Genomic DNA, 72,089 nt, shown 5'->3' with positions numbered 1-72,089 from the left:
GGTGCAGAGAGCTCCCAGCAGTGCCCTGAGACAGGAGGGGTGGGTGCAGAGACCTCCCAGCAGTGCCCTGAGACAGGAGGGGTGGGGGCCTATCACTCTCAGCAGTGCCCTGAGACAGGAGGGGTGGGGGCCTATCACTCCCAGCAGTGCCCTGAGACAGGAGGGGTGGGTGCAGAGACCTCCCAGCAGTGCCCTGAGACAGGAGGGGTGGGGGCCTATCACTCCCAGCAGTGCCCTGAGACAGGAGGGGTGGGGGCCTATCACTCCCAGCAGTGCCCTGAGACAGGAGGTGTGGGTGCAGAGAGCTCCCAGCAGTGCCCTGAGACAGGAGGTGTGGGGGCCTATCACTCCCAGCAGTGCCCTGAGACAGGAGGGGTGGGGGCCTATCACTCCCAGCAGTGCCCTGAGACAGGAGGGGTGGGGGCCTATCACTCCCAGCAGTGCCCTGAGACAGGAGGGGTGGGGGCCTATCACTCCCAGCAGTGCCCTGAGACAGGAGGGGTGGGGGCCTATCACTCCCAGCAGTGCCCTGAGACAGGAGGTGTGGGGGCCTATCACTCCCAGCAGTGCCCTGAGACAGGAGGGGTGGGGGCCTATCACTCCCAGCAGTGCCCTGAGACAGGAGGGGTGGGGGCCTATCACTCCCAGCAGTGCCCTGAGACAGGAGGGGTGGGTGTGATGCACAGTGTGAGCCTGGATCATTGATTGTGTCGTTGCCCTCATTCCACCTGTGTACTTTCAATGGCACGTACTGCTTTTGCCCTTCCCCAGAGGATCATGTCCCTATGACAAAGGTGCAATGGGTTGGATGCATACTAGGCCTTGTTGTAAACAGCGAATGTGTTCTAAGCAGTGTCCCTGTGACATGTGCCAGGTGTATTGATGTAGTGTCACTTGTCCATCCTCACAGGTAGACGCCTCTGCCAAGGAGCAGATATGGCTGGACGCCGTCAGCGCCGTGAGGAGGGCGGAAGGTCGGAAGCGGCGCCTGACCCAGGTGAGGAAACGCTGGCAGGATATCCGGTGCTGGACGCGGAGGATCGCACGGGTCCTGCTGGGGGACTCACCTGAGAGCCACAAGAACCGCGGGCGCCGCCGTCTCTCCCACATCCAGAAACGTGTGCTGGCGGTGGTCTTTCCTGACTTGGACAGGCGTCTACACGAGATGCAGCAGCCGGAAGGGGGTAGGTACATGTGTGTGTTTGTTGTGTTTCACCAGCATTTGTAAGTGCAATGTTCCATGGATACACTTCCAGGGTTTATGGTGCTGTGCAGATCCTATTCCCCACAGTATTGCAGTGCTCTCCTGCCTGCCTTCCCCTCCTTGCAATGTGTTCCCTGGTCTCTGTGTAGTCACTCCATCACAAAGTTATGTAGCCTGACACATTCTCCAAGTGTCCAATGCCTGCAGCATCATGTGTGGGGGTGGTGTGTAACAGGTTTAGTGACCTTGCCTGTGCCCAGTCCAGTTCTGGACTTGTGGGTTCCATGTCAGTTGGCACTAATGCTGATTCCAGACATGGGAGTTAATCTCTCGAGTGCAAGGCCTTCCAGCAGGCATGTCCCATGCGGTGGCCTGTGACATGATGTGCATGATTGTGCGTTACGCATAGTGAAGGGATGTTAGCGTGTGTTGCAGTCATTTCCATTCAGGTGCATGGAGTTGTGTGGCCACTACTGTCCCCAGGGGCATCTTTTCCTAGGTATCATGTGTGTAAGCCGAGAATGTCGACAATCTCTGTGTCTACAGCATAGGTTGTGCTCTGTGCCATTGTCCCCTGGCACCATGTATATTGACGTGAGATGTATTGCAAGTGTCCACTGTACAGCCTGACCTGATTTTCCTATTACATACTCACGGTGGCCATTGCCTTTGTGTCTTGTTGCAATCATCTGATGATGCCCATTTGAACATGATAATTTGGACAGCCGCACCTTGGGTAGTTTGTGTGCAATATTGAAGTTTTGCATCCCATGTGTATTTCACCCTGACTGCGAGATGTAAGTGCTTCCTGTGTCTCCACAGATTTGTCTCATGTAGGGGGTGGGTGGTGCGGGCATGGCCTACATGTCAAGACCTGTCATCTCCTTGCTAGGACTGGCCAGTGTGTGATGTTTGTCTGGACATACACTCAAGGTGCATTGTGCCAGTCATGGTGGGCATGTTTTCAGTATTACCTATGCTGCATGTGCCTCTAGTTCCTGCCTATGGTCCCTGCTCATCCCTATTGCCTGCCACGCTGTGTGGTGTAGATGCAGTGCTGGATTGTCCCCAGGGCCTTGCTCCTCAGTCAAAATTCCATGTCATCCCATTTGCTATTGTGTCATGCTCTCCATAGTTTTTCCATGGCATGGTGGGTCACACAACTGTGTCTTGCAGGGCCTACATATGTACCTTGTTTTGTAGTTGTAACTCTTCCTTTGTTTCAGGCTATGCACTGTGACCTAAGTAGATTTGACTCATGTGACATATGTATACAGGTGTATGATTAATTTCTGTCTCTTCACCCTGCCCACAGCATCGTCGGGGGACACGGAGGGAGACATGGACACAGACGGCGCGGAGGGACCGAGCACCAGTGCCAGCGGTGACATCGGGGCTGGCACTTCGAGTGGGACTGAGGCGGTGGAGAGTGAACCCGGGGACCTGTCGACTGGCACAACAGAGTATGAAGCTGACGGGTCCGAGGAGGATCACTCCGAGTGGGCGGTGGCTGCACCACCATCTGACAGCAGCCCTACATCTGGCACCGCCCCCTCCATTGGCATCAGCCGCCTCCCACGTGCTCGTGTCCCTTCCCAGCGCGCCCGGTCCCCACATGTCTCCTTCCTGCCAGGCACCGCACCCCCTGCCCCTGTCTCCACTGCTGCCGCCAATGCTGAGTCTGTGGACATCCAGCGGCAGTTGCAGATTGGTCAGACTGCGATCCTTAATGTCCTCCATGGCCACAGCCAGGTCCTCAACAACATGGAGGCATACTTGGAGGGCATTCATTCATCGCAGGCTGACCAACGCAACTTGCTGAGATCCATAGACTCCACACTGACTGCAGCAGTGGGTCTCCTGCAGCGCTACGTCCCACCCCCTACCCCTGCTCCTTCCACAATTCCCACTCCCATGCCTGTCCCACATACACCCAGACGTAAGCATGCACCCACCACAACAGACACAGGCACCACACCAGCAGGGAAGGTCTGCCGCACACCTCCTGACACGCACACACAGGGTGCAGTAGGCACACCCACTGGGTCGGGGGGCAAACGTGTGACACGCAGCCACAGTGGGAGTCCGCATTCCACCCAATCCACTCCCTCCAAATCCCCTCCCCTCAGCTCTCCTGGCCACATCTCCCCCAAGGACTCCTTCATGGCCGCTCTGTCCCTGAGCCCCACATTGACACCACCCCGCAAGCGGTCAAGGAGGTCCCCGGTCAGGGTGCTTGAGTCCCCCCCCCTGTCCACATCCTCCCCCAGTGGCGCTGCGACCCATCCCTCTGACCCCCCCCCTCCTTGGGGCCTGTGGTTCCTTCGGGTGCAGGGGAGTCCCTGGAGGACCTTGCAAAGGTGTGCAGTGACATCCTGGCCTCCGCCTTTGGCCCTGCCCCACCCCCTGTGGTGGAGTCCTCCATCCCTGCACCCACGACGCCTACCCTTCACCCTCCTGTCCCTGCGGTGCCTGTTTCCACACCCCCACATGATGCCCTCACCCCTGTGGAAGACAACGGATTGTAACTGTGCAGGCAAGCTAGGGGACACGCATCCCACTGTGTCCCCCATCCAGCTGGGACTCCTGGACTGCCCTATGGGCTTTGTTAATATTGGACTTACGTCATACTAGTTTTTTGCTCATGCTGAATAAAGCTATTTATTTTTTTCCCTTGGAACACTCCTGCATTGCTGGCATTGCTGTTGGTGGGGCTGCTACATGGTTGTGGGTGTTGGTCATGTGTTGGGTGTGTGGGAAATGTAGTAGTGTGCTGCTCATAGGGGGGATCCTGGGATCTGTGTGCCTCACACGGTGTTAGCTACCTTTCTCCATTCATGTATGCAGTTGCTGCATGTTGCAATTGTCCCAAGGTGTATTCCTTCCTCTGTGTACCCTGACTTCTTCCCTGCAGGGTGTCCCCTGACTTTAGCACAGAGCTGTGTGTCCATTAGCTGGGTGTGTGACCTAGTCCTTCACCTTTGCACATGCATGCTGAGCGATGTCTCCACCTGCATCATTCGTGGCATCCTTGGTAGTCATTGTACTTGTGTATGTGGCCTATTGACATGACTTCATGTGTACATGTTTACTTTTCTGCGCTATGCATGCGTATACTCCCAGCCTCGCACACATGTGGTACATGTACTGCAGGGTCTTTGTACACCTGACTGACATTTGTGGGCATGGTATATGTGACTACTCCACCCTTTGCGTTCCATGGGCACTGCTGGGAGTGATAGGCCCCCACCCCTCCTGTCTCAGGGCACTGCTGGGAGTGATAGGCCCCCACCCCTCCTGTCTCAGGCCACTGCTGGGAGGACTCTGCACACACCCCTCCTGTCTCTGGGCACTGCTGGGAGGACTCTGCACACACCCCTCCTGTCTCAGGGCACTGCTGGGAGGACTCTGCACACACCCCTCCTGTCTCTGGGCACTGCTGGGAGGACTCTGCACACACCCCTCCTATCTCAGGGCACTGCTGGGAGGACTCTGCACACACCCCTCCTGTCTCAGGGCACTGCTGGGAGGACTCTGCATACACCCCTCCTGTCTCAGGGCACTGCTGGGAGGACTCTGCACACACCTCTCCTGTCTCTGGGCACTGCTGGGAGTGATAGGCCCCCACCCCTCCTGTCTCTGGGCACTGCTGGGAGGACTCTGCACACACCCCTCCTGTCTCAGGGCACTGCTGGGAGGACTCTGCACACACCCCTCCTGTCTCAGGGCACTGCTGGGAGGACTCTGCACACACCCCTCCTGTCTCAGGGCACTGCTGGGAGGACTCTGCACACACCCCTCCTGTCTCTGGGCACTGCTGGGAGTGATAGGCCCCCACCCCTCCTGTCTCTGGGCACTGCTGGGAGGACTCTGCACACACCCCTCCTATCTCTGGGCACTGCTGGGAGGACTCTGCACACACCCCTCCTGTGTCTGGGCACTGCTGGGAGGACTCTGCACACACCCCTCCTGTCTCAGGGCACTGCTGGGAGGACTCTGCACACACCCCTCCTGTCTCAGGGCACTGCTGGGAGGACTCTGCACACACCCCTCCTGTCTCAGGGCACTGCTGGGAGGACTCTGCACACACCCCTCCTGTCTCAGGGCACTGCTGGGAGTGATAGGCCCCCACCCCTCCTGTCTCTGGGCACTGCTGGGAGGACTCTGCACACACCCCTCCTGTCTCAGGGCACTGCTGGGAGTGATAGGCCCCCACCCCTCCTGTCTCAGGGCACTGCTGGGAGGACTCTGCACCCACCTCTCCAATTGCACAATGTGTACGCTCATGACATGCACGGATGTGGGTACGCTCCATGCATTCGAGGTGGGGGTACGTGTCGTACTTACACTGTTGGGGTGGGGCTACACTCCATGCATACGGGGTGGGGGTAGGGGTCGTACTTACACTGTTGGGGTGGGGGTACGCTCCATGCATACGCGGGTGAGGGTACGGGTTGTACTTACACTGTTGGGGTGGGGGGTACGCTCCATACGTACGCGGGTGGGGTACGGGTCGTACTTACACTGTTGGGGTGGTGGTACGGTACGTACTTACACTGTTGGGGTGGGGGGTACGCTCCATGCATACGCGGGTGAGGGTACGGGTCGTACTTACACTGTTGGGGTGGGGGGTACGCTCCATGCATACGCGGGTGAGGGTACGGGTCGTACTTACACAGTTGGGGTGGGAGTAGGCTCCATACGTACGCGGGTGGGGTACGGGTCGTACTTACACTGTTGGGGTGGGAGTACGCTCCATACGTACGCGGGTGGGGTACGGGTCGTACTTACACTGTTGGGGTGGTGGTACGGTACGTACATACACTGTTGGGGTTGGGGTACGCTACATGCATATGCGGGTGAGGGTACGGGTCGTACTTACACTGTTGGGGTGGGGGGTACGCTCCATACGTACGCGGGTGGGGTACGGGTCGTACTTACACTGTTGGGGTGGTGGTACGGTACGTACATACACTGTTGGGGTTGGGGTACGCTACATGCATACGGGGTGGGGGTAGGGGTCGTACTTACACTGTTGGGGTGGGGGGTACGCTCCATGCATACGCGGGTGAGGGTACGGGTCGTACTTACACTGTTGGGGTGGGGGTACGCTCCATACGTATGCGGGTGGGGGTACGGGTCGTACTTACACTGTTGGGGTTGGGGGTACGCTCCATGCATACGGGCGTGGGGGTACGGTCCGTACATATCCGTCCCCACGCTATGTGATGCTTGTGCGGGCCGTACCCAGGCCTTTGCCACGTGGGTACAGCCGTCCCGCCATTGTTGGGGTGACGTAGGTGTGGGCGTGGTACGACTCGTACCCACGCTCTTAAGGCGTGGGTACGGGACGTACCTGTATAGTTGTGTTGCCCGTTCGCGTCGTCAGGCACTTCCGTTGTGTCGGACGCTGGCTTTGCTGGACACGCCCCCACCCCCTCGTAGTGACCAGGGCATGGGGCTCAGGTATGTCCAGGGCATGTGTGCTGTGTGACTTTGGTGGTGGTTTTGTGGCCTGCCCCTGGTCCTGCCCCCCCCTTTCCCCCCCTCCCTTAGTTGTTCTGACCTTCTGCGGCGTCTGCGTCGGAACCTGTAGAGGAGGTCGAGTGCTATGAGGGCCGGGATGACACGTAGGTGCGGGTCCATGTCTGTCCGTCGCGTACGGGTCCTCCTTGTTCGCGTCGTCCTGTGTGTCCGTCGCGTACTGGTCCTCCTTGTTCGCGTCGTACTGTGTGTCCGTCGCGTACTGGTCCTCCTTGTTCGCGTCGTCCTGTGTGTCCGTCGCGTACTGGTCCTCCTTGTTCGCGTCGTCCTGTGTGTCCGTCGCGTACTGGTCCTCCTTGTTCGCGTCGTCCTGTGTGTCCGTCGCGTACTGGTCCTCCTTGTTCGCGTCGTCCTGTCTGTCCGTCGCGTACTGGTGGTCCTTGTTCGCGTCGTCCTGATTTCCCGGCAGTTTTTGGCTGCCGGAAAATATTCACCGTGCGGGATGACGTCGGTGCGAATCGTAATTCCTGGTTCGTGAATGGCAGGCTGCGAGCGTCCCGACGTCAGGTTGGCGCTTTCCCGGATCGCATTTGTAGGATTATTTTGTTCGGTGGGGTTTTTTTACGAATCATACGGAAATGGTGTTCCCGTGCGAATCGTAATTCCATGTTTGTATTTTGTTATGACCGGGTACGCGTCGGACGGAGAATATGCTCCGTCCGACGGTTCGTACCCGGTTTTTACCGGATCGTAATTGGCACCGCTGTCTGTTGAGACGATTATTCTTCTGATGCTGAAAAGACTGAAACATTTTGGACTACGAAAGTTGATGGGGAAAAGGAACGAGACCGTCGCGGGATTCTATCCTGGGAGGGAATACGTCCGAGGAGGTTAGAGGGACAGTCAGTCAGCTTTGGGAACCTATCCTATGATCTTCGATTCATGTTCTGGTGAATCATTCTCGTCATCGCCCAAACGCCAAGGGTAATGAGTATTTTCCGTTTCCTATTCAACCTTTACTTAAATGCTTATGAAAATACTGTCTAGAATGTTTGCTTAGTAAAACTTTACTTATTCAATTTATTCAATGAATCTTGATAAAATTTCATGCTAACTCAAACTGAGTCCATGGTTTTTAGAATTAAAGTTATGATCAATAATTGTTAAAAGGTTTTAATTGTGATTGAGCTGGACTTAATCGCCATCAACTGATTCCTACTAGTTGGTCCATCGACCCAAATAGCGGAGTACCTTGATGTTTAGAACCTACAATTTCAGAGTCAAATGTATATAATGTATATAGTTATTATTTAGGAAAAAAATATTAACAAGGTACCCCGTATGTCTTGCAGCTCGTCTACTCATCACTGATCCAGAAAACTGAGTGACTTTGTGTTTCGGTGTTATGGGCCCCACCGATGAACAAGTGGTATAAGGGTTTTTCTGGGTTGGTGTCATAAGGAAAGGGCTGCATCAGTTTTCTTGGTTGCAGAGTTATGGTTTCCATAGGTCAGTTTAAGGGATTATGGATTATTGATTATTGATTTCTATGTTTAACACTCCATGTTGAGTTTGTGTTACGTTATATGTAGTCGGAATTTTGAAGCTTCCGGGAAGTAGGAAGTGGATTTGTGTGACAAAAGAAGTCACATGGAATTGTGCATTGTCTGATTTCAATTTGGTGATAACACAGGACTGTGTTATTTTAGGGAAATGAATGTGTGAATTTCATTGAGTGGAATAGTAACAGGTTTTCTTGTAAAACTCTGGCCTTAATTCTCAGGAGCAGTATAGTCTCCACATGTGTTTTATCCCCAGAGAAACGGGTTTACTTCTTGCTTGAGAGAAGGGTAAGGTAAAGGGAAGTGCTACACTTATCGAACAAAACAGTATTCGTGAATGTTTGAATAAACTATCTCTTTTGTTTAGAAAAACGGACAATGGTAATGTGTTTTATGCCGTAATTAACCGATTTTGTCAAATCAACGAATTCTAAAACAGTGCCGATAAATTTTGTAAAGGAGGGGTCAGCAGAAGCAGGAGTAGAGCTGACGTCAACAAGAGTCGCACTGGGATTGGACAGTCACGGAAGTACGAGAAGCTTTGTGATTGGTACATTGGTGTTAGTTGCGTTGGGATTGGACAGTCACGAAAGTACAAGGAGCTTTCTGATTGATGCGTTAGTGTGATTTGCGCTGGAATGGGTCAGTGTGAGAGTGACGCAAAGCTTTCCAATTGGTGTGTTAGTGTGATTTGCGCTGGGATAGGACAGAATAGTCAAGCAGATTAAAGAAGAGTTGTGTGAGTTCGTATCGACAAATAATTGTGAAATATGGCTTATTATGATGAGCGAGAGAGAGAGAAACCGTCATGGTTTGCGAAGCTAAAGAATCTTTTTAAGAAAGATAAAAAGGTTGTAAAGAGGGAAGGAGAGTGCTTTCTCCACAGAAAACACCAGCATCTTATATGAGGTTGAAATATGGGTATCATACTTGTACTGGGTTGGAAAATTGGGCAAAATATAATCAAAATGATGGAGCATTGGCATTTCCAGAAACTGGTTCGTTTAGCACTGCTGTACTTCAAAATTTGAGAAACAATATGATGAGACTTGAACCGAGACCTAGACCGACACAGTTTGAAGCCCTAGGTGAATGGGAAGATGAGATGTATGAAAGAGAGAGACACAGCGGTACAAGGGATGATGGTTATGTTCCTGGAAGAGTATGGGGTTGGAGCCATGAAGACAGGATGAGACGATGGAGGTACGCTAATATGACGGATGGTATGTTTCCTGCTAGAACAGTTGAGGAGGGAACAGGGAAAAAGTGTATAGAGAAAAAGAAGCATACAGTACCAGGAAGGTGTGGATATGGAGCCAGTGATACAGATGATGAGTTGTTGGAAGACATATTAAATAAAAGACCCCCTCCATATAAACAGACTTCTGCGGTGATGACACCAAATGCACCGCCAATGGAAACTGTGATGAATCAAAATCAAGAACGATTTTCTGAAATAAATAATCCATTTAATAGACAGAAAATACCACAGACTGTAGAACCTGATAATCATAATGAATCTAAACTAGCAAGAACAACAAAGGAATTGGCTGAAAAGATAAACGAATTGACAAAGAATGTAAAAGCTGTAACTGTGCCAGTTACTATAGGTCCAGTGATACCCATATTTGAAAATCAAAAGATAGATGAACATTCCTTAACGATTCCCTTAAATTCCAGTATGCAAAAAGTACGGGAAAACATTTATCCTGAAGTTAGGAAGACAAAAGAGTTGGTTAGACTAACTCCACCTATGGATTTGACAATAAATCAGAGTCCAATAAATAAAATTCCTATGGGAGCTGAGTCAGCAACTGAAACACCAGAGAAAAGTGTGAATAGAGTAGATTTATTTACGACCCCCGTGGGTCCAACTGCGGAGGAATTAAATGAGTGGGTCAAGAGTTTGCAGAAGAAAGATACAGAACCACAACCTTTGGATGTAGTTAGATTAAAAATAGACATGGAAGAACTGATTCTAGGAACTATTGGTGCTGATCGGTTAAAAACATATCAGGATGATGAATTGATGTTTATGTGTAAAAGTATTACTTGGAGAGCTAAGAATTTGCATGAAAAACTGGAAGAAACAGCAAGTGGATTGGGAGTAGATTTTGCAAAGGTTAGAGGATTGCAGAAACCTTACAGAGTAGATTTTAGTGAGAAAGATATAGAAAATTTGAACACTTCAGGACGGTTGACACAGATAAAAGAATTAATTGTGTTACTGAGAAAATGGGGAGATGTAGACAGATGGAGAAGTAGATGGATAAAGAGAAAAGAGGAAACGGCTGATAAAGCAACTTTAGCTTTCCCAGTGAAAGAAAAGGAACCAACAGTAATAGAATGTCCAATGAGAGAAATTCCAGGAGAAGGTTATGTACATGTCCCATGGTCCAGACAGAGGATATATTGTCATTTACAAATGATTTTCCAAGATTGAGAAAAAAGCCTGTAGAATGGTATAGACAAGTGGAAAGGTTTGTAAAGGTTTCAAAGGTATTGTGGGAAGATTTGGATGGATTTTTTGAAATTGTTGTACCTGCTGATTTGTGGACAGAATGTAAAATCACTATTGATTGGCCAAAGGAAGAATATCCTAGAGATGCAAAAACAGGAGCTCCAGGTCCAGAAGTAATGAGAAAATATGAGCAAGTAATCACATTTCTGAAAAATAAGATTCCTCCAAGAGAAACAGATTGGGTAAAGATCGATAGAACAACTCAGGAACCTAAGGAGTCTGTGCATGCTTATTAAGGAAGGTTGCTTCTAGTTTTTAAACAGTACAGTGGGTATGAGAGTTTGAGTGACGAGGACATGAGTCACTTTGTACATCGAGTCACTTTGTATATCGATTTGTGTATGGACTGAGACCTGAGATAAGTGAAATGATTAAGCAGCACATGTTCTGTTGGCAGTCTAGTACAGTGGATGAGGTACTAAGGTATGCAAAATATTGTAGTGATGACATTGAAGCCAGGCAACGTAAGCTCAAAGAAAAGGCAATGTGGGCACAGGTGAAGGTTACAGAACAGCAAGAAGCTCAGATAATTAATCAGATTAATGAAGCAGGGCAGACCAAAATGAAACCAAACATTGGTAAAGGAAAAGGTCAATTGAATATAGAAGAAGCTAAAAAGAAATGGCCATGTCATAATTGCGGAAAATTAGGGCATTGGAAAAACGAGTGTAAAGTATCTCCAAAAGTTAATACCGAGAATAAATCATTAAATCCACAGGTGCAGAATGAGGTGGGTTATCAACAACCGCCACAGCAACAGGTAGTTACTCAACAAAGTCAGGTGGCGCAGCCACCTCTCCCAAAGAGTGTAAATCTCCAAAGATACAGTGCAGAGACAGGATTCTACGGTGGAGAGCAGATAACGAAATTGCTGCACGCAGCTGCTGTTTTACAGTATTGGCTACGACCGGATGGAAATGAATCAGATGAAAGTTTATGACAGTGCCTAGGAGAGGAAGAGGAGTGTGTGCTTGGTGCAACTCTAGAGGTAGATCAGTCAGGTCCATTTGTCGACGGGAAGGTGAATGGTGTAAATGTTACTTTCCTTGTGGACACTGGTGCTACCCGTTCTACTGTAAGATCAGTTGAAATTCCAAACCTTCCTCTCTCAGGAGAAATCATCCAAGTCGTAGGTGTCTCCAACAGACAAATTAAAGCCCCTCTTACTAAACCAGTAGAGGTGGAAATTGGTCCCTTTAAAGATATGCATCGTTTTGTAGTGTGCGATTGCAGTCCTGTAAATTTGCTTGGATGTGAAATCCTTTGTAAAATGAACTGCACCATCTACTGTTCCCCAGATGGTATTGCTTTCCAGACATCAGATGATGATGTTCTGTATAAAATGACTATGACAGAACTGGAACCAGACAATTGTGATACATTTCCTGTGTTTGATGCAGAGAAAATCCCTACTAAACTGAAAGAAACAGTGAATACTGATGAATGGGATTTTACGGGTGAAGATATAGGTCTGATGAAAGGAATTGATCCTGTAAAAATTACTGTAAAAGAAGAAGCAATTTACCCGAATACTCCAAAGTACAAATTAACGCCAGAAATTATTAAAGGAATAACCCCAGTGATTGATAAGATGATTGAACAAGGGATTCTGAGAGAAATAATGAGTAGCCCATGTAGTTCACTTATAATGGGATTGAAAATGCCTAATGGAACTTTTAGGATAGTACAGGACCTGAGAAAGGTGAATAAAATTGTTGTTCCCGGTTGTCCAATTGTACCAAACCCTGCTGTAATACTGTATCAAATTTCACATGATGCAGAATGGTACACAGTTATTGATTTGTGCCATGCATTCTTTTCGATTCCATTACACCCTGATAGCCAGCCATTATTTGCCTTCAGGTTGAGCGAGCGTATTTTGACATGGTGCCGAATTCCTCAAGGGTATACTGAAAGTCCTTCCACTTTTAATCAGTTTCTGAAGAAATCTCTAGATAGTTTGAAAATGCCTCAGAAATCTGTTATGGTCCAGTATATTGATGACCTATTTTGGGCTTACAATTTTCTGATAATGGGTCCTGGACACCGTATTTGGCTTGTGGACGGACTAAATTTTCAAGAGCCATAAACTCAGTAATAAATCTCCCCAACCGAAAAGATTTGAGGTGGTACTGTCCCTACTTAAAATCTATAGGACACAATGTGTACCAATTATGACCTATGGGGCTGAAATTTGGGGCCATATAAATTTGAAAAGTGTCCAGGCCGAAAAAAAACAGATTTTGCAGGAGACTTTTGGGCCTACCAATTTCATCGTCCACCTTTGTATGCCATAACGAGTTAAGAATGCCATACTTGGAAGATTACATTAGGTCCCGCCCTGTTTTATTTTGGCTAAAGGTTTGGAAAAATCCAGAATCCTTATTAACAAGGGAGATTCTGGCAGATTGTCTAAAATGTGATAAGGGCGGTGATATCCCTTGGCTGGCCCAAGTACGGGCAAATTTGACTGCGGTCAATCTAGAGCATATTTTTAATAATCCTGAGCAACTAGATGGAATTGATGGAAAGACTATCCGCAACGTTTTATATCAATATTACAGGGATGCGAGATATGCCCAGGAATCCGCCAAAGTATCTGTGAAACAATATATTTTAATGACAGGCGAGGGCGGATCTCCTTTATGCTCTCCTATTAGTTATCTCTTAAGAGATATTACTCGCTGGGAGCGAAGCCTTCTTTTTCGTCTTAGATCGGGCTCAATAAAGTATCTGTTGTGCTTCCCTATAGGTTATCAACCTAATATTGAGAACTTGGTCTGCCCATGTGGTTACTTAGGGAAACAGTCTATGTTACACTTTCTGTTCTTTTGCTCTTTTTATCAAAAATATAGTATGCAGTTATTGATACCGTTTTTCAGGGCAAAGAGCACACGGATTTTAAGGTTGCATACAAAATTATTTTCCAGCTTAAAGATGATGATATAACATATCGAGTGTGCACCTTCTTGAAAATGGCCATCGGCTCACGTTTTTCTATGAATTGATGATTGCTGGATTAGGCTGTACAATATGTATTTTTGGACTTTGTATTGCTTGTATTTACATTTTGTACTATGCACACATGCACTTTCATTTAATGCTGCTAACTGTAACCTTTCTGAGATTTAAGGATTTGCCCGTCTTTAGCAGCTCTTCCGTGAAATATTTGTACTTTGCACACTGCCATTTTAACATCGTCGATGATATCAAGTTATGGATAATTTAGTCATATTTTAACTGATTAGTTTTAATGATGAGTTTTATTTTTAATATTTTAATGATGATGGACTATGTATGTGATTATGAGTAATGTTTGTACTTTTATGGATAATGCATATCCGAATAAAGATAATAATGAATGAATTAATTGATAACCTATTGGTAGCATCAAGGACCAAGGAGGCATGTATTACTGACACAATTGCATTATTGAATCATTTGGCCGAAGGAGGACATAAGGTGTTCCCATCTAAATTACAGTTCTGTCAACAAGAAGTGCAGTATTTAGGTAATAAGATTGAAAAAGGGATGAGAAAAGTCACAACAGAAAGAATCAGGATTATCAAAGGAATGAGAGCCTCAATGACACAGAGGAAGGTGAGAATGTTTCTCGGAATGGTTGGTTACTGCAGACAGTGGATAAATGGATTTTCATTGATTGCAAAACCTTTACAGCCATTAACAAAAAGTGATGTAAAAGTTCCAATTGTGTTGAATGAGGAAGAGATGGAAGCTTTCGAGCAATTGAGAAATAGGTTGTGTGAAGCCCCAGCGTTGGCAATGAGAAAGAAATTGAGTTGTACTGTAGTGAAAGAGACGATGTGCACTCTCAGTACTAGTACAAAGGTATGGAAGAATGAGACGGCCGATAGCGTATTTTTCAGCTGTTTTGGACCCAGTAGCAAAAGCATTGCCTGGATGTCTAAAAGCAGAAGCAGCCACTTGTGTGAGTCTGGAACAGAGTTAGGGCATTGTGATGGGGTATCCTCTGAAGGTATATGTCCCACATTCAGTTGAAATCCTTCTGACAAGAACAAAGACACAATTCATGACACATAGAGCCATATGTAGGTAAATGCATGTTTGCGATCCCTTAATAGCGATTTTTAGGGAATCGCTATTAAGGAATCACAAAATGCCATGCAGGTAGGAATCGCAATATTTTTTGCGATTCCTTATTATTCCTTAATTGTGAATCGCAAATTGCGATTCGCAATTAAGGAATACCTTCCCATTCCTTCCTTCCATTCATTCCTATGGGCCAAGAGGCCCATAGGAATGAATAGGAATTGCTCCAGCAATTTGCGAGTCACCAAGAGGCACTCGCAAATTGCGGGAGCAATTTTAAGGGTGCCAGGGTTCCAAAAGGACACCCTGTTGCACCCCTGAAATGTGCATGTGTGCACATTTGGCACACATACATGCCCTAAGGGCATGAGTGTGTGCCACATGGCACTTATAAAAAAGCAAAAAAGTGCTTTTTTAAAGGATATCGCTAATTACCACCAACTTGAAGTTGGTGGTAATTAGCAATTCCTTAAGGCTAAAGTGCACTTTCTTTTGTGCTATTTACATTGCATTTAAGGAATCGCAAAGTGCGATTTGTTAAATGCAAGAGCAAAATAAGGTATCGCAATTTTGCGATTCCTTATTTTGCTAGTAGGTTTCAACTTACCTACATTGCTCGCTGCCAAATAGCGAGCGCTAACGCTGAAATTCTGAGAATTTTAGCGTTAGTGCTCGCTATTTGGCCACCTACATCTGGCCCATAGTCAATTAACCAGCTATGAGAAAGTGATTCTGGGTGCAGACAATGTAACGATTGTGAGATGCATAAGTGTGAATCCTTCCACTTTATTGCCTGATGCAGTAAATGCAGAGGTCAAAGATGACGTTGATCACAATTGCTTGGATGTACTTGAATTCTGCACAAAGCTCCGTCCTGACATCAGAGATGAACCTCTAGAGGAATCAGGCTATGTGATGTTTGTGGATGGATCATGCTTGAGAACAAAAGAAGGAATTTTAAGTGCTGCATATGCTGTATGTACGGTGGCAGACATAATGGAAGCATCCTGTTTGAGAGGAATACGTTCAGCCCAAGTTGCTGAGCTGATTGCTTTGATTTGATCTTGCAAACATGGAAGAAATTTCCGAATCACTGTGATCACAGATAGCCAGTATGGCTCGGAGTGGTACATGATTTCGGACAGATCTGGTCCCAGAGGGGATTCATGACCTCTTCAGGATCTCCAATTAGGAATGGTGAGTTTGTGAAAATGTAGCTTGAGGCGATACAGCTGCCTAAACAGATTGCAGTCGTGAAATGTGCTGCACGCAAGAATGGTGATGACTACATTAGAGAGGGCAATAGATTCGCTGACGAAATAACTCAATATTGTGCCAGACATACAACCTCAATGAATCGGAGGAGGGAAAAAGAACATGTTTCATGTCCTTTAATGTTTACTAACACAGTTGAAAAGTGGGAAGAAGTGAGACAATTGCAGGAAGAAGCAAATGATGAGAAAAAAGACATTTGGATAAAATCAGGCTGTAGACTAAGAGAGGAAGATGGAGTTTGGGTTTATAGGGATGAAAGACCAATTATGCCTGATAGCATGATCTCTAACATGGCACGGATGTACCATGAACAGACACACATAGGTAGAGATGCAATGATCAGACTTTTTAAACAGACTTGGTACAACCCAAAATGTAGGGTTATAGCTAAAAGCCTTTGTCAAAGATGTCTTATATGTCAACAGTTAAATCCTGGAAGGAAAACATCAGTGAGTTTGGGAACAATAGGACGTGAAGGAGGTCCTTTTACCAGAATGCAACTAGATTTCATAGAAATGCTCTCGAGTACCAGACTGAGGTATGTCTTGGTGGTTGTCTGTTTGTTCTCTCGTCGGGTGGAAGCATATCCGACCAGAAGGAATGATGGAGTTACTGTAGCAAAACTCCTGCTGAGAGAATTTATTCCTAGATATGGTTTTCTGGTAACAATACAAACAGATAGAGGAAGTAATTTCCAAAATGAAATTATCCAGTTGATATGTGAAGCATTAGACATTCAACAAAAGCTGCATTGTGCCTACAGACCAGAGGCTTCTAGGGTGGTTGAGCAAGGAAATGGCACAATTAAGAATAGGCTAGGGAAAATGTGTCTATCTATAGGACTCAAATGGCCAGATCCCCTACCAGTCGTGCTCATGAGCATGAGGAGCGTACCAGACAGAAAAACAGGTTTGAGTCCTCATGAAATAATAATGGGATGAGTAATGAGACAAGCGTTCGTAACTGTCAACAAACTGATGACTATAACTGATAATCTTATTCTGGACTAATGCAAAGGATTGGCTGATGTGGTGCATTCTGTGTTTCATCAGGTTGGACCGGATGCGATCACTCTTAAGAGAAACCCAGCTCATGATCTGAGTCCGGGAGATTGGGTTTGCATAAAAGTCCACAGAAGAAGAAATTGCCTGGTTCCTCGCTGGGATAGACCACGCCAGGTGATCTTGGGGACTACTACAGCAGTAAAGTGTGCAGGTGTGAACAATTGGATTCATGCCAGCCATACAATCAAAGTTCCAGATCCTGGAGATTGACCTGTAACTTGACATCTGGAGGTATCAGACACCAGTTCGAAATCTGAAGCAGAAACTGAAGCAGTCGGAGTTCCAGATCCTGAAGATCGACCTGAAAGTCGACATCTGGAAATATCAGACACCAGTTCGGCATCTGAAGCAGAACAATCTGAATTCAGTGAAAGACAAAGTGAGAACATTGAAAAGCAAACAGAGGACTTTGAAAGACAGACAATTGATATTGAAACAGGAGAGACAGAAATAATTCACAGTGATGTCGAACTACCAGGTACAAGTTTTGTGAAAATCCCTTCAGAAATAATTGAAACAACAGAAGAAAATCTAAAATCTGATGAAGAATCAGAGATCATAAGGTTCAAAATTAAAGAAAGTGAAGTGAGATCTGAAAAAGAATCGGAAGAAAGTGAAGAAGAAATAAGACAAAGGAGAGGACCAAGAAAGAGAGCTTGGAAAGTGGAATGAGAAGAAACAGAGACTGGACTAAAAAGGCCAAGAAAGGGAGACAATTGACCCAACGAATGTAAAAGACTGAGATATAAAATAATAAATTTGAACAAAGACAAAGAAGAACAAGTGAATGAAAGAACGAGTCAAAGAAATCAAAGAAATTTGAATAAAGGACAATTGCAGAGACGAAAAAGAGTAAAAAGACCCAATTTGAAATACAAATCACCTGAATGGACTTACATAGCACTGCCTGACATCGAAGAGATGGATAGCAGTCAAGCGAATTCAAACGAAAATTGTAAACAGGAGGGTGAAAGTGAGCTGTGCCCATCCTGAAGAGACTGAAGAAACCAGAATGAAGACAAACTGATGAAATCAAAGAAAATTTTGAAGGACCAAACAGTGCGCTAAGGGCAGTTGGCTCGAAGGCCATATATTTTTGAGTGTGGAGTGATACATTTTTCTGTACATATTTTAGATTATAGTTTACCATGGCAGAGAATGAAAATAGAAGATCTAGGTGTAGTTTTCTACACAGATGGTGTAGAATGTGTTTTTACTGTACAGGTTTACTGATACTTGTTTGGTTCATTTTAGCAATAGTTATTACACTTAGATTAACTGCAGGAAGTACATCTGGAATGAACAATAAAACGAATAGTGATAAGGCACATGACACAAAGAATACTGCAACACTGATAGATAATACTGAGACTCATAGAGACATGTCAATTAATGATTTTTCTAAGAATGTTTTTACAAAGCTTTTATATGAATATGGATGTTAGAGATTGTTATGTCTGCATGCAGTTACCTGCGTCTGTGACAGAGGGTGTAACATATCATCACCTTCCCTTGACGTATGGAATAACTTGCAGTGTGTTGGCTAGTTTATTTTATAAGACAGGCAAATTAGAATATTATTATACTGCTATGGATGACGTTTTTGCTAAAGTTTCTGTAGTTCCTGAACTAAACAAGGTGAAGCCTGGTAAAGTTTTGGAGAATTTTTCTTAGAAACAAAAGAACTAACATTAGAATACGCATTCAGACACAACCTTACTTGTAGATTAAGGAAAGAAGAAAAAGTATCTTTAGACATGGTAGAAGACAGAAGAGTTAAGTTTCAAAGAAAGATAACAGGAGAAAAGATGAAAACACCACCTTGGGGTTTTGAGGAAGGAAGTTATGATAAGAGTGAAACTAATGTAGCAATAGGGTTAGATTTGCCTCAAGAAGGGAAATTGTGCATTCGTAGAGATAACACTATGTATGACAACTATTTTGTGGGTTCTAGTGAATGCCGAGATACATTTAGAATTATGGGGGGATGGGGATTCAAAGGAGGAAAAGATCCAGTATTCCCAGGGATCTATTTTATTTGTGGGAACAAAGCTTATTATAGGTTGCCAGACCGTTGGTATGGAACATGTTATCTAGGCCTGGTTTTTCTAAAGATATTTCATGTAGATAGGGGAACTAAAGGAACTCGTGAGATAGGTAAACCACTAACACGTAGAAGAAGGGAAAGTTTCTCAGAGATAATAGGTGACATTTTTGGAGCAATGATACCAGCAGTGGGTATATCTTTTAATGCATATAAGATTCGTAAATTGTCAACAATAGTAGATCATTTATCAACAAATACTGCTGGAGGGTTCTTAATGGTAAATACCGAGATGGTTGCCATGAGAGCTATGGTTATGCAAAATCGACTTGCCCTTGATATTCTTTTGGCAAAAGAGGGAGGTGTCTGTGGAATGCTGAAGGTACAACATTGTTGCACTTACATTCCAGATAAAAGTCAGAATATACAAAGGTATATAAAGAATATTACTAAATTGCGTGAAGAAGTTACCCCACTGGAGGTTGATGGTGCTTGGGAGAAACTTGGTAAGAGTTTTTCCTCAGAAAAGAAATGGTTTGCAGAAATAGGTAGTTCATTAGTTGGCAAAATACTAATACCAGTAACAATAGTAATATTAAAGACATTAATGTTGAGATTAGCATGTGTATGTATTAGAAAAAGAAAAAGAGAAAACAAGATATAAAGACAAAATGAGAAAAATAAACTAAGAGAACGTAGTTGAATGTATTTTTTTAAAAACGTTTTGCTTTTATGGTGACATGTATTGCACCGAATAAAGCTGATTTGAATTGAACTAAGAGAACGAGAAATGGGAGAGATTGAATTAGAAGAATTGTGGTACTTTGAAATTTGGGACCGCGTAGGAGGCAGGGCCCTACCCCTGTCTATTCCGGTATTAGCGAACCGCGAATGGTCAATGCGGTATGTACAAGTGCTTTGTATAACGTTTTAGCTATGAATGCACTGTGTATATGATATTATACACTAACTACGTGGGTTCCATCTTAGAGCGGTGGCCATCTTATGGTTGCCCTCACATAGGCTACACATTACGAGCAAGAACGGGCCTTTAGAACACATGTACTTTCTGTTTGACTTCTCTGTGACCTGGGCAGCTTGGCTCCGCTGCCCCAGGTCAGTCCGGTCTCACGAGCTCCCCGTCCTACGGCCACCTGTGATTAGCATCAGGGTTTGACACACCATAAAGCCTTTTCATCCCACACAAGCCTCCGGCTAATCTCTTTCACACCTGACTCTTCCTGCTTTATGACTTGTTTTCCAAACAGGAGATGCCCGTGTTTATTGGGGCCTATTGATATCTGATGTGGGATCTGAGCCGCGCTGGGTAAATAATTGTGGGCTGGCTTAACTGGAATGTGGGATGGTCATCATGACTCTGCCTTTTCGTTTGTAATGTATACATATGAATGACCATGCCATAAAACAAGGAATGTGTGCCTGAAGCATGATATTTTGTATTTAAGGAGAAGCTCGTTTCTGTAACTTTAAGCAGTCTCCTGAGAACATACATTGTGTTGTACTTCTCGAATACCTGTAATTGGTCTGCAGCCAATAAATCGATCTTTGACTTCACCCAGAAGACTCTGTGTTTCTGTAGGTCTGAAACAGGAAGAACCCGAAGTCTTAGGGTGTGTTCTCCTGCACCGCTGGGCTTAAAATTCCCAGTACTTCAGTTGGCGCCCAACTCGGGACGATTTCAGCGGTACCGGTCCAAGCCAGAGGTTCGTGAGGAGCTTCGTGTGGAAATTCTGGAGGAAGGCCGCCACTTCATCGACCCCTGCATGTCGACGTGGTCCGAAAGTCTTTTCTGCGAGGCTCTCCGCGTCCCGACAGCTACGAAGGACTGCTGCCCTGATTAATCGCCCTGTTTTGGACCCTTGACGATTTTGGTAGAGCGAAACAATCGAGAGAGTCTTCTGGTGACGCCATCGATCATCGATATTCAGTTAAGTATAAGTGGAGCGTCTCCCAGTTCGTTTTGTATCCTTCGGGATTTTGGGTATCCTTCGGGATCGCTTTGATTTGGAGCTTGCAAGTCCCAAAGCCAGAGGACTCGTGTATTCACGAGACTATCGTAATCGATAATCCTTTGACATTTGAAACTAGACTAGTGAGCGAGGATGCCTGGTTCTAGTGTATTTGGTAATTGGTTTTGTTTGAGTTGCAGAAGGGATTTCCAGTTAGAGGATTCATGTCCGGTTCCTCCAATTGGAACTCCAACCTATGAGCTTTATGTAAAACATGGCGTGGGCCCCATTGCATATAATGAAGTATGGATCCGATACACCAGAAAGGACGGTGTTTTAAAATGGCCCCAAAATGGTAGTTTCGATACAGATATCTTAGATAATTTGGAAGTGAAATTGTTTAAAAAGAAAGCCCGGCCGGCGATGTTTGATTCTTTCCGCCTATGGCGAAAGGAAGCCAAACAGAAGGAAATTAAGCTAGCGAAAAGGAATAAGAGAGAAAGAGGTATGTCAGTGATGCAAGCAGCTGTGCAATTTAAAGATAATGAGGAGGAACAAATGAATGAGCAATTGCACAGACAGCGCAAACTAGGGATTGATAAGTGTTACCCTGTTTTGTCACCCCTTGTGCAACATGAAGCAAAAGAGAATGAGAAAGATTCCCTAATGTCCCATTTGCTAAGTTCGCCACCCCGTATGCGCAAAATGCCACAGCACCTCCACAGCTTGTAAATGTGCAGCCTCCAGTAAATATACCGCAAGTCTTCCCACAACCGCCAGCTCCTCCTCAGCTGGCTCCTATCCCTGCAGTGCAGCCCTCTCAAGGGCCGCCAGTTTTGTTACCTGTTGCCCCGCGCTTCCTGCGACTTTGCCTAGCACATCGGCTGCCTCCCCTGGCGCTCTTTCTTACACTACCCAGGTACCTGTATCTGAATCCGCTTTTCTTCCCTCTGTCTATCCCCCCGTTTTCGCCTCAACTTCTCCTTCAGCACGACAACGACTAGCTAATGTAGTTACTAGTTTAATGTCGCCTCTCTTTGGGTCATCTAGTGTGACTCCTGGTTTACAACGTAAGCAATTGCGTAGTCAGCTGCCTGGTCCTGACGAGAAAGAGGTGTTAGATCATCTGGCGCGTAGGTGGATTGGTTTCTCTTCACTCTATAATGTGGAATCAGTTGTTAACGTTTTTCACCAATGGGATGCCCCAAAACAGAGTTATGTCTTTGATAAAATGTGTGAATTCCTCTGTGAGGAATTGGAGGATAATGGTTCAAACCCAAACCCACAGGAATTGTGTCGAGTACGATTTGATTTTGGAACAGGTATAATTGTGGGTCCCAATGTAGATAAAGCAGTTGCGACTTTACTGTCCCTCAGAAATGGTGATTGTCAGCAATCATTGTTCGAACAGGAATCCCCTGTGGGGAAAAAGGGAAAAGCGCGACAATACCCTATGAGAGAAGTCCCTCCGGTATGGAAGGAAGCTGTTGCGGCTGATGCCGCTAATGGTATTGCTGCTATGGCAGCTCATTTTCAGCGTGTTTGGGTGCATGTCCCTTGGAAACGATCTAAAGTAATAGCGCTTAAGCAGACATTGCCTGACTCCCGTAAAAACCCTACAGGATATTACAAGGCGTTATCACAAACTGCAGAATCATGAGTCATGAATCTGGCTGACATAGACATGTTATTTGGGAATGTTGTTCCACAGTCTTTGTGGGGATCCATCCGTAATACGGATCATGCGGCAGAGCTAGGGGGTACATGGGCTAATATCGTTGCTGCAGACGCTAGACAAGTTGGTGGTGCAAAGCCTGACCCTTTAGTAGCAGACCTCCCTGGTAGAATTATTACCTATATGAAAACTATAATGCCTGCGATGCGCGTAAATTGGGATAAACTATCCGCATGTAAGCAGAAGAAAGATGAGACAGTGTCCGATTTCTTTACAAGGTTTGAAGAAACGTTTATCGACCACAGTGGTCAAGACATGAGCACTGAAGGTGGCCAACGGTTATTTGTTGATAAATTTGTGCAGAATCTACTTCCCGAGTTGTGTAAAAAATTAAAAGACTCAGAAAGTTCCTGGGCTGTTTCCTCTTCAGCGCAAATACTGGTTACTGCACAGTATTATGAAAATAGAGATAAAGACGAGAAGGATAGAACAGATAAGAAAACGAAAGAACTGAAAACGAAGGTCCTTTTACAGCAGGCTTATCCGCCACGTGGAGGACAGAATAATTATAGGCAAACCCAAGGTATCTATCAGCAGCCCCAACAGTTTCAGAATAATCAGCAAATGAATGGGTATTATCAACCACGAATCCCTGTAGGTCCCAACCAATGTTCATATTGCAAAGAGGAAGGTCATTTTAAATATAGTTGCCCTAAATTAATGCAGCGTAACAGTAATGCGTATGGCGCAAGAGGTAGAGGTGGTCAGCAAGCTCCTAGAGGGCGTGGAAATGTTCCCCAGAACGCGCGTCCTCTTCCGCCTCAAAATACCATAAATAGCTTTGATCAGCAAGCCAACGCGACTGGTAATACAGCTCAGTACTACAATAAGGATTATTATGCAGAAGACGACAATGTGGAAGGTAATGATTACTAGGACAGCCGTAGACAGAGAGAGGGAGTTGTTTCAGTGCCAGTGGATCAGAGCGGACCTTATGTTAAAGTAACTACAGCAAATTTAACGGAGCCCTTTCTGCTGGTGCTGCAAAGAGTTCAATCATGCATTCAAAACTCCCTGGCGTGCCTTTGTCTGGCGAAATGAATGTTTCAGTAGGTTTTTCTGGCGCCCCAGTTATGAACCCGATTTCTAGTCCTATGCCACTCTCTGTTGGACCTTGTGAGCTAAAAGCACCCCTCATCCTAACGACAGGATGTGGTGAAAATCTGCTAGGATTAGATTTGTTGAAAAGATTGCATGCAACGCTATATTGTTCTCCCTCAGGAGTACAACTTACATTAGGTAAGAAAGTGATTTCCCCAATGTATTTGTCTAAGAATGCAATGCCACCTGAATTATCATCCCTTCCAGATGTCCTTTGGGCTACTGGTCCCAATGATGTGGGTCTCTTGGAAATACCACCATACGTGGTCACTTTAAAAGCCAATGTCAGATTGCCACGTATTCCCCAGTACAAGATCTCCAATGAAGGTCAGAAAGCGTTGTTAGCAATTGTCAGCGATTTGGTTAAAAAGGATGTAATTGAAGAGACAAGAGGCAACGTTTGCAATAGTCCTGTTTTACCTGTCTTAAAACGAACGGACCCTTCACAGCCACCTGTTTACAGATTTGTGATTGACCTTAGAGAGGTTAATAAGATTGTTGTGCCACAGTTTCCAGTTGTCCCTGATATAACTGCCTTGTTAACTATGATTCCAGCCTCCGCTGCATGGTTCTCAGTGATCGATTTAAAGAATACCTTCTTTAGCATCCCAATTTGCAGAGGAGAGCAGAGACATTTTTGGCTTTAGTTTAGGAGGTCGAAGCTTTCGCTTTAAACGCGCTCCCCAGGGCTACTGTGAAAGTCCATCAATATACAGTCAGGCTTTAAAAGCGCAGCTTGATGCACTTGTTTTACCCAGTGGCGCTATCCTCATTCAGTATGTTGACGATTTACTAATCGCCGCGGATACTGAAGAGATTTGCAAGAAAGCTACACTGTCTTTGTTGCGTCATTTGTCTGCCTTTCATCACAAAGTGTCTCTCTCAAAAATGCAATATTGTCGACAAGAAGTGACCTATTTAGGTCATCTCTTATCGAAGGAGGGAAGGAAACTGACCCCAGAGAGAATTCAAGCCATTGCACAATTAAGTGTGCCAAGAACACAGAGAGAAGTGCGTGCTTTCTTGGGCATTACTTCATACTGTAGGCATTGGATTCCCAATTTTTCCTTGCTGGCAAAACCTTTGTTAGCATTAACATGCAAAGACACACCGAATCCTATTCCATGGTCTGAAGAGTGTCAGAAAAGTTTTTTGGAATTGCGCAATGCATTATGTTCAGCTCCTGTGTTGGATACCCCTGACTACAGCAAGCCTTTTACATTGTATGTTCACGAAAAGAACGGTTGCGCATTATCAGTGTTGACACAGCCTTTTGGCGACAGACCGCGTCCATGCGCATATTTTTCATCAACCTTGTACCCGGTAGCTAGGGCATTGCCAAGTTGTCTGAGAGCTACAGCCGCCGCAGCTATGTCTATTCGACAGTCTGCTGGACTAGTGATGGATAATACATTGATTGTTATGGTTCCACATGCTGTGGACACATTGTTAAACAGGACCAAGACACAGCGCGATTGTCTGGATATGAACTGACACTGTTGGCAAATCATATACACATAAAGAGATGCAACACGTTGAATCCAGCTACATTGTTACCAATCCCAGCAGACCTAGATGAGATTGAGCAACATGATTGTCTGTTCAGAACAGAAGAAGAGACGAAAGGGAGAGTAGATCTTAAAGATACTCCCCTGACTGAGTGTGATGGTACCTTATGGGTGGATGGTTCGTGTTTTAAACTTCCGAATGGTGATACGACTGCTGCATATGCTATCACAACTTTGCACACGATTGTTGAAACTGCACGTGTGCCACAAAATTCGGCTCAAGCAGCAGAATTGATTGCCCTTACGAGAGTATGCGTGTTGTCTGAAGGAATGAAAGTGAACATATATACGGATAGCCAGTACGCCTTTGGCGTGGCTCATAGTTTTGGGCGATTGTGGAAAGAACGTGGGTTCCTGACTTCGCATGGAGCTAAGATTCAGAATGGCAAGTTGGTGAATGATCTCCTTGAGTCACTGACCCTACCGTTACAAGTTGCGATCATGAAATGCAGTGCGCACAAGAAAATCACTGATGATGTTGGTCGTGGTAATGCGTTTGCTGATGAAATTGCGAAAGAAACAGCAAAAGATGTGAAGACTCGAATGTATGTTGCAGGCCCTGCAAGATGGATTGGTGATGTTGGAATGTGTGAAAACACAATAGAGAGTGTGAAGTCCCTTCAAGCTGAAGCCAGAGAGAAAGAGTTGAGCAAGTGGAGAGAAAGTACGGGTAAATTGGACGAGAATGGTTGTTGGGTCGATTTGTCAGAACATCGGCGATGGTTGTTACCTGATGCATATGTGCTTCCAGTGGTTACTATGGCACATGGAATGGCACATATCAGTATGAAAGGAATCTGTAAGTTGTTGGCTCCAGAATGGCAGAATGCTGGAATTCCCAAGTGTGCAGAGAATGTGGTCAAGAATTGTATGGTGTGCTTGAAATACAACCCTGATAGAGGAACCCCAACTCCAGCTGGTCATTTTGCGCCTCCATCATATCCATTCGAAGTTTTGCAGCTAGATTTTATCCACATGGAAAGGTGCAACAACCTGAAATATGTATTGGTTGTTGTCTGCGCTTTTTCAAAATGGATAGAAGCATATCCCCTAGACAACACTGCTCTATCCACAGCCAAAGCCCTTGTGAAGGAATTTTTCCCTAGGTTTGGAATGCCAAGAATGGTGTGGAGTGATAATGGGAGTGAATTTGTGGGCCGAGTGATGAAGAATGTGTGTGAGGGATTAGGGATTAAGCAGAAATTCCACGCTGCAAATCACCCCCAATCAGCTGGATTAGTAGAGCGCTACAATGGCGCTCTAAAACTCAAGCTGGCCAAAATCCAGGCGAGCTCCGGTCTTAAATGGCCTGACGCTCTGCCTCTAGCACTCCTGTCCACCAGAATGACCGTACACTCACGAGTGGGACTTAGCCCATACGAGGTTATTTTTGGCCACCCGGCCAATGTATGGGGTGTGCCAAGACCGACGAAATTCAGTGAAATCGAACATCCAGTACTGCTTGATTATTTGTACGAATTGACGGCTAAATTGCGTGTTTTACACCAACAGGTGCACGATACTCTCCCCCAGGCCTCTGAGGCTCCAGGACACCCTATCGACCCTGGCACATGGGTGCTCATCAAGAACTTCCAGCGAAAGAGCAACGATGAGCCCCGTTGGATTGGCCCTCACCTCGTACTTCTGTCTACAAGATCAGCTGTTCGAGTAAAGGGGAAAAAGAATTGGATTTACGGCGCCCACATCAAAAGGATCCCTTTGCCGCTGCCGTATGACCAGTGGGTCCAGGAGGGTATCGCCGATTCTGAAACAGACACTGTACCTCGTTTTGTGCCGTTCAGTGATGCACGCGTAAGAGGCACAGCTTCAGCACGAGAAAGTGACGATATTTTACAAGAAGCTGTGCCACCGTCAATTCGATTGGACACCACAGAGCCTGAACTCTTGTTTCAAGATCAGACAGTACCTGGCCGTTTCCACTACAATCTGAGACCAAGGCCTATGGACAAATAAAGATTCCCTTACCTTTTTGTTTTTGATATTATAGCTCTCCCATCTGAAGGACTTTCTTGATTTTTGTTTTTCGAACCACCATCCGGGTTCAGCCGCAGGGTCGCGGTGCCAAGACTTTGGGGTACAGGCCGAAGACGTTAGGTCAACGGTTCTGGTTGGTCTAGGGCGTTCCCTGGACTGACAGGCGTACCCCTTAGCAGAAGATACTCACCCGCCGCGAGCGGCTCGATTAGAGGATGGAGTTTTTCAAGATGGAGAGACCCGCTGAGGAAATGAACTTTAAAGCAAAAATATGTACAATAATGAAGAGCAAACGTTTTGTATTTTTATGTTTGTTTATATTATGTAGTATGATTGTGTTTACTGTAGGATTTGTATTCTTCTCCTCTCAAGAGCCCTTTGCACCCACTGTACAGCCTATACCTCCTCCTACTGCCTCCTTGCACTCCTTTCCCCCTCTGCCTGAACACGAACAAGCCAGACGATCAGAGTTTGTAAACAACTCGTTTATTCAGCTCCTGCACCAGCACCAACTAGTCATGAATACAACCAATTGCTGGGTGTGTGGTTTAATGCCACATACCATTAATAAGGGTATTCCTTATCTAGTGCTGCAGTTTAGTTACAATGGATCGTCATGGGCATTCCAGACCATGTTTCTCTTTGCTCTAGATGCCTACTCCCCGCGACAACCGCGTTCCATCAGACCTAGCACGAACAATAAGGCCTTAATGAAAGGAGTTGCCGATATGAGCAGAGATATCGACGCATACTCATCTATTCCCAAGGATGAATTGAGAGCTTATGTAGGGTGGAACGCGACGGGGAATAGTATTAGTCTGGGTGAAAGACAGCGGAAAATTTCATCCCCAGTCTGGGTCGTACCCCACATAGGTCGGTTCTGTTTACAAGGTAATGGTCAGAATCCAAGAGCTCAACTGGGGAGAAGTGACTGTACTGAAACGTACACTTTTCCATCACAGTTTTTCCCTGCGTTTTTGGCTGCCAAGGGTACATATTTTGTCTGCAATGACCGAGCATATACATGGTTGCCCCCTGATTTCTCGGGCACATGTTATATTGCAAATCTGCTACCGCCGGCATTTACTGCTGCCTCTGACTATCACAAGACCAGAGTTGTGAGAGGCGTGATTAGTAAGGAGGATACTGCCGGTCAGGAAGCGGGAGACTTCTTTTTGGGTTTCCTGCCGTTTTGGGGACCTATGGTCAATAGTAGGAACCTGAGACAACTGACTTGTGTGGTTGAATCCACTGTTAATGTTACGGCTGGTGCCCTTGGTAATTTGACAGCTGAGCTCCAAGCGGATCGCCTCATGACTTTGCAGAACCGTATGGTTCTAGAAGTCATACTTGCAGACCGCGGTGGGGTATGTAAGGTTATCCAATCTAGCTGTTGCATTTTCATACCAGATAACGCTCCAACAGTTTATCAAGCCATCTCCAAACTGCATAAAATATCTGAATCCATACACGTGGATAAAGGAGATTGGTCACTGGTGGGGTGGTTCTGGGAACTGATATCTGCCTGGGGTTGGAAAGTTCTGATGGTCATTGGGATGATCTTAGCCATCCTTTTCCTGTTCTGTCTGTGCATACAGTGTGCTCCTGCGATATGTGGCCTCTGTGCTACATTATGTGTAAGGAAACCTGTATCGAGGGACGAGCTAAGTAATAGGATGATGCTACAGCAACATCTCCATGACTTCGTGAATATTGACCTGGACTCGGATTGAAATGAGTAAAATGAGTATAGTTATTGCCTATGTAAGGGCAAAAGGAGGGTCTGTGGTACTTTGAAATTTGGGACCGCGTAGGAGGCAGGGCCCTACCCCCGTCTATTCCGGTATTAGCAAACCGCGAATGGTCAATGCGGTATGTACAAGTGCTTTGTATAACGTTTTAGCTATGAATGCACTGTGTATATGATATTATACACTAACTACGTGGGTTCCATCTTAGAGCGGTGGCCATCTTATGGTTGCCCTCACATAGGCTACACATTACAAGCAAGAACGGGCCTTTAGAACACATGTACTTTCTGTTTGACTTCTCTGTGACCTGGGCAGCTTGGCTCCGCTGCCCCAGGTCAGTCCGGTCTCACGAGCTCCCCGTCCTACGGCCATCTGTGATTAGCATCAGGGTTTGACACACCATAAAGCCTTTTCATCCTACACGAGCCTCCGGCTAATCTCTTTCACACCTGACTCTTCCTGCTTTATGACTTGTTTTCCAAACAGGAGATGCCCGTGTTTATTGGGGCCTATTGATATCTGATGTGGGATCTGAGCCTCGCTGGGTAAATAATTGCGGGCTGGCTTAACTGGAATGTGGGATGGTCATCATGACTCTGCCTTTTCGTTTGTAATGTATACATATGAATGACCATGCCATAAAACAATGAATGTGTGCCTGAAGCATGATATTTTGTATTTAAGGAGAAGCTTGTTTCTGTAACTTTAAGCAGTCTCCTGAGAACATACATTGTGTTGTACTTCTCGGATACCTGTAATTGGTCTGCAGCCAATAAATCGATCTTTGACTTCACCCAGAAGACTCTGTGTTTCTGTAGGTCTGAAACAGGAAGAACCCGAAGTCTTAGGGTGTGTTCCCCTGCACCGCTGGGCTTAAAATTCCCAGTACTTCAGAATTTAAAGAGAAAATATACAGCAAGTCTAAGAGACAGAATGTGAAGAATTCAATTGTTTGAACTAACAAATGAAAAGGACAAGAAACATGATTTTTGATAAATTGGTAAATATGGGTTTTGTGGTGATATTAAAAATCACCAAAGGGGGAAATTGATGGAGCAGGGAAAAATACAAAAATGTTTGTACCCCTTCAAAGTTAATGACCTCATAACTTTAAAAACACTAACTGTTTGAATGCACGAACTAATCAACAAATGCACCTTAATTAGACACTACACACAGGAAACTAACTGGCATTGCAATCATCTAATTTATTTCCAAATGTGAAGTTAAATTAACATAGGTTTGTGATTCGTGTGGAAAGTAGACGTAAATTGCATGTATTTTTTATGTAGTAAAATTATATTGTGGCAAAGAATGCAGATGGTTAGTAAAATGGCTTTAAATGTCGCTTATTCTAGGTAACACCTAATACGGGTCATTAGAATGGTGGGTGGTAAACAGAAGGGCTTATTTTCTCGGTCTAATTTCTGCTATGTTGTTTTCATATTAGTTCCGTTCGGGCCTGATAGGCCTTGCTGGGAAAATGGCCGCTGTCAAGATATGTGATTGCGTGCGCAGAATAAAGATGGCTCCCGCGCATGAGCAGAATGGAAGTTCCAGTCACGAGTGTGTGGCCTATGCCCGGAGTGAGAGATGTCAAGGCCAGTCTGGCCTAAAACAAGAAGATGTGCCAACATTTTAGCATGAATGCCTGGTAACGGATGGGAGACTCGAACTCCAGAAGATGAGCAATTCAAAACTATCAGAAAATGTTGCAACTATATTAACAAAGCTAAAAAGAACTTTTGGACTTGATGAATCACAAGATTTGTTTGAATGGATTATTTGCAATACCGGTTCAGGCAAGGAGGACAATGAGGTGACCATCACCACCCCTCCAATGGACCAATCAGAATGAATGTAGCCCCTTAAAGTTTTCAATTTTGGGTATAGCAAGTTAGTGAAAGGGTATAAAAGAGTTGTGCTTACAATGATGTGGTCGCACTCGCTTATTCTACATCAATCTATTCAACACGACATGCTGTCTGTTGAGACGATTTTTCTTCTGATGCTGAAAAGACTTTGAAAAAGTTTGGACTTCGAAAGTTGATGGGGAAAAGGAACGAGACCGTCGTGGGATTCTTTTCTGGGAGGGAATACGTCTGAGGAGGTTAGAGGGACAGTCAGTCAGCTTTGGGAACCTATCCTATGATCTTCGATTCATGTTCTGATGAATCATTCTCGTCATCGCCCTAAGGCCAAGAGTAATGAGTATTTTCCGTTTCCTATTCAACCTTTACTTAAATGCTTATGAAAATACTGTCTAGAATTTTTGCTTAATAAAACTTTACTTATTCAATTTATTCAATGAATCTAGATAAAATGTCATGCTAACTCAAACTGAGTCCGTGGTTATTAGAATTAAAGTTATGATCAATAATTGTTAAAAGGTTTTAATTGTGATTGAGCTGGACTTAATCGCCATCAACTGATTCCTACTAGTTGGTCCATCGACCCAAATAGCGGAGTACCTTGATTTCTAGAACCGACAATTTCAGAGTCAAATGTATATAATGTATATAGTTATTATTTAGGAAAAAAATATTAACAAGGTACCCCGTATGTCTTGCAGCTCGTCTACTCATCACTGATCCAGAAAACTGAGTGAGTGTGTGTTTCGATGTTATGGGCCCCACCGATGAAAAAGTGGTATAAGGGTTTTTCTGGGTTGGTGTTTTAGAGAAAGGTTTTATAATAGTCGCGCTGCATCACACTCTAAAACTCATTTTTTGTGTTCATTTAAATTACTTTTATTTAAATTGCATTTAAATCCTAGTTTATTGTTTAATAGTCTTATTATTTGCATTCATTTTCTCTAATGAAACCCACTTAATTACCTAATAAGGCAGAGTACCCTGTTAAAAAAGATTCCCAAAAATACATACAATATATTCTTTTTTTGAGGGTGCGCAATAACATAGTTTTTTCATTAATAGAATTAATAGATGTTATGTATTTGTTTTTAGTGTGACACTTATACAAGTGAGAAGAAGGAGTTGATGGTCATAGAAATATTATTCCATGATAAAAATAGCTACAAAGACAGGGCTTGAAGACCAAATGTCTGCAAATATTTGCTAACTTCCCATATTAAATGAATGCTGTCAGTGAGCAAATTCTACTCCTTGGTTCTTTCAATTTGGAGCTGGAGGCCTCTTATCGTTTACAGCATGCTTGTTTCTGGTCCAGGGAGGACTTGGCTTGGCAGTTCGGGCTGGGCTGTTCCCATGAGGCACACGGTCAAGACTGATTTGCATATGGCAGGTCTAAACTGTAGTAGCATGGTGAGGAAAAGAATTATGGATTTAACGTAGATCTCATGACTGAGGATGAATGTTTTGATTTGTTCTGCATTCCGTCCATCAATTGTGTGTCTTTTGCTTTCTAACCCTAAGTGCGCCAAGTATGCCCAGACGTGGGTCCCGGGCTCACTGTCGCCACTGGATTCAAGCTATCCTGGCTGATGAGGGGTGAGACCCCGAAACCGGTCTTAGGATTCTTGTTTTTAGTTCAGGGAGGACCTGGCTTGGCAGTTCGGCTGGACTGTTCCCATGAAGCACAGGGTCAAGACTGATTTGCATAAGGCCAGGTCTAAACTGGGGTGGCATGGTGAGCAAAAGAATGATGGATTTACCCCAGATTTCTTGACTGGGGTGAATGTTTTGATTTGTTCTGCAATCTGTCCATCAATTGTGTGTCTTTTGCCTTTATTGTAGTGACAACTGAAAGTGCTGCGACTCACGCACATCATACGAATTTAAATCAACAGACAATAGAAAACCATTCCAATCCTTAAAACAAAATAATATAGTTTTTCAATTTAAAAACATTTATATATTTTATTTATCAATTTTCAACATACATCGGTAGTTAACATATACATGTCACTTCACAGCCGCAACAGAGTTTAAGAGTGTTATAGGGCGGGCACATTCGCTTTCTGCAACAGGTGTCAGTACATAACATCTTTAAATATAAAAGTTAGGCAGTTAATAGCAGTATCCAAGGTTAACATGGCAGCACGCAATTAGCAGTGTTACGTAGGAGGGCGTGACCTCTCGTTCCCCACCTTGTCAGTTAGGCACCATATTGGGGCTACTCTCCCGATCAGGCATAGTATGCAGTGCAGGGAGTGTTTACATGTCCCACAATGGTCTAGGCGGTGCGGTTAAGTGCAACGGGTAAACTACGTGGGGGTATGAGATTATGTATGCCTTGTCTCTTGGGGTGCAGGGATTATTTCTTCTTTATGTGCATTGGCCCATGTCACAAACAGGGCCACTATTTCCTGGGCCTGGATGCCGTGGGCATTAAGTTCCAGTATGCCGTTAGCATCTCTTGGCAATAAGTGATGTCGTGTATCCATGTGTCTATTTTGGGTGCTCTTGGTGAGCCCCAGTGTATTGCAATGCGACGCTTGGCTAAGGGGAGCATCATGGCTGACAGCCAGCCAGCGCCTGGAGGGGCTTCAGCCACGTGGCCCAGTAGGGCTGTCAGTGGAGTGCAGTCCAGCCAGAAACCCGTCACTTCGTGAATAATGTCAAATATGCTGTCCCAGAATTGTGAGCTGGGGCGGCAAAGCCACGCTAAGTGTAGAAAGATGCCTGTGTGTCGGCGCATCTCCAACATTTTTTTTTTTTCAATTCAATAGATCTTTATTCGATTCACAGAATCATAAAAGCATTACACAAACAAGAAAGGTAAAATATGTGAGATCTATTTACATTTTGCATCTGGTCTCAGGCCCATTTTATGTAGCTGTATAGGCGTAAGATATAGTCTGAGCAGGTATTTGAAATGGATAGCCTCAGCTTGTAGTTGGGGAAGGGATATTGGAGTTGAGCGCAACACAAGGCCCATTATTTCTTAGTGGGTGGTGGGTCTAGCTACACTCTCCATTGCTCCAGTGCTCTGGGTGTCATGATCGGGGAGGTGCATTGTGTAGTGTTATAAATGCGTGTGATTAATTTCTTGGCCGACGGGTTTACTATTATATTCTCCATTGTAGCCAGCGGTGGCGGTACAGAGGGGAAAGAGATGTGAATTTGCCAACAGTTGGCTCTGACCTTGTGGTATAGGAAGGGTTCAAGGATGGGAGTTTGGGTGCCGTCCGGATTTTGCAGTCTGGCTAGGAACTCATTGTCTGGATAAAGGTCGGCAAAGGTGGTGAGTCCCATCTGGCGCGCGCGTTGAATAGAGCCGGTGTCTTGCATAGGGGGAAAGCTAGGGTGATATGCTAGTGGCATTGATGGTGCAAATAGTAATGGGACGTTTGCGTGCCGTCTGAGACCCTCCCATGGCCAGGGTAATGCTTCCGCCATATTTATCTCTTTGTTTGTTCTTTTATAGGTATAGTAAATGGCGACCGGCAGCCGGGATGGGAATGCAACGTCTTTTTCAACCACAACATGGGGTTGGAATGGAATAGGGTGGGTCCAATAGTGGAGATATTGAGCCTGTGCACCTCCCAGGAGATGCGCAGTTGTTTACCTGCCCAGAAGGGGGAAACAAGAAGGGAGCGCAGTTGCTTGAAAAAGGTCTGTGTGAGAGGAAGGGGAATATTGACAAACATGTACAGGAACGTAGGCAGAATTATCATTTTTGCGATTGCTATCCTGCCAGCTAGTTATAGCGGCAGTCTAGCCCAGATGGCTATTTTACTCTCTAGCCAGGCGATTAGCCGACCATAGTTCCTTCGCCAGATCTCCTGTATATCTCTGTCGAGCCATATCCCCAGATATTTGACCACTCCATCTGCCCAGTTAAGTGGAAAGTCCAAGTCAAGCGCGATTGGGACCGGTGTTAAGGAGAGAAGCATTGATTTGGCCCAGTTGACCTTTATGCCTGACATGCCTTCAAACAGGAGAATTTCACGCAGCGCTGAGTTAAGGTTTGTCTCGGGCTCACGTATGTAGAGTGTAATATCATCAGCATACATTGATATTACCAGTCCCCTAGCTGTGTGATGCTGACGCAGTCTGGCAGCAAAGGGTTCCATGACTATCGCGAATAGCAGGGGTGAAAGGGGGCACCCCTGTCTGGTGCCTCGCGATCCATGAAACTGGTCCGATATCAGTTCATTGACTTTAAGTCTGGCAGTCTGGAGGGTGTAGAGCAATTTAATGAGCTTCAAGAAATTGGTGCTCATGCCAATTCTGGGGAGTATGGTGAAGAGGAACGGCCACTCCAGGGAGTTGAATGCCTTAGTTGCGTCTAAGAACGCAGAGAGCACTGGCAGGTTTGGGTCTAGTTGATGGATGATTGAAAAGAAGGTGCACAGATTGTGCGAGGTGGACCTGCCCGGGATAAAACCGGATTGGTCCGTCCTGGCGACAATCGGGAGAAGTGGTTGCAATCTATTGGCAATCAGTTTAGCCAATATCTCAGCGTCAATGTTAATAAGGGAAAGTGGGCTACAAGAATCACATTTGTTTGCTGGTTTATACGGCTTTAAAATTGTAATTATCATGGCCTCGTGCATCGTTGGTGGGAATTGGCCGAGTGCAAGGGATTCCTGATATATTGCCAGCAAATAGGGGGCGAGTTCTTCAGCATATGCTTTATAAAATGAAGCTGACAACCTGTCTAGACCAGATGCTTTATCTCCGGGCAAGCTTTTGATAACCTGGGTAATGTCTTCTGCCGTGAATGGAACATCTAAATATTTGCGGTGAGCGTCGCTCAGCCACACCAGCTCGATGGAGTCTAAGTAGGCCTGCAATTCCGGGTGTGGGCCATCTTGTGTGGCAGTATAGAGGGATGTATAACATTATTTTAATCTATCTAATGAATCAGTTTGCCTACGGATCGGACTGGAAACTTCGTCCAGTAATTCAGTAATATAGGAGCAAGTGTGTTGTTGCTTAAGTGTTTAAGCTAAGGCTTTACCAGGGAGATTGCCCTCCCCGTATCTTCGGACTCTGGCATGCTTGCCTAGGAAATGTGTTTCACGAATCGCTTCTTCTTCGCATTCAGAGCTTTTAGCGTAGATATTAGCTAAGTGAGCATGCAGGCCAGTACGAAAGTATAGTATCGACGCTTGATGTATCTCTTTCTCTATCTTCTCTAGGGTGGACCTGATTAAGTTTAATACCCTGGATTTTTTGGCTATGCAAGTACCTCTTATGACTGCCTTAAAGGCTTCTCACAGTGTGAAGGGGGATTCTACTGACTTTTCATTTGTGGCAAAATATTGCAGGAGCTCCATGCGCACTTCCTCTCTGAATGCTATGTCGCTTAATGCGCGCAGTGGCAGGCGCCAGCTGAAAGCACGCGGTGCAGTCAATGGTGTGGTCAGGTGAGCAGAACTGGGGCATGGTCAGACAGGGTGCGTGGCATATGTTTGATGTTTGTTGTCCAGGATGCTATATCCCTTGACACTAACCAGAAGTCGAGCCTGGACCATGTGTTGTGACATGTGGAGATGCATGTGCCTTCCCTTATGTCCGGGAGCCAGGAGCGCCATATGTCTATCAGTCCATACTCCTGAGCTATGGAAGTAATCATATGATTTGCTTTAGGGTGCAGTTGTCGGGAGATCCCTACCCGGTCCAAGGAGTCCTGCATTACAGCATTGAAATCGCCTCCCCAAACAACCATTTCCTCCCCCAGCAGCGTGATCTTAGACCACATAGTTTCAAACAGAGCAGGGTCGTCTGTACTGGGACGGTACATGACAACAACAGTCAATGGAGTAGTGTGTAATGTGCCTCTTTGGAGGATATAGCTGCCCTCGGGGTCGATGACCGAGCCAGTGGTGGTCCAGCCCATGTTGCGTGGCAACAAGATTGCCGTCCCGCGAGCATAGTTGGAATATACTGCTGAGTGAACCTACCCCCAGTATCTGTTGTGCAGCTTAGGGTCGGTGGCGCATTGGAGGTGTGTTTCTTGCAGAAAACATATGTCAATCTTGTGCCTGATTAGATAGGCATGGATCAGTCTTGCCTTTCTGTGGTTGTTTAAGCCACGTATGTTCCAGGTTAGAAACGTAACTGCCGTCATTCGTTATAATCGGTGGTGTGGCGTGCATGCCCCAGATGTACTGCTTTTTGTGTGTCTATTGACAAGTATGTGGTGCCCTTATGTAAGCCAATGTGTTTTTGTGGAGCAGTGCAACCTGTTGCTCCATGTGCGTGCTGAAGTGGATGAACTTAGTGTCTTTGCATTAACCCCAACTGGTTACTTAAGTTGCATGTTACCCTACCCACCCCTCCACCCACACCAACCCCCCAATTAGGTTGTGGTCGCCCTATCCACCCCCTCTTAAACAAACCAATAAAAGAAACAAACCTTTTCAACCATGGGAGATCTCCCTGTGGGGGCATGAGTTGCCGGCGAAATGGCATGCGTAGGTGGCAGGGTGGTTGGTTGACTAATGAACACAGGGAACAGATAATGATAAAAGTCGAAGAGCCATGAGTGTGGAAGGACTAGCTTTCAGTTAAATGACAGACAGGTATTGGTTGGGATGGCGTAGGCCAGGTGTAACAACACACAGCAGCCATGCATGTTCTCATTGTTAATCGTCACTGAGTCTGTCCGCTGTTTCAGCATGTTGGGATGAGCGGGATGAGTGCTGTCTAGAGCAGATATGTTTAGCGAACTTAAGAGCCGACTTGGCATCAGTGAAGAAGTTTGCTTGGCCATTGTGCAAGATTTTCAGATTTGCTGGATAGAGCATTGTATACAGGATGTCAGCACGTTGTAGCAGGCGTTTCGTGGGAAGGAATTATTTCTGTGCGGCTTGGACCAAAGGGGTGAAATCCGGGAAGATGGACATGTTTTTGCCTTGTTGATTGACGGGTCCATGGTCTCTGGCTGCTTCTTGTACCGGGTCCCTGTAGTTTAATAATCGCGCTATTATGGATCTAGGCATACCGCCGACAGGTGGTTTAGTTCCTAGAGATCTGTGCGCACGTTCTACCACAAATACTGCGGAAAGTGCAGTCGGAAATAAATCGCGCAGCAGAGATTTAACTTATGGTTCCATTTTCGGTATGGCGGTGGTTTCTGGTATTCTGGCGATGTGAAGGTTATTGTGCCGGGAGCTCACCTCCAAATCCTCAGTCTTCGCTTTGATCGCAGTGAGGACTCTTTCCATGTTGAGGAGGTGTTCTTTGGAGTCCATTTGGTACTCATGTGCCTCCGCCGCACGGTTCTCAAGTGCGTCGAGCCTGGTCTTGTGCGAATCCACTTGACTCTTCACCGTGTTCAGCCTGGAGGTGAGCGCGTCTAGTTTGGTGCCCATAAATCTTAGGTTAGTGCGGATCTCCAGCATATTTGTGCGCAGGTCTTCTTCTTGTTTGTTGCCACCCTGGATAGGTTCAGTTTTGGGTTCCGAGCTAGTGTCTACAGTGCGGGTGTGGCGATTGTTTTCAAATAGGAGTTTGGACTGCTTAGGGTCATTTTTCCCCATGTTGTGAGCAAATAGAGTCACCTGGGTACAGGGGAGATTGTTCCTCTTACTCTGCTAGGCTGCCGCTGCCTCAGGGAATTTCTTTTGCAGGGAGATACACGTGTTAAGCTTCAGCCACTATTCAGCAATAGGCCTGCCCAGGCTGCAGGGTCACAGGGAGAGTGGGGCGCAGCGCCTGAAATCTGGGCGGGGGGGGGGCGCGTTGTGCTTCAGCCCCAGCCCGGGTGGAGAGTTAAAGTGCTTAGGACCTCAGCACCCTGCACAGTCCAGGCATTGCCTCAATGCCCACTCCCACCCAGCCGTGCAGTATCCCGAGGCCCACAAGGTCCCAACTGAGCTCACAGCTGACGGGCATCCCCAACCACCAGGGGAAGGCCTTAGTGCAATACCCCAGTGCAGTGGAGGGCTTGCTTGCCCGCACCCAAGTCAGAAGCGCACTGGGGCCCAAGGCCTACTCACGTGGCCGAAGTTCTTCTTCACTGGGTATACTTCACCGCGCCCACCAATCCGAGCAGGCGCGGTCTGTAGGTGCACGTGTCTTCCCTTCGATCACTGTTGCGATTCCAGGCTGTCACCCGCGTGTCACCTGACTCGGTTGCGGCTGATGCCTGCTATATCTGGATGGGTAGCAGGATTTCTGCTGCTAGAGGCAGCTGCCGCACAGGCACGGCCCTATCTCACTCTCCTGGGCAGCAGAGGGGTCTGACAAGGCACAGCACAGGCCGTGTCACCCCTCAGCTTCAGACTGGTCTGGCAGCTTTCGCGGCTACCTACTGCACAGTGCCACCGGCCTCCAAGAATGTTTTTTGGCATGCCGCTGGCGGGCGCACCTAGTCAGGCGTGTCCGGGAGGTGGCGGCAGGTACTGTGCGGCCGGGTTGTACGGCGAGCTCTAGGGCACAGAGTGCTGCCGCGAGCACCTCAGTCGCAGGGTTGGCCTCGCCTCCTACCACGCCAGTGTCTCTCGGGCTGCAACTACTGCTCAGAGCTGCGGTTTGTCTCAAAGGGAGGATGAGTGTGTCCCTCGCGATGTGCAGGATATGGCTCACGGTAGCAGGATTCTCGATCACCCCTTAGTAGAGAGGATTTTGAAGGGCTATGAGCCTGGCCGGCAGAGCCTACTTAGCAAGCGGCCATCTTGCTGCTCGGCCAAGCCACACCCCGAAACAAAATAATATAGTTAATGCCTCTGAAAACCTGAAGCAGAAATGCAAAAGCAAGCTTAAAATGAATCACAGACAAGATGTTATAAATCTGAAATATGTAGTGTACAAAATATCAATCATAATTTCATAATGTAAAATATTCAAAAATATAGGTTGCTAAGAGACGGGTGAGCTGCAGTGCTGTGGATCCATCTTCCACCCAACAGCCCTATCTCAAATCATTTCACAGTTATTAGAAATACACCACACTTCTATGAGATTACAAGGCTGCAAACAGATGACGCCACCACTGATTATGACAATATCCGAAAAAAAGCGCTTCCACAGACCACCATGCCAATATGATTGTAATTAGAAATGGTTAGGTGGGATAAATCCATCCCGCTGAAGGTGAGAGGTGGTGTGGCCTTTCTGATAATGCATATTAAAAGTGGTGATTGCATTCTACCCCTCCATAGTCAGACTCTTCATTCAAGCAAAAGTCACTGACCCCCGAGTAAATGATCGGGCTTGGGAATGAGGGAAAGGGGTCAACAAGATGATGCCCACAAAGCTGGAGAAAAGATGCCCCATCAGCGCTTCAGTATCACAAGCACCATCCCACACTCAAACAGCAGCCCCGGGCATGCTTTACATAGGTTTGAAAATTTAAGATGAAAAAGAAGGAAAATAGACAGAAAAACTCAAGAAAAGTAAAAATGAAAAATGCAAAAGAAACTGTGGCATATACAAGTCTACTAATTTTCGTTAGGTGAAGTGAATGGACTAGTTTTGTGACTTTTGTGTGTTGTCCCTAGCTGTACATGATAGAAAATCCAATAACTAAGCAGCAACATCATGGCTGGAAAGATATGCAACCCGGGAGATGGGCGCCTTTTCAAAACAGACTACATCCAAAGCAAAATATTTCATAGTAGATACGCCCGGTTGTTTGTCCAGGAGAGGTTGCCAGGGACCGCAACTCCCAACCTGCTTTGCGATCTTTGCAGATGACGTCACCAGCTGATTACGTGCCAGGAGGCGCCTAAAACCGGCTTGGGGCTCCTGCAGCGCGGGACGCCCGGTTGTTTGTCCAGGAGGGGTTGCAAGGAACCTCAACTCCCAGCCTGCTTTGCGGTCTTTGTCGATGACATCACCAGCTGATTGCGAGCCAGGAGGCGCTTAAACCTAGCTTGGGGCTCCCGTCCATGCCCGTCCGAGACCGGAGGAGGCTCGACCGGAGGAGGCTGGGCTGGGCCATCCCCCTTGGTTCTCTACCTCAGGGCTATCACAGCAGAAATCGCTCTTGGGCAACAAACGCCAATAGGAGGGGGACCTCTGGTAAACACAGTAGTAGTAAGAAGCTTTTTATTCTGTGGGGTGGGGATTTTAATATCCAATTATGTAACTCGCACTCTGATAAAATATGTGGTATGAACAATCTAGATGAAGTGGGTCAAACTCATTTTAATCCAAATCTGCATAGAGATAAACTTAATGAATTTATCTGCAAGTTTGATCTATCATTTTCAAATTAAATCTCATCTCCATATGCCCCATTTAGGTGCACCTTTAATGGGAGGAACTCTAATACTATCATTGATTATGTTTTATCTTCAAACAATTACACCACTTATCTGTTTAAATTTCACACTCACTCTACTCCTTTAGGCTATCACTTTCCGCAGACTCTACAAATTTCATCTACAACATTAATTAGGAAACATTACGACCAGGGTCTGACTTACCCAGTAGAGCTCGAATTAGCCGCACTTAATGGCTACTCCTTGCGGTGGCAACAGATCACACCTGAAGTACTCTTAAGACCCTTAATCTTAACACGGGGGAAGCTTTTGAGATTTGCTTAGAGGACACCTCACAGCCAAAGGAGACCATTAATGCTTTTTTGAGAATTACGCAGGCTGCAAAGGAAAGCCTTTATGTAATGATTAAAACCAAAAATGAGAAAAGTGGTTGGTTTGATCCGCTATGCACAAAGGCGAACAAGAGATTAAAGGAGGCATTACATAAAATCCCTAGAAGTAGAGCGCAGGTCCAGTACTGTCGATCAGCCTATAAACAGGCATTAAAACAAAGGAAAATAAAACTAAGAGAAAAGGCATAGGATGCCTTACTTGAAGCAAGCACCAACAATGATAATAACACATTTTGGAAGGTAGTCAACTCTGCGCCACTGAGAGAGGATGCGGGCCCTGGGATCATGGTAGAGATACCTGAGGCCGATTGGATTAAACACTTTTCCAGTATCTATGCAGCACCCACTCCAATGTTGTACAGGCGCATTAATTGAATGACAATTTACCCCAAAGACAAATTATTGCTGGTATACTGTTTAGCCTGGAGAAGGTCAACAACACAATAAAGGCTAGGAAAGGGGGCAAGGCACCTGGCCCCGATGCTATTCCTGTAGATTTGTGTAAACCAATATTGCTCTGTAGGGACCTATTATAACCATTGTTCTAAGGGCCTGTTGTCAATCTGGTTTCCTCCCTACATGGGCGAAATCAATAATTGTACCGATCTACAAAAAAGGGGATCGACATAACCCCGCATGCTATAGGCCGATCTCGTTGTTTGATTCTTTGGTGAAGATAACGGGTCGAATAATTTTAAATAGGCTCCAGGAGTGGGATGAAGCTAAGGGAATTCTGTCTGATCTCCAATATGGGTTGTGCACCGGGGTGTGGACAATAGAACAGGGCCTTAATCTGTGTATGTTGGTGTGTAAATACACTGAGATCAAGGGAGGAAATCTATACCTTGATTTTATAGATTTGTACTCTGCATTCAATTGTGTGAATCATCTCAAGTTATGGGCAATCATGATTGAGATGGGAGTGGAGCAAGCAATTATCTTCTTTTTGAGGGATCTGTACTCCAAAACAAAAGCAAGGGTTAGGTACGAGACCAAAGGCAAATCTACACAGTCTTTAAGAGTGAAAAGACGGGTTAGACAGAGCTATGTTTTGGCACCTTTTGCTTTGTTGCTTTATATAAACAACGTAGGCACTGCTCTGATTGCACATGCCAAAGATCTTGCTCAGGTATGTCATCGTCCCATCCCTGCTCTTCTCTACGCTGATGATGCTGTTTTGCTGGCCCCTACAGCCCTTGCGATGCAGCTCGTACTTAATGATTTTGTTGATTTCATGTCAGATCTTGATTTGAAAGTGACCCAGACTAAAACATTTATAATGAAATGTGGTAGGAAAGCTGGCTCCAGTCGTGTCATTAAAATTCAGGATACCACTTTAGAAGTCACCAATAAATTCTCGAATCTGGGATTTTTATTTGATAAGGAAGGCACATGGAACCATGCTATCAAAACTAGGGTATTGCTATTCAGAAGCGCCTGTATGGCCCTAAGAAAATTTGCCACTAGGTTAGGCTCAAATCTCCCCAAGAGATGCTTACCATATACAAGGCTAAATGTATTAGCAAAGCACTATACGGGGCGGGTATATGGGGACATGTAAACTGTATGGCGCTCCAACTTGTGGAAAATGAGTTTTTTAGATGTTTACTCGCAACTCCCAAAAGTGCCTCTACGTTTGTGTGCCACGCTGAGCTGGGAGTCACATTTTTAACTGACTTACTCAGGATTCAACCCATTCTGTTGGGACACAAAGTATGGTCATCTGAATACACGGCTCTGACCCACTCTATAATTGAGGACTGTTTAAAATCAACTCTGTACACCCGTATCCCATGGTTGTCTTTTGTACAATGTTCCTGTCAGGATTTAGGGCAATCATCTTTTTTGACAAACCTGAAACCCTGGCAGAAATCAGTAAGAAAGACCTAAAAACAGAATGCTTAAAGCATTTAGAGAATATAAGGTTGTCAGAAGAATTATTAAAGCCTTCTGTATTGAATAATCATCTTATTTTAACTATATACAACATGCAGTTTTATCTGAAAGCTGTACCAAACCGTAGGCACAGATTTATCCTGACTTGTTTTAGATTGGACACTTTTTATCGAATGGTCAACTTTCTGTAAATTAATGACTGGTCTTCAAACCTATGCGACTGTCCTTGTGATAACATATCAGTACAGAGCACAATGCATGTTGTACTCTTTGTAAGTTTTACATCCTTTGGAGGAAGCGCTACATTCTAAGCTTTTTGAAGCCGTTATCATTTATCCAATGCCATCCGGAGTACCTTTTCCTACAGTCACTGTCATTCATTGAGATATGTGCGAGAATGTCGAGCTTTTTATGGAGTGTCTTCTATGCTAGGAGGAACCTGTAGATTATGACATGATTTACCCCTGTGGCAATGATCAAGTCTTCATATGAAACACGTTTTATTTTAGTCAACCCGCTCTGGATAAGTATGGATTTTATTAACATTTCCATCAACATGAATTAATGTAAGTGAATAGAATAGGAACGTGGGGTGGACCCAGTATTAAAGTTTTTACAGTCCAGTGCATTCACCGATTGCATGTTAAATATCCAGTGGGGGAGAGATACATGTTGTACAGAAGATTATTAATGAAATTAAATGAGTGTTTTTATATTGTATGCATTTTTCTTGTCTGTGCTTTTATGATCTATTTATTGGATCGAATAAAGTTGATTATCTATCTATCTATCTAGTAGATACATTTGGCGAATAGCCAGTATTTTTGTTGCAACTTTATGAAAGCCTATATATGCATATGAGTCTTTACTGTAAGACCAGAAAAAAGGTTTAAATTCATTAATATATTTTCTTTACAGAAAAGTCATCAAATGAATGCATTTGGGCAATCATTGAATAGCACTGTGTCTTTAGGGAAGGCTAAGGCATCCAAAGTGAGCGCACTTTCTGAATAAGGAAGCTATAAATCAGCAATGAATGAAAGGATGATGTGCTAACTAAGTAAATACATGAAATAACACACACAGCTATACATCTTGTTGCATCCAGAGTCTGACAAAAATGCTACTTCATGAACCATCACCAAAACCTATTGGGAACACAAATGAGACAATGTAACCATCCATGAAATGCTGTGGCCCTGATGGACTGTCAAGGCAAGCACTGGAAAAGCATGAAAGACACACTAAACAAAATAGCTGAAGGGGCCTAACACATCATACTGTACTTTTAAAACTAATGAAAAAAGCTGTTACTAGCCCGACCCAGGAAGACGAAAGATGAAAGAGAGCAAGCGCTTGAAAAAGAGAACAATTAAGCAGAAGAAGAAAGGAATAAAAATAAAAAACACAAAAAAGAAAAGCCTGAGGGCCGTACCCAAATCGTGATGGATCTTCTTGGATGGTACACATATTCATCGCCTATTTGATGTAGCTGTGTAATAACAGGTAGAAGCAAATTATGATTGATGCCTTAATTGATTATTAATTACTTATTTTGGCTGTATGTATGTTCAGATGCATTCATCTATAAACCATGCTGATAAGTATTAGTACACCAGTATGCTTAGGGATCAAGGTGGTATATTTTGTACGACTTGTTGCTACCATTACAGAAGCAAGTTATATAAAGAAAGAAAAAAGAAAGATCTAAAGAAACTATGAAGTGAGGAAAGGGGTTGAAAATGCATGGTAGAAGGAAAGGTAAAGAAAAATCAGAAACTATAGAGAACAACTAAAGACATAAAAACAAGGGAGCAAAAAAACAATCAATGAGAAGAGATAATAAAGCAAAAGAAGGGAAATTGAGAGGAAATGTTGAATATTTAGAAGGTAATTGGAAAAGGAGGAAGGACATAAAAAAGTGAGATGAGAAAAAAGGAAGAACAAAGGAAACATGAAAGGAACAACAGTTACAGAGAAATTTAAAAGGACACTAAGTAAACGTGATAAAAATAAACAAAACTAGATAAATATGAAAAAGTGAAGAAAGAGGAACAACATGGAAAAGAAATAAAGAATGAAAAAATGGGGCAAGAGATATAAGTGAGAGTAAAAAGAAAAGGTGGAAATGAAGTCACACCATTTGAGCAGTAGAACTCTATGGAAAGAATCTGGCAATATAAATTTAAAGATTACCTCATGATTGGGCCAAATTAATAAAACTATGGTCTTTGGCGCCAATATTTTTGCTTTTGGTTTCCTACCAAAGCTGTGAAGTCACAAACATCCCAAGTCATTTTTATTTTAACTCAAGAATCCATGACAATTTTTAAAAAATGTGTTGCATTTTTTAACATGCAGCATTTGCTACTGCTGCTACCTGTCTTCAGGTCTGGCTTCACAGTGCAGCTGATCTCCTGACCTATTGTTGCCCAGTCCTAACTCATCCACAGAGTGGAGTTTAGTTCCACCTAAACGTGCATGCTATTGGATTCTTGGTGTAACATTCCATCTCCTATTGAATGCTTGCATTGCAACCAAGGAAGTATTTTACATCTCAAAAGTACACTGAATCATCACATGGAATTATTAATTTTAATTACATTCTTTTCTCACAGATGCATTTTTGTACAGCAAGCAAGTTTTTTTTTCTGTTTTGTTTTTATACGTCAGCATTTTTTTAATCTTTTAGTCAGGGCTCACTCAACAAGCAATCCAGACCGATTGGCCTTGCTAATGCTTATTTTAAAATATGCAGGTACTTTAAAGGCATGGTCAGAGACTGATCATTTGACTTCAACCAAATGATACAGAAAATCTGGGGCTATGCAACACCGGGCCCGCCTGGCTCGCTCAGAAGCTCATCAGCAAATGGCCTGCTCTGCATGTTTGTCATGGCGCTCATGAATTTTTGAGAAGGCAGGAGACATTTAGAATGAAACAATGGGAATATCACTTGAAGGCATGCATCATCAGGTAGCCGACATTGCACTGAGCAGAGCATGAGGTTTCTTCAAATTAACAAAAGAAATCCAAAATCTGGGGGGGGGAGTGTTTGAGGAAAACTTTCAAACCTCCACACAGAATCAGGGAAAATTGAGGTGGTGGAGTTGTTCCCCTATCTTGGGATGCTTTTTGATAAGAATCAAACGTGGTCTAGACTAATTGATGCAAGGGCCATGGGAATGGAAAGGAGTCTGGGAGCATTAAAAGCATTTACCCCCAGGATGGGCAGGAAACCTCTAGCCACTGTTAAGCAGATTCATCAAGCTAAAACGAAATCTGCGGCCACATATGGAGCGGGAGTTTGGGGTCTGGCACACCACAAACAGCTCCAAATCATTTGAAGATACGTTTTTTATAAATCCTTGGTCTCCCTTCCCCAATCAACATCTAATTTTATACTCCACACTGAGTTAAGCCTACCCCATATTACAGATTCAATTAGATTGGCTCCTTTGCTTCTGTGGTTTTCAATGTGGCGAAGGAAAACTCTCCCTTTAACCCAGAGTATAATAAAAGATTGCCTGAGCATCGACAATTATAAGAGAATCAGATGGATTAACTATGTCGAGCGAGAATTAATGGAGTTGGGGATGAAAGTATTGTTTACAGGCCCGCTTTCTTGCAGGTTAATGTACAAGCAATTACTGGTCTACACTTTTATGCTGAAAGCCCAGTACATTCGTAGAGAGAACAACCACAGGAAGCAGTCTATTCTGGTTTATCAACCTTATTTATCTACTTGGGCAGGTGGATCCTCCTACCTAGAGGAGGTTACAATACCTCACCACACATTTTTATTACTCCGATTTTGGTTAAATTTGAACCCACTAATGCTAGGGTTCCCATCAAAAATGTATAACCATGATCAACTGTCCTTGTAACAAGTCCTCTGCCCAAACACATCTTCATATACTGTTTTTTTGCGGTCACTATCTTAAAGAACGGAAAAAGTACATTGTACCGATCTTAAAGAGCCATAATTTTGTCCAATGTAGGGTTGCACTATTCTTTTTAAAATGATTACCAGACCATCTAGTGTGCTTCTCCCTAGCCTCATTTCTATGGGCTTGGAGGAAAAGGCGGAAGATTTTGGGATTATAAAACTTTTTAGGTAAATGTATTTAACTATTTATATTCTGCATTTTAACTTATATTTGATATGGCAGATTTGAGTACTTATAAACTGAATCTTTGTAAGATTTTTAACTTCATTCTATAAGAATTCAGATGAAATGGTTACCATGTTTTATTTATGAGAGCTGTTTTCCCTTTTAAATTTATTGTTGTTTCTGTACTTTTATGATCATGCCTAAGAATGATCGAATAAAGGTGAAATTGAAATCCAAAATCTCTGTTCTTGATCCAAAAAGAAGAAAATGTAACACCAACATTTACTTGATAAAAAATTAGAAACATGAGAAGCCTTTGCATTTCGATTCCTTGTACGTGTAAGTAAATCCAGTAAAAACCAGTAAATACCCGCACCTGCAGGGTGTTACTGGCCAAAGGTGCAGGAATAACTCTTCGTAATACAAAAATATATAAATCGAGTTTGTGCCCATATATTAATGTACGAAACAGAAGATGAGACAAGGCAGGTAAAAAAAACAGGAATGAGTAGACCAAGTAAAAAGTGCATGTGATCTGAGTCATTGTTGCAAAGACGACGATTGAAGTGGTTACATTTCTGCATGAACTTTGAAAGCATGGTCACCGAAACTGATCTAAGAAATCAAAACAAAACACTGGTAACCCACCGAAAATCCCCCCAGCGAAAGTTACACAACATCGACGCTCAGGGAGATGGAATGTAAGAGGCAAAACTGGTCATAACATTGAACCATCAGATAAGATGAGGGAGAGCATGAATTGGCGCAGAAAGCTAGAGAGGGTACAGTAGAAGAAGAGAGCATCGGGCTAAGAGATGTGTGCACGAAGAAGTATTTTAGTGTCAGAGAAACGCTCAGGCTCTCATGCTCCTTAGAGCAACAAAAGTTCCTAGGTACATTTCTGCTGCACCCAAGCCACATGCATAGGGTGACCAGAATTTTAAAGCCAAAAACAGGGACATTTCACAAAAATAGAAGAAGGACTCAAATTTTACTTCAAGCAATGAGAGCGCTCCTCAACAGAGAATTACAGAACAGGCAGTAAGAACATACATGCATTCCAATTTTTAAACCCAGTAGCTTGCCTGCTAATTAAATTGCTTTCTTGAAACAACTGCTAACTATCCCTGCTTTGTAAAACATAAAAAAACCCTCCCACCGTTTTCAGTCGACCCTCTCTAAAAACCGGGACATGAGCTAAATTTCTTTAAATCTGCTGGGACAGCACTGCAGGTGAAAAACTGAGACCGTCCTGGCAAAACGGGGACTCCTGGTCACCCTACACATGTAGCACCAAAGGTCAGAGGCTGTAACACCCAAAACAAATCACCCGAATGTAAAACAGCCTATTATTTCAACCAGTAGGTCACTGCTTGCCAGGCGCGCAACACCCATTGGGCTCCCCGGCTTCAGCCCCCCCCCCCCCCCATGTTTGTCAGCCCGGCTAAACAGCCTCGCGGGCGGCCGTCTAATTGCAGCCGGACCCGAGTACTTCACAGGTCTTTAAAAGCCCATTTACTCGTTAATGAAGCTTTTGTTGCGTTTTCACCCCTTCTTACAGCCCCCCCCTCCCCCCCCCCCCCCCCCCGAAATTTGTCTCTAGTTGCCCGCCTGCTGCTTGCCGTATTGCACTACTGGCCAGTGAGTCCATTATTTACTTCGCTGCCTTCTGTGCACTCATCATTCATGGGTAACATTTATGAAACGGGAAGTGTTCGGGCAGCACCAATGTCTATGCTGACATTTGTTTATTTAAAGTTTGATACCGACCTGGCGGGGGAACACAGACATGGATATGCGATACTTACCTATATTTATTGGCAACGTTTGTTTTCGTCCTACACAAAAGTCCACGACACGATGTGATCCAGAAAAAAACACGACGAGACTACCAGAGCCATTTGAGCATTGCTGTCAGTATGAAGTGTATATATGTATTTACAAACATCCTATTTTATTGGAGTCTTGTAGCATGAGCCTCCGCTTTTTTTGTCCTAGGAAAATAAATATTTCCAAATCCTCTGCCTTCAATTCCCTACAATGCCTACAGAAGTAACCCTGAAACTGACATGGGGGGATTTCGCTGCAATAGCGACACGTGTAGGTGTTGAGGCCACTGATCATCTTTAGTTACCGTAATACACCGTATGGCACAACGTTTCGCCGACACTCGAATAGAGGCAGCCACCACAGTTCACTAAGAGCAGGGTTTGCGACTCACAGTGAGGGGTGGCCTGACCGCCAGTGACAGAGTGCGGCTCAAACGTCTTCCTGTCAACTTAAAAGAAACAATGAGCTCGGCCTTTGTTCGCTTTGGAGCGCTTATGCTTTTTTGTCCAGCTCGTCAGCCAAGAGTAATGCACGTTTCCTGTTTGCGAACACTTTCAAACACAGTGTGAAGGCAGGCCGATACAGTTTGGCGTTGGTGGTCGTCAACAACAGAGTTCAGGAAGGGGAAACCAGATTGTTTTAAGTCAGAAATAACTCTTTCCAAAATGTTTTTTCCTCCTTGTCGAGTTAGGGTAGAGAACAACGCAGCCCATCCAGTGGCGGCTGCTGGGGCATTAAAGTGGAGTTGTGTGCGAGCGTGCGCGTGTGTGTGTGTGTGTGTGGGGGGGGGGGGGGGGGGGGGTGGAGGCAGAGCGGAGAAAAGAATACAAAAAATGCGTACCTGCCATCTACAGCTTTGGTCTTCTGACCTCTTCTCCTAGATTCGTGGCATGCCACAGGCTCTCCTATACCAATCCAGATGCTGGTCTCATGCTGGTATTACCCAGCATGACTGCAGCACTGTGATTGGTGTGAGCGCCCTACTGACATGCTCACTAAGGGACTACAACCCTGTGCTTGCTCTCTATCTGGCTGTGCAGATCTAAGTGAGCATGACAGTTTGGCCGGCCTTAGACTGTCATGCACACTCGAAGCAGTGCCACCACTCATCCTCCTTGCTGCAGCTGTGTCGTGTGTCATGTCAGAATGGACGGCCCGCCCCGCCCACGGCTTGGCTGCAGGAACTGAGCAGAGAAAAAGAAAATTATAACAAACTTTGGTATTATCATTTTTATTCATTTTTCACTGCTGAAAAGCCGTGTGGTGTGGAGGATCTAAGGCAGAGGAGCCGCTGCTGCATGGAACTGGGAATAGTGTTAGGCTCGAAAAGCCCATCCTTCTTAAAAACGTGTTCCATGCTATATTAGGTTAGCAGTGTGGGGCTAAATTAGGCACCATTCGTACCCATGTTATTCACCCCACTGAATTATCCCTACAACGTGCTAACTTCAGTTAGCGAGTGTGACTCCATTTTGTTTTTCGTAATCCCCATTAGGCTGTGTCTGAACTAGGCCTCATTATTCGTATTGCTTGCCTAAGCAGAACACCGTATTTCGTTATTATTTTCCTTTTTGTGCAAGGTTGCTTTCTGACTTACTAATGAATAAACCATTCTGCCTTCACACACCAATCTGTGTGTGTATCTCTGCTCCCATGTTAGGAGACGCTGAGACCCAGCACGGTAACCTTGAGACTGTGATAGTGTGTACCCATCAGGCAGGTGGTAGGCCATCCTTCTGTGCCTCCATTGTTCATGTTCGACCTAAGCCGGTACCTTTCCACTGTAGGCGTGGTTGGAGGTTCTTGGGAGGAATGGTTATGCACTGCAGACTGTTGGGCCAGTCCCTCGGCAGACATCTTAGGGTGCAGGCCAGATTGGACTCCTCTGTAGAGTATTACCAAAAATTATTTGTTTGGAAGGCGATTAGGTGGTTGTAGATAACCTGTCTGGCCCTTTTCGGATCTCTTCCTTCAGTTGGTGCCCGAACAGGGACCCCGCAAGGTGACCTGCCCCGCCCGTAATCGGGTTGTGGGGTAGGGGTTGCGTCCGGTCGGGCGGGCGGATCGGGGATCCCCCATACGATAAGAGCCCAGTTTTCTTGGCTGCCCCGCCCTTTTGATCGGGCAACTCCTCGTCTAGTGGTCACCGGCTGGGGTCCTGAGAAGGGGAACCCTGGATTTGACCATTTGGTCTGAAGAGTCAGCAGTGGAGAATAGCTTTGCTCGACCTGAGTGCACCAGGTGAGTGATTTGATTCTTGGAAGAATGTGGCGCCATGTTTGAACAGCACGAGCCTACGGGCTGTGTCTTGGTACAGTCTCCGGACTGTCTTGTCTTGGTTTGAACTTGGTGGGTTTGCAGACCCTTAAAAAGGCACAGAGTGTTTGCTAACAATCTGCCAGGCCACCTGGAAATTTTGTTTACTTTTGAAAAGGTCTGGGGATGGAGCCTGTCTTCTTGTCTTGGTGGGGTTTTTGGATTGTCTTGTCTTGGTGCAGTCTGCGGACCGGAGGATGCAGTTCTCGGACTGTTTTTATTTGGCTTTGGCTAGTTTTTGCGGGCTGGCGTGATAGTTGTCCACTGGGGACAGTGCATGTGTTTTATTTTAAGATGCCTTGTCTAAGTAAGTTAGGGTGCTTTGAATTTCGGTGTTGTTCTACTGAGGCTTGATTAGAAGAGAGGCAACCTGCACCTCCAGAGGGTACCCCAAATTTTGATGTATACATCAAGCACAGCATTGGCCCTATTATGATTAGCACATTCTGGAATAAATATATGAGGGAAAATGCTGATTTACAGTGGCCGCTTACTGGCACATTTGATGAACAATAGGTGAATTACTTGCAGGACAAATTGTTTGCGAAGAGGAGCAGGCAGTCGATGTTCGATTCTCTGAGGGTATGGCAGAAGGAAGCCAAGCAGCGACGCATGAGGGCAGAGAAGCAAGCTAGGAGGGGACAGACACAAACAATAACGCAGAATGCATTGGCTTATGATAGAGAACAGATCAAAAAAGGCATAGAGTGTGCAGATAACAAACTGATAAGTGTTGTGTTGTTAGAGAGGAAGGTGATGATCTCATTGAGGAGTTATTAGACTCTCAACCCCCACCTACTTATGCCCCGAATGGATACATCCTACAGTATCAACATCTCAGTCATCTGTCTCCGGCCTCTGGATCCGCCATTCCTAGTCATACTGTTTCTAGCCTTGTTGCTTCGGTCACCACCCTGCCTGCTTCTTCTACACTTTCATCAGGCACAGGGGCGGGAGCCGTTTGTTCTCCTTTTTCGTCTCCCGGCTCTGTATCTGTGGTTACACCTTCTCTTACTCCTGCAACACAGTCTTCGTTTACGATGGTACCTGTTTCTTCATCTGCTCTTTCCCCTTTAAGTGTGTTACCTCAGACTTTGCAGAATGCCGAGACGCCTCTGCTTGGAATGCATGAAGCGAATTGGGCAGCAGCACGTGACCGCATGGAGAAAGTGTTGGTGCGCTCTGCTGTGGGTGATGAGGAAAAGAAAAGCGTGGCTGATCAGGCTGCACAGTGGGCTCGGCATCCGATCTATAGTGTGGAAGATGTGTGGAGTGTGATGAAAGATTTTGAGCCATTTATACAGCAACATGCTCTTAGGCACATGTCGGCTACGCTGATAGGAGTGTGGGACAGTGTTTCAAGGGTATTGCACCACAGATTATCTATGACATTCGGGACAGGGTATATACAACAGATATGGCCCCTAATGAGGTTTTCAGTAATGTGACGACATTAGTGGGTTATCGGGGTAGATTGCTTCATAAGGTCCCGACGACAGTGACGCAGTTTCCCATGAGGGAAGTTCATCCCATTTACCACCCGAGATACCAGAGTTGCGAGATGACCATGATATTGTTACCCGCCCACGTGTGGCAGCCCGTTTCCAGGAGCACTGGATCTACACTCCATGGAAGAGGAGTGAGGTATTATCCTTAAAGGGTCAGTTGCCGGACCCTTGTAAAAATCCAACTGCATACTATAAAGAGTTGACGGAGGTGGCCTCCTCCAAAGTGATGACATTAGCTGATATTTTCGGTCAGTTGGTACCGGTAGATATATGGAGGCGGGTACATACACAGGATCATGTGGCAGAGCTAGGTGGAACATGGGATGAGATCTGTGTGTGAAATAAGGACCGCAAGCCCGGCGAGAAGCGAAGGCAGAGCTGTTAGCCTTGCTTGGTGTATTATCACTTATATGCATTCCCTCATCTCACCGAGACGAGTGGACTGGGACAAGTTGACTGCGTGTCGTCAGAAGAAGGATGAGAGTGTGTCTGATTTCTTTACCAGGTTTGAAGGGGTATTTTTAGATTTTAGTGGCCAAGATCTGTCACTGGAGGGTGGTGTCCGTCTGTTTGTCAACAAGTTTGTTACTAACTTGCTTCCCGAAATTGAAGCTCAGTTGAAGGCTGAGGAAAGTACTTGGACCACCTCATCCCCGTCAGTAATGTTGAGTATGGCACAGTACTATGAGCATAGAGAGAATGAGGAGGAAGAGAAGGTGGAGAAAAAGTCGAAGGAGTTGAAGATGAGGGTGTTGTTACAGCAAGTAACACAAGGGAATGGAAGAGGTAGAGGTTCGGGCCATCGATTTCCCCGGCCTAACAGTACTCCGTGTGTGCCCGTTGGGCCCAACCAGTGTGCGTATTGTAAAAAGGAGGGGCATTGGCGAAGTGAGTGTCCTGAGTTGTTACAGAAAGTTGAGGCCTCAAGGGGTAGGGCTTTTAGAGGATGTGGTAGAGGAGGAGGAGGCCGGGGGTTGGTGCAGTCAGAAAATTCCTCGTATTCTCATCAGAGCAAGAACAATTTTGACAACACTCGAGGCAGACAGTACCATCATGACGACTATGACATGGACGAGGTGACGGGGTTGTCCCACAGCTAGGACAGCCAGGGACAGGGTAAGGGACCATTTCTGCAGCCTGTAGATCCGCGCAGACCCTATGTCACTGCAGATTTGCAAGGCACGACCAAGACATTTATGATTGACATGGGTGCTATGAATAGTTCTGTTTCTCATGCGCTGGTCCCAGGGGCAGTTCTGTCTGGCCCAAATAATGTTTCAGTAGGTTTTTCCAGGCATGCCGGTTGTTAGCTGCATTTCTAAACCCCTTGCTCTGACTATTGGCCCTTTTACAGTAGACTCACTATTCATCTTGACGTCAAATTGTGGGGAGAATTTGATGGGATTGGATTTGTTGAAACGATTAAATGCAACTATCTTTTGTTTTCCTGATGGTGTTTACATGACCATTGGCCAAAAGGTGGCCCGCGCAACACAGTGTTTTGCAAAAGATGCGTCCCTCCCTGCTGAGTTTAAAGATGTGCCACACACCTTGTGGGTTACAGGAGACACGGATGTGGTGTTGCATCTGATCCCGCCGGTCTCCATTCAGATCAAAGACAATGCCGTATTGCCCCGTATTCCCCAGTACATGATCTCGCAAGCCGGTGAAAAGGCGTTATTGCAAATAATACCGGATTGTATTGAGTCTGGTGTGATTGAAGAGACCATAGCGAATGTGTGTACTAGCCCTATCCTTCCTATTCTTAAGAAGGCTCCATTGGATTCTTCTGATGATCATCCTGATGTTTATCGCATTGTAATTGACCTCCGCGAAATTAATGAAATTGTAGTGCCCCAGTACCCTGTAGTCCCTGACATTACCATGCTATTGACGATGATCCCTCAATCAGCAAAATACTTCTCCGTGATTGATTTGAAGAATGCTTTCTTCAGCATTCTGATCCATCCAGATAGCAGATATCTGTTTGGATTTGCCCTAGCCGGCAGGAGCTTTAGATTCTGTCGTGCTCCTCAAGGCTAGTATTTATAGTCAAGCTTTAAAAACTAAATTGCACTCCCTGGTACTTCCCTCTGGTGATGTGCTATTGCAGTACGTTAACGACCTCCTTGTGGCTTCTGATATGGAAAATGGTTGTAAAGATGCCACTGTTAAATTGTTGCTACATTTAGCACACCATGGACATAAGGTGTCTCTTTCCAAATTTCAATATTGTCGACAGGAGGTCACCTATTTAGGTCAGCTACTGTTGAAGGAGGGTCGCAGACTAACACTTAGCTGATATTACTAATATGCCTGTTCCTAGGACCCAACGTGAAGTACGTGCATTTATTGGCTTTACCTTGTATTGTCGCCAGTGGATCCCTAATTATTCCTTACTAACAAAACCCCTCTTTTACCTGACCAACAAAGAAGTGCATGAACCTCTAACTTGGACATCTGCATGCCAGCAAGCTTTTGAGTAATCAAATGTTGCACTTTGTTCTGCTCCTGTGCTTTGTACTCCTGACTACCAGAAGCCTTTTGTGCTCTATGTACATAAGGGGGACAGTTGCGCACTCTCTCTTCTAACACAGGGTTTTGGTGGTAAGCAAAGGCCCTGCGCTTATTTTTCTGCCATTCTTGATAACGTCGCCAGAGCCCTCCCGAGCTGCCTGAGAGCTGCCGTGGCGGTGGCAGTTTCTATCAGACAATCGCCGGGGCTCGTTCTTGACACTGACCTCACAGTAATGGTACCCCATGCTGTGGATACGCTTTTGAACAAGACAAAGATGCAGCACCTTACTAGTACGCGTCTGACTGGATATGAGCGCACTTTGTTTCCTCCGAACATTACCATCAACAGATGTGCCACTCTGAACCCAGCCACGTTACTACCCCTCCCTTCGATGAGTAATGACACAGATGCACATGATTGTGTGTACAGAACAGAAGAGGAGACGAAGGGACGGGTAGACCTGACTGATGTTTCCCTATCTGACCCCCAAGTGGAGCTATATGTTGATGGCTCTTGTTTCAAACTACCAGATGGCACCACCACTGCAGCATATGCAATGACAACGTTACATACTGTAGCTGAGACAGCCCGTGTCCCATATCAGTCCACCCAAGCTGCAGAGCTGGTTGCCCTTCTTCGGGCTTGTGAACAGAGTGAGGGACTGACTGTCAATATTTATACTGACAGCCAGGTACGCCTTTGAGGTCACCCATAATTTCAGGCGCCTCTGGGCGGAGAGAGTGTTTTTGATATTTCATGGATTACGAATACAGAATGGCCCATTGATACATAGACTTTTGTCAGCTCTAACGCTCCCCGATTAGTTAGTAATAATAATATGTAGTGCACACAAGGCAATAACAGATGATGTTGGAAGAGGAAATGCATTTGCAGACCAAACAGCTAAAGAGACAGCTACATCAAAGATGAAAAAGATGTTTGTGGCAGGACCTGCTAGGTGGGTCCCAGACAATGGATTGTTTGAAGACATGTTAGAAAACGTTAAAGAGATCCAGAGTGAGGCCACATTAGACGAATTGGCAATATGGCAGGTGAGTACAAGACGTCTAGATGAGGATAGGTGCTGGACTGATAAGTCGGAGAAACAGAGATGGATGTTACCCAATGCTTTCGTGCTCCCAGTGGTTACTATGGCTCACAGCCCAGCCAGCATTAGTGCTAAAGGAATATGTAAGGTGCTGGACCCAGTATGGCAGAATGACAATATTACCAAGGTAGCCACTCATTTAGTGAAGCATTCCTAGACCCTCAGGTAACTTTGCACCGCCCTCCTTCCCTTTCGAGGTTCTCCAGATGGACTTCATTGAAATGGAACGAGTAAATAACCTAAAGTATGTGTTGGTAGTGATATATGCGTTCAGTAAATGGATTGAAGCTTACCCCACTAAAGAGAATACAGCTATGGCAATGGCGAAAGCACTCGTAAAAGAGTACTTTCCGTGCTATGGATTGCCACGTGTGATCTAGAGTGACAACAGAAGTCATTTTAATTCAAAGGTGATCGAGTTGGTGTGCAAGGGGGTGCACATCCAGCAGATGTTCCATGCAGTTAACCACCCCCAGTCTGCTGTTCCGGTTGAGAAGTACAATGGTACTCTCAAACTGAAGTTAGCAAAAATACAAGAAAGTACAGGATTGAGATGGCCAGATGCGTTACTCTTATCTTTGTTATCTACCAGGGAGACCGCACACTCTAAGACAGGGTTGTCACCATACGAATTGGTCTTTGGCCGCCCTGCTAATATCTGGGGCGTGCCAAGGCCCAAGCGCTTTTCCAAGATAGAGAACCCTTTACTTGTGGACTATTTGTATGAGTTGACTAAAGATCTTCGTTCTCTTCATCAACAGATCCAGTAGACACTGCAACCGGTACCAGAGGGGCCCGGGCATCAGTTGCAGCGCGGCGACTATGTCCTAGTGAAAAACTTCCAGAGGTAGAGCTGCCTGAAGCCTCGTTGAAGAGGGCCACTGTTGGTCCTCCTTGCCACTCACACTGTGGGGAAACTCGACGGCTGGAAGAACTGGGTGCATGGGATCCATTGCAAGAAGATTCCTCTCCCAGTTCCCTACGATAAGTGGGTACTCGATGGCATTGCTGACCAGGAAGGAGAGCGGGTGTTGCTGCCCTGCTTGAGGCGGTTCCCCCGCAGATAAGGGCCGCCCCAGATTCCCCCACTTCTGATCCACAACAGTCTGAGTCTCAGTGCCCATCTGATCCTGAGTTTTACCCCCTTTTTTTGATGATGCAGTGCCTGGAGTCACCAGGTATAATTTACGCCCCCGGAAGAAGGATGGTGCACCAGAGGGACAGTCTAGCAGTTTGGGAAGGACTTGAGACCAGGTTGTGGGTACTGTGTCTAAGGTGCCCGAGATAGAGTAGAGTGAGCTGAACAGGTGCACTGCCCTGGACACTTGATAGGATCGTTGAGGGTACTTTTCCTTGAGGGAGGGTGCCCTATCCTGAAAGAAGAAAGATTTGTTTCCAGCAAGGGTTGCGATCGTGCAGCCCCCTTGTGGGAGTGCCGCATAGCACAGTTGTTGATGAACAATAGGAGCCTACCAGCGAGGCTCTAGACGGACGCTGAGTGACTTGTGCCTCTCTGGTCGGTTGTATTATTGTGGCTGCAATCCCTACGCATTTGGCCGTGCAGTCATGAGGGAGGAACAGCGCATAGTGGCCCCACCACTAGAGCAGAATGGTCCTTGTTGGTCTAGTTGGTCTACTAGGAGTAAGATAGTAGTGGTGATTTTCCTTTTCATTGTAATCATCATACTGTTTGGGGTGGTGTGGTATTTAGAAGAACAACATCCAGTCCACACTTTGATAGGTACTACCCCGGTTCCATCCGAGCATCTGTTTGTTACATTGACCCTGCATAAGGAAAGACATAGACAGACATATGTCGAAACTGCCTTTTTGCAGATGCTTCCTCAGGTTCACAATACTACTAATACAACGAATTGTTGGGTGTGTGGGTTACTCCCCTCTGTCATGCACAAGAATGATCTGCTAGTGTCTTTACCCCTGTCGTACGTAGGTAGCTGTGCGGCGTGGGTCCAGTTGCTTTCCATGGTGTATATTCATTATCATGCTGACGCTATGAACATAACGGAGTCTGATTATGAGAAAGTTCTGGAATATATAGTAGTACACCAGGGTTATACTCCGGGAACAATGCTTGCATGAATGTATACGATGATCACAAAAATGTCACCTGGCTGCAAGATGAAATGCTGGATTTTCAGGGATTCAATGTCTCTAAATACTTTAACTGTTTCCATGCATGAAATATCACTAGAGACACAGTCATGCCCGTACCTGTGATTGATACTGCAGCTAGTTTCTGTGTCAAAGGTTTTGGGAATATTCTAGTAGGACAAAGCTGCTGTAAATATACATATTGATTAAACACTACCAGCAGCCCGCCTTTACTCACGCCTCCTAATGTATACTTTGTCTGTGGAGCGCATGCTTATACATAGCTCCCTAGGGGATGGTCTGGCCGGTGTTATGTCTCTTTTCTTTTACCTCCATTTATATTGCCCATGCAACTATCACAAGGACCACAGACTACAGCAGAGAAGTGTATACTTGTCCCGGGTGAGGAGAGTTATTGACACAGTAGATACATATCAGACGGATACCACTTTACAGCAATTCACGGATGCCATGAAGGATATAGTGCCCTTTTGGGAACATATGTATAACAGTCTTAGCATTCGCCGCCCTACCAGGGTTGTAGAAGGGGTTATTAATACTACAGTAGGTATACTCACTAACCTTACAGCTGAGCTCCAGGCTACCAGGCTTGTTGCTCTTCAAAATCGGATGGTTTTAGACGTGATTCTCGTCGATAGGGGAGGAGCTTGTCACGTCATAGGCAGTAATTGTTGCGTTTACATCCCAGACCACACCCCTAATGTGTACTCAGCTATCCAGAGGTTACACAGACTTGCATCCGATATTCATCAAGACAATGGTTCCTGGTCCTAGACAGGGTGGTTCTGGGGCCTGATATCATCCTGGGGTTGGAAGATACTTCTATTCTTAGTATCTATTGCAGGTGTCATCCTCACGTGTTGCCTATGTGTCACCCCGCTGTGTCTACTTCTTCCCTCACTGACCTTACCACCAACCGTTGAGACCTTGCTTTTTGACCGATGCCCGGTGGAGTTACCTTGATAGCTATAGAGAAGATGGGCTGTGGACTTCCCCCGGCTGTCACCTACCCAGCCGGACTTTGGGCAGACTTTCTTTTGTCTCTCCGTCATATCTCCCTCCCACCCGTTTACCTCACTCTTCTATGCTCCTTTGAGCTTGTCTTCTATGCTCATTAATGTTTGCAACAGATGTAATTTGTAACTGATGTATCTTTCTAACAATGTGGAACCTCATGTAAAGCGCTCTGATACCTCTGGGTCTAGCCAGCGCTATGTAAAACTCAAATAAATAAATAAAAATAAATATGTATCAATTGCCTTCCAGCATGTTGCACCTATTGTTTGGGTAAACTGACTCCAGTCCCTAAATTGCCAGGACGATATAATAAAGTCTCCACTATGATGATACAAGACATACAGGATATGATGCTGATAGATGAGGGTATTTTTGAATACTAAAGATATTTGCATATATGTATGCTGCTTTGGTTTCTCTTGCGATTCGAGTGACTACACATGTGTTCTTTCACCTGCTTAGAATTGTTAAGACCCTACTGGATAGCGCCAATAAAGCATTTAGCCTCCTCTGCTAAAAGGAGGGTCTGTTAGGCTCGAAAAGCCCGTTCTCGTTATACACTTGTTCCATGCTATATTGGGTTAGCAGTGTGCGGCTAAATTAGACACCATTCGTACCCATGTTATGCAACCCACTGAGTTATCCCTACAACGTGCTAACTTCAGTTAGCGAGCGTGACTCCATTTTGTATTTCGTAATCCCCATTAGACTGTGTCTGAATTAGGCCTCATTATTCGTATTGCTTGCCTAAGCAGAACACTGTATTTAGTTATTATTTTCCTTTCTGTTCAAGGTTGCTTTCTGACTTACTAATGAATAAGCTATTCTGCCTTCACATACCAATCTGTGTGTGTAGCTCTGCTCCCACGTTAGGAGACGCTGAGACCCAGCATGGTAACATTGAGACTGTGATAATGCGTACCCATCTGGCAGGTGGTAGGCCATCCTTCTGTGCCTCCATTGTTCATGTTTGACCTAGGCCAGTAACTTTCCACTGTAGGCGTGGTTGGAGGTTCTTGGGAGGAATGGTTATGCACTGCAGGCTGTTGGGGGGCCAGTCCCTCGGCAGACATCTTAGGGTGCAGGTCAGATTGGACTCCTCTGCAGGGTATACTAATAAATACCTGTTTGTATTCTCTACTGTCTACCCGACTCTTGATTTGTTTGGAAGGTGATTAGGTGGTTGTAGATAACCCGGGTGGCCCTTTTCGGGTCACTTCCTTTAATAGAAAGGTACTCCTCTTGGCCCATGATACCTGCATTCTGATGAAAAGTCCTACAAAGGTGTTTTAATAATGAACATAAGTTATTCATGGGATAAAGTACCCCCTGCTGTACTTTATAAGGAGATTGCAAGACACTGAGGAGTTCTGTGAACATATACAGGAAGGAAACAGAGGGCCTATTTTATTTATGGAACTCTGAGTTCACTTGCAATATCCCAATAATGCATGGCAGGGGTACTTTATTCCTTATACTACATGGCCACATTAACACAACACTTAAATCCTTGGTGTGCTGCTCTTTCATGTTAAAGAGGATGTTTGTAAACAAGAAGAGTAAAAATAGAATCTCTAGTGCAAAATGGAACGCACCAAAAGCAGTTAGATAGTTGTTGCAACAAGGTATGAGAATCAGTTTAATACAAGTCAGGGCTCAAAAACACTGTCACTAAGTATTTGTGGAAACATGCAGACAGATCCTGTCTTTCCTGTAATCACCAAAAGCTTCTAAAAATAAACATTTTGCCATAAATATTTACTTTCTGCTTATCACTGTTCATCTAGAAAAACAAAGCAGAGGAAGGGGAAGCCATGTTTTTTCCTGAACCTGCAGCTTTAATTAAGTTTGTTGATCTGTCTTTTCCATTGCCTACTGGCTCTGCCAGCAGGCGTTTTGACATAAGACCTTAGCTGTAATAAGTTGTTAAAAGGTGAGCGACTACATAATTGCAAATGCCTATGTATTATATATTGGATAAAGTACACCATGGAGTACAAAATTACAATAATAGAAGACTCTGAGGAGTTCTATGACCTGATAGATGAAAGATGCCGAAGTTTGAGTTCCTTTATAAGGTAATCGAACACCGAGGTCACTTGCAATGTGTACATTTATCAGTTAAGTATAAATGTACAAATATATTATTATAATTATAAGGATAAACATGATAAAATAAAATATTTATTAAAATATGGATCAAAGACTGATGTGTCAAAAGAATAAATACCACAGCACTGGGAATCCTACTTAAAACACATGGCCATAACATCATCATTCTGACAAACTGCTTAAATCCTTGGTGTTTTGCTCTCTCATATAATACAATATGGGTGCAGGCATGAAGAATAAAAGCAACGTTTGTAGTGTGAAATTAAACAGATCAAAAAGAAGGGAATAATGTGTTTCAAAAAGTTACCATAATCAGTTAAATGTCAGTCAGTCAATAAAATGTTGTAGCCCAGAATGTGCAGAAGCATTCCTTTGATGGCTTAAAATATGTGTGTGTGCAAAAAATAAAAACATTGCCATAAATATCTACTTTCTCTTGGTCACTGTTTCTTTTAGGATAAAAAGATCAGAAGGATGCAAAGCCATTTCTGTGTTTTGTTGTTTTCAGTGCAGCTGTAATGAGGCTCCATGACCTGCCTTTCACCTTGTCTGCTGGTTCTGGCAACAGGAATTGTGACTTCACAACTCAAATGTAATAAGTTATTACTGTTGAGCAACTATGTAATTTCATAATTTCATATAACTAGAGATGTTCCCCTTGGACTGCAATAAGGCAATTCAATACAGGCTCTTACACAGAGATTACAGGCTCCCAAGTATAAATATTATCAACATTTTGATTACATACATCTGCCATTTGTATGGCTTCATAGTGATATCGGCCTCCAGAGGTTGTCAATTACATACATTGTGGAGTTTGTTGTTGGCCACACTCATTGTAGTGAGGGGTATTGTGGCACAAGTATGTGCGTGTGATAATGGATCGATTTAGTGATATGTTTCGTAATGATCCCGAGGTGGGTTGTGAGATTAAAAACGTCTAGCTGGAGCGTGAGGTGAATGATTGTGTAAACTTGAGTTGAATGAGCTGTAGGACTTTGCAGCTGATCTTATTTCATGAGGGTGGATTGATTTCCATTGCACCACTGAGTGTGTAGGGCTGTCCTTTGGATTGGATTCCTTTGGTGCTGTGTTGGGTATATGCAGAAGTGGGCAGGCTATTCAATAAGTTCTGTTGTAAATTGTGGCTATTGGTATGCTTGGAAATGTGCTATACTTTTGGGGCAGTCAAACAGATGGCAGTGGTGCTGTGATGTGCACTTTATTGTGTGGGTGGACTACTTATTGTGCTCCATTGTTGGTTGGGGAGTGTACATCAGAAGAGTGTTGTGCATGGTTACCGATCCACAGGAAGTGTTTTGGTTTCTCATAAGTGGTATGAACACTATAAAAATGCAATTGCTTTAGACTTTTGTGAGGGAGTGGGATGTTCCAACTGGACTCTAATAAGGGAATTCGATACAGGCTTTTACACAGAGATTGCAGGCTCCCAAATATTAATATGATCATACTTTGATTACACACATCTGCCATTTGTATGGCTTCATAGTGCTTTCGGCCTCCAGAGGTTGCCATTTACATACATTGTGGAGTTTGTCATTGACCACAGTCATTGTAGTAAGGGGGGTATTGTGGCACAAGTGTGCGTGTGATAATGGATCGTTTAGTGATATGTTTAGTTATAATCCCAAGGTGGGTGTAGCTGGAGCGTGAGGTGAATAATTGTGTAAACTTGAGTTGAATGAGCTGTAGGACTTTGCAGTTGATCTTATTTCATGGGGGGTGAATTGATTTCCATTGCACCACTGGGTGTGTTGGGTTGAAGTTTTTGGGGGAGTGGGATGGCCTGATGTGTTCTGATGGATATGTGACAGAAGGTTAAAAGAGGAGTGAGATATTTATTTGGGGTGGGGCTTCTTTGCCAAATAAATGGTCCTGATGCCATGTTGTGTCCATAAAGGTTTTGGGAAGTCTGACTAACACTATCTGGTGAGGTTTTCAGATCAATGTAAGTTAAAGAATATGTGCGTTTCTGATTTCATTGACTGTATGTTTTTAAATGCCTCCATTATCAAATAATATGTCATGTTCTACTCTCCTTAGTTTCGTTTAATCCTATCATACAGTAAGATGCAATGTGGATACGTTTAGCAGGCGCCCGTCTGTTAATTTCTACACAAGTTTGTTTATTGTTGTCAGCATCACATACAAGTAACTGCCTTCAAGTAAGACACTTAAAATTGAAAAAGGATAAATAACTAGGCTGAGTCATTGTGATATATATGCATTTGACTAGTACATTAAGGTCTGTGTCAGTTAAGGTATTATCAGCCTTTTTACTTCTACAGTCACATATAGCTTACCCCACCACACAACCCATCACCTTAAACTTACTGCATCCTATGTGAACCTCTCCACCATCTTAACCATACACCACCACCTTCTGTCTAATCCAGTCGATGCATATAATATAATCACCAACATCCTACATCAGCTTCACCATAAAAGCCACCTATTCCTTCCAGACCAAACTCCTTACACCACTAACATTCCTATTTTACCAAAATCAGTACACCGTACACCAGCACAGAAACCTACACGTACATGCCATGTCAACATACAAATCTGCCATACACCATCAATTAGACACTACACTGTCTAACACTACACTATCTAACTTGCACTCGACACTCAGTATCTACAATACATCCTGCCCACAAACACTGTCTACAGCTTAAACCTTGCAAGATGCATCACCCTGAATCATTACATATTACACTTCTTAAACAAGTTAACCTCATGGAACATACACCTTCCCTACACCAGTGACAAGAGTAGTGGATACACAGGTTCAGGAGTTTGTGGGGGTAGGGCCAGTTGGACGGTAACCAGCCTGGTTTTTGCTCCAAGCTCAGGTCAGGAATTGAAATGATGATACAAGCCGACATAGGCAATCTGTTGAGCTCATCCAACATTATCATGTTGGGTCACTCAATGGAAATATATCCCCTAGACCAAACCCTCATATAAGAATACATTGCGTTTTTTGTACAACTCTCTTAAAGGGCTTTTTGGTGTCTGCCGTGATTTCTGCTAGACGTGGTCAATCAAGTCAGATCAGGATCCTTTATATACTCTCCTAGTCTGGTTCCCCAAGATCAAGAGAATGCAACTTGGGCAAAACTCTTACATGATACAAATTGCAATGACAGTGCCCGCTTCTGGAAAACCGTGAATGGGATTATCAACCCTCACCATGAGGTTATCGCCTCAAACATTTGGGAAGCAATCTGGGTGGAATTTCTCACCAGTAACTTTAATTACCAAACGGGAGGCGTCAAAGCAAAAATTCCTAATAGCTGGCCACCAGAAGAACAAGCTGGAGCTAATGCCACTGAGACGAGGAAGCAGAAGTTGCCAGCCACTGAAAATATATCATCATGCGCAGCTAGCAACCCCCTGTCACATCAAATAAAAATGCAGATCGCAAAAGGGAGGAATGAAGGGGCGCTGGGACCGAACGGCATACCACCTGCACTGTTCAAAGAGAAGATGGAGGACTGGGCTGACATACTGCAACCCCTCTTTATGGAAGTCAGGCTGTTAAACAGAATACCTGAATCTTGGAAGGGCTCGACAATTGTGCCAATCCACAAAAAAGGAGATAAGGCTGAGCCTAGTAACTATCGCCAAATTGCCCAGATAGATAATGAAGCAAAATATTTTGCGGGCATCATACTGGAGGAGCTCACATCTTGGGCAGAGGCAAACCAGATAATCCCGCTGAACCAGACCGGTTTCCGCAAAACGGCCAGCACGACAACAAATATCCTCAGAATCTCCTTACTAACTGACGCAGCAAAAATCTCTAACCTACCCCTACATCTATGTTACATCGACTTCAGTACTGCTTTTGATAACGTGGAGAGGGGCAGACTGTGGGGGAAACTAGCGCTATGGGGCATCCCACAGCCTATCTTAAATATTCTGTCCCTTCTACACACAGACACCTGGGTGCAGGTGAAACGAGGCGGCGGTACCCACCTCTCTTCAAAAGTCCCCACAACAAAAGGACTGAAACAGGGTTGAGTGCTCGCACCAACCAAGTTCAATCTATTCATGGCCGACCTCTCAAAGACGCTCGACGCCTGTAATTCCCACGCCCCCAAGCTAGGAGGGAAAACATTGACTAATCTTATGTATGCAGATGACGTAGTTCTGCTCAACCACACTTACGTTCGTCTTCAACATCTATTAACAGAAATGCTGAACTACGCTATTGAAAACAATCTAAAAATAAACCTAAGCAAGACACGGACAATGACAATAAACAACAAAAAGAATCTGCAGAGGAACTTGTTTCTGGGCGGCACAACATTTGAACCAGCTCACGACTATAAGTATCTAGAAGTCATAATCAATAATGAAGGGTTATTTAAGTGCCAGAAGGAGGACATGATAAGGAAAGGACTGTTGATATCTATATCAATGAAAAACCTTGCAAACAAATTGATGGGGCCGACATGGAGCCCGCTTCTGAAGACAGTCCAGGCTAAACTACTCCCCTTGATTACTTATGGCAGTGAGGCAATGCGGGGAAGAAACGCTAAGGATCTGGACAATATACTGGTCAAAGCATACAGAACCATGTTCTGCCTCCCGCCCTATACTTCACCGGCACAAATAAGGCTGGAGTTCGGTCTTTTACAACAAGTCTTGTCCAGGCACGGATCGTACATCATCTGCTGGCGGCGCCACTACTAACACGCTAAATCATCTGCTGTGGCACGACATCCAGCATAGAGAGGTATCCCAAGCAAGAAGCTACCTTCAGCAAGCCCTGGAATCTACCAGACTTAAGGGACTTTGGAACACGCAACTCGGCTATCTAACCTTTAAAAAACTAGTCTGGAAAAGCATAAAACAAATCTCCTTGGTGGAGGACAAGGCAAGCTTCTCAAATAGATCTCATGCCTGAATGACCTTGAACTCCTACAAATCACTTGCCCCACAAACATTCTTTAACCAGGGATTCCCCAAAGCTATAAAAATGATCTTTCTCAGACATAGACTGGGGATCTTTCCGTGTGCTCAGCATCTTCCACCATGGCTGAGGACAACAGCTCAAGACACGTGCAGGCTGTGTAACATTAGGCAAGGAGACGTTCTACATCTACTATGTTCATGCAAGGAACTGCATCAAGAACGACAACAGTTCCTAAAAGAACCCCTTAAGCAGAAAGGCACTCGCACCAGGGGGCAAGCAGTGCTGGCCTGCCTAAACCCAGAGAATACACAACTGAACTGCAGATTGGTAAAATTCCTGATGCTGGCCGAACAAAAAATGCCCAAAATTTCCAAAATGTGAGATATTAAGCATAAAGCTCTGACTCTGTATGACGTCCTGTAGATGGGAAGAGGTCTTTGCTTAGAACACACCAAGGACGGTCCGTCTGCACTCTAGTGAAAAAGCTCGCAACAAGTCCAGATAATTTGATCGACATACACACTATGACATTGACCCAACGACCTTGGGGCAAACCTGGCTGGAGAAAATAAAATTGTAACTGCACCGCACTTTGGCACTGTGAATTAATGACATTCACTAATGTTTTTTTCTCTTTTTTTTTTAAACTCACATTTTAAAAAGTACAGTATTTTTCTACCTTGGATTTTAAATGTTTTACTTGAAGATATTCTCCTATAACATAGTGCTCAAAAAGGTGTTAATGGTTGATGAAATCATACTGAATATTTGCCTATATTTATTCTTCTTAAATGTTAATATTGCAATGGTTAACAATGCAAAATAAAGAAACTTGAAACTAGTCTGATTCCCCAAGGTGTACACAGGGCTTCCGGCCAGCTGCCCCTCAATATTTAATATCTACTACTGCTCACTCCTCTGAACCAGGGATTCTGATCAAAATCCAATATATGGGGACATCTGTACACTGCAAGAGAGAGTCATCTCACTCTCCTAAAGTCAGCAATTAACTGGGTCCCAGTAGGCTCAAGCGAAATGTTACCAAGAGTGATGTTACGCTGCTGAGGCTTTACAATATAATATGTGGTGTCAGCTGGGTCCCAACCTGTGCTTGAATATGCAGATTGTTTCGGTGGCATTTTTTCAAGCTCTACTCTTAGTTACCAGGACTTCACCGTGATGCTGGGCTTGTATCATTTCTAAGCGGGAAATACTCTTCATGCTGGTTTGTCATCCTGACAGTTGCATCTGCTGCGGTCAAGACAATATGCTTCCATCTGTTTGTATTTTGACTGGCTTCCATCTGTTTTTTGCACTTTTGGCTGAACAGAACAGATCATATCTGAGAGCTGAGACTATTCCTACATGGGCTTCCCATTCAGGGGTGCTTGGCATTTGAACTTCTTAGCTTACTCTGTAATTGTTGTCAAGACAATGAACCATGCCATCATGCTATCTAAAGACAGGTTTCCACGGATCTCCTATATGACTGCTCAGATCTGAAGTCCAGTGTCTGTCATCTCGCCCAGTTGCACCACTTAACCATGCAAGCCCCTACAGCTGTGAAATGCTTTGCCTCTGGAGATTCCACAAATGTCCACTTCAGTGGTCTGAATTAAGCCTGTAAAATCGTTGTTTTCTTATATTGGGGTCATCCTCGTAATTCAGTGCTGGGTTGTTGCCTTCATTCTTAAATGTGATTGAGTTTGCTAAATATAGAAATAGTCCAGTAGTCCAAAAATCCAAGCCTACACTTCCTGCAGTATGCCAGGGCCTCCTACTTCCTACAACGTCCATATTTTAAATCCGCTTTACCCTACACCATCTTCAAAGTAAATCCCTTACCCTACCACCTACACCAATACCATCCTCACCATGTGCATCAGCTACACCTTACCACTACTTGCTGCTTTCACTTCAGTCACTCAGGCTGCTCCTTTTCCAGTGAGAACCAGGACTATCGCGCACCCCATCCCCAGAGCTTATGAGTTCATTGATCGGTTGGGGGCTGCCAGTTACCTCAGTACATTTGACTTAACGTGAGGTTACTGGCAGATCGCCTTGACTGATGGGGCAAGAGAGAGGTCAGCATTCTCCACACCAGATGGGCACTACCAACTTCGGGTGATACCCTTTGGGATGAAGAATGCCCCTGCCACCTTTCAGAGGTTGGTCAACCAGGTGTTGGCTGGACTGGAAGATTTCAGTGCCGCCTACCTGGATGACATTGAAGTGTTCAGTGCTACTTGGGAGGAACATCTGCACCACCTCTGGGAAGTGTTGAAGGCGCTGCGGAGAGCAGGCCTCACGATCATGGCGAGTAAGTGCCAGATAGGGCAGAGTTCTGTGGTATACTTGGGACACCAGGTGGGGAGCGGCCAGTTGGCGCCCCTACAGCCCAAGATTGATACCATTCTGGCTTAGGAACCCCCCAAGACTCAGACAGAGGTGAGCGCCTTCTTAGGACTGACAGGGTATCACAGGAGGTTTTTTCAAGGGGGTATGGCAGCATTGTTTTACCCTTGACAGAGCTGACTTCCAGACAGCAGCCCAGGAAGGTGAACTGGACTGACACCTGCCAGAAGGCTTTTGATGACCTGAAATCTGCCATATGCACAGCGCCATTGCTTAAGGCACCCAACTTCTCAAGAGAATTCATTGTTCAGACAGATGCTTCAGAGCATTGCGTGGGGGCTGTGCTCTCACAGCTAAATAAGAACGGCCTAGACCAACCTGTAGCCTTCATTAGTAGGAGGTTACTTCCACGGGAAGAGAGGTGGAGTGCGATTGAGTGTGAGGCATTTGCTGTGGTCTGGGCACTGAAGAAGTTGAGACCATACTTGTTTGGGACTCACTTCCGGGTTCAGACAGACCACAGGCCCCTGAGATGGTTGATGCAGATGAGGGGGGAGAATCCAAAGCTGTTGAGGTGGTCCATTTCCCTACAGGGGATGGACTTCACGGTGGAACATCGCCCTGGTACAGAACACGCCAATGCTGATAGTCTGTCCAGATTTTTCCGCCTTAGTTAAGATAACTCCCAAGAGGGTGGGTAGTTCTCCCCACATTTCAGCTGGAGGGGACACATGTTAGACCTGGCTCCATTGGCGTGGGTCTCCCTTCCATTTTTTCTGCTGTTGCCTCCTGTGTTTTTTGCTCGTCTAGATGCTTTGCGGCACTTTGCCACTGCTGTTCAGTGCCAAAGTGCAAGTGCTCCCTTGTAAAATATTGTTGTGGATTAGTGATTCCATGATTGGCATGTTTAAATTATTTTTCAGACCCTAGTACAGTGCATTATGTGTGCCCAGGGCCTATAAATCAAATGCTGCTGGTGGGCTTGCAGCACTGATTGCGAAACCCACAGAAGCAGCTTGTAAAATGTGACTCAGGCATGCCATTGCAGAGCCTGTGTACAGTCTGGGACTGCCATGTCAACTTGGCAAGTGCACACACTTGCCAGTCCCTAAACCTTCCCTTTTCTACATGTTACTCACCCCTAAGGTCGGCCCAAGGTAACTCTGTGGGCAAGGTGCATTGTATGTGAAAGGTAGGACAAGCCCTGATGTGTGTGGCATGTCCTGATGGTGAAATACTGCCAATTTCGTTTTCCACTATTGAAAGGCTATCTGTTCTCATAGGCCAGAATGGGGAGTTAGTTCATAACATCTTATAAACATAATTGACCCTAGGAACAAGATAGGAAAATAAAGTTTAGCATGCCAAAGTGCAAGTGTTCCCTTGTAAAATAGTGATTTCATGATGGTTTAAATAAAGTTTAGCATGCCTGAACTCAGAATGCATCTTTTAGTGAGAATGATTTTTACCTTCTGTGTTTGAAAAATACCACTTTTAGAAAGTAGGTATTTTCTTGTAACCATCCAGTGTGCCTCGGCTAAGTTTTTGTATTGCATGTATGTCTTTTGGATGACAGGGGCAGGAGGAAGACTGTGGCTCCAGAAGTCTGATGGGTCATGGCTAGGCTGAATAGGTTTGGTCTGCATTTGGAGTGGTGGGAGGAGTAGCATCTTCACCTGAATAGGGCTGTGCCTGCCTTCCACAATGAGGGCTCCGCCCCCCCCCCCCCTCTTGGTGTGTCTGAAGGCAGGGCTCTCACTGACAAAGGAGGTTGTTGTGCACTTGCAAAGTGCTCCACAGAACTGGTTTTGGCTGGGTACAGACACTCTCTGCCTGCAGAGAACAAAGGATTTTGGTATATAAAAAGAGGGGCCCAGACCCCAGACTTTTAGATCACTTCTGGGAAATCAAGAGGAAACCTTTGCCAAGGAGAAGAGCCGGATAAGCTGAGGAGGAATACTGCCCCTCTGCTGTTTGCTGTCTGGGGTTGGCCTGCAGTGGCTGCTTGCTGCCAAGGAAAGAAGAAAAGGACTTTGATGTGTTTGGTTTGTCATCTTGAGGAAGATCTCCAAGGGCTTGAAGCTGAGCTTGCCTCCTGTTATGAAGTCTCAGGGACACAATGACTTCACCCCCAGCTCCCCCGAATTTCCTTGCTGGGAATTCCAACATTCAAAGAGGTGCCTGCTGCTGTTTGGACCTCTGAAAACTGTTTGTCGCTGGGAGCTGGGAAATCGACGCAACACTGAAGAGGCGTGTTGCATAAGCACTGGTTTTCCGACGCATCGTTGAAGAAACCGTCGCAGCACCTGCCGCGGCTCGAGAAATCGCCACCGCCGTACTGATCCCGACGCAAGCCTGCTGTGTGGCTGCGTGAAGACACGCCTTGTACCTGA

This window comes from Triturus cristatus, chromosome 4_2, assembly GCF_964204655.1.
Source record: "Triturus cristatus chromosome 4_2, aTriCri1.1, whole genome shotgun sequence".
Lineage (NCBI taxonomy): Eukaryota > Metazoa > Chordata > Amphibia > Caudata > Salamandridae > Triturus > Triturus cristatus.
Note: the sequence above shows the minus strand (reverse complement) of the source record.